A 72089-nucleotide genomic window follows, 5' to 3' on the forward strand; every position below is an offset into this window, starting at 1 on the left:
CACCCCCGCTGCCGCCATCCACCCCAGTTCCCTGTTCCCATCTGTGGTCAGAGCCTGCCAGCTTTGGAAAGGAACAAAGAGTTGGTCAGTGCATCTCATAGTGACTGGTCGAGCGGTTGTTCTGGTTGTTCTGCCATTATGGTTGCTGGGCTTTTATTGTGTAGGATTTTATCTGTTGGGTCTTGTTTCTCTCTTCAGCTAATTAGATATAATCTACACAAGAAAGGGACTTTTATCTATCGTGTTCACTGAGTTATCCCTAGCACCCAAAATAGTACCTCACTCATAGTAAATAGATCTTTTATAAATATTTGTAGAGTATTGAATAAATTATCAAAATGACATATTTTCGGTTATTTGTAGGTGGAATATGGCAGACCCTAGCTGATGTCCAAGGAAAACCTAGGACTAGCTGATAGGTCCATAGGTCACTTTGCTAAGACCAGGAAATGGGTCTGAGGCCTCACAGTTGTCAAGTATCTGCTATACCCAGCATACTTCTAGGACCAGTCGGACATAGGGGAACCATGCTAGGTAGATTTTTGTGAAATGAGAGTCAACCTTGCATAACTTATAAAATGCTACCAAAATGAGCATCTTTTGAATTCTTGAAAGGGTACAGAAGAGCCTCACTCAACTTCCTTAATTATTACTTTATGTTTTAAGAAAGACATAAAGCAATGCTCGAGTCAAATATTTATTACTTCTCTAGTGCATTCCGGTTGGTTGTCAGTCTCCTTTCTGATAAAACCTCCAATCCATGAGTGACATGTTTTCCCTTGTCTTTTTTCCTTTAAAAATCATTTTGACCTTGGTATTCATATACTAGTAACACAAGGACAAAAATTATAAAAATTAGAGCAGATTTTTCTTTCTTATTGTTACAAATACAAGTTTTCTCCCTGAGGTTTATTCTTTAACATTTTCTAATTGCTGACTGGCTATTCTTGCTTGTATCTGGAAGAAAAAAGTTTGCAAACAGCTATCAAGCACCTACAAAGCCACATATGGCTTCCCACACGAAAACCAAAGCCACAAATTTATATTTATAAACCTTCAAAAGCTAAGGAGGTTCTCTGGGATACATGGCCTAAAAGCACTGACACTGTCAGTGACAAGAAGCTAGTGTGCTTACTGGTAAAGAAATTCTAGTTCGTGCTGGCATTGAACAACATGCTTGAGCTTGTCCACCATTTAGTAGGTCACAGTTTGCCAACTTTACAAAGGAAAGGTTTATTAAGGAAAAATTCAGCCTCTCCTTTAGGCCTCTGTATCTTGTCCAAAGTAGTTTTGCCAAAGCTGAAGGTTTAAGGGCTGGGCTCAATTTCTCCATTTTAAATAAGGACCACAAATAAAACTGTCAACCAGTAAGAATTAATGTAGTGAGCTTCTTGCCCAAATTGGTTGACTTAGTTTGGCGAGCAATGCCAGAGCAAATACATCCATAGGGCTCATTCAAAGACTGACAAATTTTGACTTGGTCCCAACAACAGCAAGTGGAAAATATCAGTCCTTAAATCACCTCATTGTGGGTTTGCATGTCTCAATTTATGCCTGCTGCTGCAACTTAAATAACAGCTATTTCATCTTAAACATCCCTAAAATGGGTCTAATCACACAGCTTCATACTTAAAAACACAACAAGCAAACATGACCACTTTTCCTTTAAGGAAGAAGGCATAACAGATAAACAAAGATAATTTGATTCTTAACATGTTCGGGCAAAAGGGATGAAAGAAACAATAAATTATTTTGAAGAACTGTGAAAAATCATTTTCTTAATAGAACTTCAAGTCTGTCTGGCAAATTTTAATTCAAGGGAAATCTCACCAAGTCTGAAAAATCTACATTAGATGCCCCAAAGGATACCCCCAGAATAATTGCTATGCCTACAAAGTATCTGATATTTGGATTTCCTAAAATAATGGTTGTCTATCTTGACTATGTATTAGACTTACCTAAAGATAGTTATATATATATATATTTATAATATATATATATATATTTAAATCTGAAATCCAGGCCCTACCCCCACACCAATTGATCTAGAATTTCTGGGAGTGAGATCAGGCAATTCCAGAGTCCAGCCAGGTCTGGAAACTGAGGACCACAATCAAATGGAAGATAATAAAAATTGTGAGTAAAAGGTTCTCCACAGTTGCCTGATCATTTGTATCTCCTGGAAAGCTTAACACTCATCCAGACCTACTGTGTGCCATCTCTTGGGAAAAGTCTGGGAGATTGATTTTTTTAATTTTAATATTTCTTTATTTCAGAGAGGAAGGAAGAGGGAAAGAGAGACTGAAACATCAATGGTGAGAGAAAAAATCATCAATCTCCTGCCTCCTGCATGCCCTCCATGGGGATCAAGCGCCCTGCAACTCAGGTGTATGCTCTGAGCAGGAATCAAACCGTGACCTCCTGGTTCATAGTTCTCACTCAACCACTGAGCCACACTGACCAAGCTGGGATGTGGATTTTTAAATAGCAACACAACAAACTTCATCATTAGGAACCTGGTCTCCTGGAAGGAAAAATGTGAGAAACTATGTGAGCTTTAGCAGAGATCAGTGGAAGTACCTGAGAACAAAACACTATATAATCTGACCTTCAAGTACTACCTGAGCCTTTTTCTGCTAAGGTACAAGGTCTACATTAATGGAGGCACACTCTAGAGCAGTGATGGCGAACCTATGACACGCATGTCAGCACTGACATGTGTAGCCATTTCTGATGACACACGGCCGCATGCCGAGGATGAAACATTTGCTGCTCTTGAGGATGAAACATTTGCGACTAGAGTCTTGGAGTTAGTTTTTTCCTCAAAGTGACACACTACCCGAGTTATGCTCAGTTTTTTGGCGAAGTTTGACACACCAAGCTCAAAAGGTTGCCCATCACTGCTCTAGAGGAAACTTACGTTTCCCCTAAGAGTCTCATTGTACCCCCAAAGAAAAGGAGCTATGGGAGAAACCAAGATGGCAGCATAAGGTATACACGTGTATGTGATGCCTCTCACAACCACACCAAAACTACAACTAAAAGACAAAACAACTATCACCCAGAACCATGGGAAAGCTGGCGGAGTAGAGGTTCTACAACTAGAAGGAAAGAAAGGAGCTCATTGAGACTGTGTAGGAGGTGCAGAGGCTTGGAAAAGCACAGGTATGGAGGCACACATGAATCAGGCTGGCGACTGGGTGCACTTGTTTCCAATTGGAAGGGAGATACAAGCTCCCGACTCCTCTGAACTCCAGTTTCTAGTGAGACTCTGGGGACCCAGAGTCATATGGAGAGAAACAGACTGTCTGGCATCAGGTCGGAGAGTGAGGGTGGCTTTCTTGCAGAAGTGCACGCAGGAATCATTGTATACTGCATTTGGGCGCAGGCAGTGGAAACGCAGAGACACAGAGAAGGCTGACTGGCAGCCATCGCTGTTTGTTACACTCTGGTGATTCCCTGAGGCCCTACCCCACCCAATTTACAAACCCTGCCAGAGCTGTCAGCAGCGGCTTTTGCATATGAATGGCCTTCCCTTTCACAGCTTAACCTAACAAATTGCATTTGGGTCCCACAGCTCTAAAACTTCCAAACCCCAAGCAAAGAGGAGAAATCTGCAGATCTTGCTGTAGCTCCTGTGGGGTGGCCTCAGACAGTAGCTGACTTGCACCTCCTTGGAGATCCAGGAACCAATGTACCTAGAGGTCAGTGTGAGATGACACCACATTTCAACTCCTCACATACATAAGTGACACACTCAAGAGGCAGACTCAGTGAGCACCAAAGCCCCAATGAAGCAAGTCCTGCCCCATAAGGGTATCTCCACCACAGCAGTTCTTCCATTATAGACACAACTGATCCTCACAGTCAATTGGCCTGGAGGTCAATTCCTCCCAGTGTACCAATAGCAATAAAGGCTTAACTACAACAAGACTGTGCACCCAGCCTGCAAAGAGGTGCACCAAGAGTGTCCACCAAAGGTGATTGGGGAGGCTGGGTCCTATAGGTCACCTACCACACAAAGCCATGAACAACAAAATTATGAACAACAAAGTAACAATAAATACATATCTATCAACAAGTGAATCTAAAATTCAAGTCAATAAAAAATCTGATGAACAGAATAAACTGGTGAATATAATAGAATCAGGGGCATAGAAAGGGAATGAACTGACAATTCTCAGGGGGAAGGGGCGTGAGGGGTGCGGGAAGAGATTGGACAAAAATCTTACACCTATGGATGAGGACAGTGGTGGGGGTAAGGACAATAGGTTTTGGGGGGGGGAATCAGGTGGAGGGGAGCTATCCTATCTAATAATAGACAAATATGCAAATTGACCATACCTCCAACACACCCACAAGCCACGTCCACCAGCAACACCCACCATCCAATCAGAGCGAGTATGCAAATTAACCCAAACCAAGATGGCTACAGCCACAGAGAGCATGGTTTCCTAGGTAACAGAGGAAGCCAAGCTTTCTGCCTGCCCTGGCCAGGCCTAAGCCTCCACTCAAGCTACAAAGTTTCAATTATAGAAGGTAAACAAATTCAAACCCTTTTGAGCTTGGTTAATTAAATATAATTAAGGTATTCTAGTGAGTAATTATTTACAGAGATTTGAAACATTCAATTACTTATTACATGCAAGGATTATATGAAAATTTCATATTTAGAGGATTTTTATTATAATTCATATTTCTTCTATATTGAGCAAATGTGAGAGTTTTTGTAGTCACAACTAAATATGTTTTTAAATAACTTTATTGAGATATAATTTAATTCAGACATCGTAACATTCACCCATTTAACTTGTACAATTTTAGGAAATTGACAGAGTTATGAAATTACCACTACCACCTAGTTTTTGACCACTTCCATCACTTAGAAAAGGTTCTTTGTGCCAATCTGCAGTCAATCCCCATTCTAATGTTTGTCTGGTGTATATGGTTTAAGAGAGAAGTAATGATACAGTATTAGGATGACAAAAACAATCTCTCACAACCCTCATATCCCAGAAAGGTGGGGGTGGCAGAGTGGGGAGATAAAGTTATCATTTACCAGCATAACATCATAAACAAATAATGGCTAAATTTACTCCTCTCCCTCTTTCTGATGAGGTACACTCTGAAATGGAACAACCTCATATTAGAGCCAATAGGATGGAGTTGCCTATTGATTTAAGAAAAGAAACTGATGAAAAATTAATTTAACTAACAATATATAAAGAGATTTATAAAGCACATCTAAAATGTTACCATATAAATTTATATCATATGCATTTCACTTTTCAGGCAATTAATTTCTATTTTATAGATAAGTTTCCAGAATATTGTTCTGGCTTCTGTAATTCTAAAAGAAAGTTCCAAGAATAGTATTCAAGAAAAATATGCCCACAATATTCCCACAGCAAAAGTCATCATCATCATAAACACTATCATCATCATCAAAAATACTTTATGATGATTCTAGTTACAGAAAATAAACAATAGCCAGGAGCCATGATTTTGAATCTTACTTTTGGCTTAAGTCATAGATATGGCACCCTCCAGTCATATAAGATTAGCCTTTTAAAAAATAACATCCAAAATTAAAGACATAAAATGACAGTGAAAAGCAGCTAAGATCTTTAAATATTATCTAATTTATGTGCCCTGGCCTGGTGGCTCAGCTGATTGGAGCATTGTCCCATACACCAAGAGGTTGTGTGTTTGATGCCTGGTCAGGGCACATATGTGAAATCAATGTTTCTCTCACATTAATGTCTCTCTCTCTGTTTCTCTCTCTCTCTCTCTCACTCTCTCTCTCTCTCTCTCTCGCTCTCTCTCTCTAAAAATCAATAAAAACATATCCTCGGGTGAGGGTTAAAAAAATGTTGGCAGTGTAATAACTATCACTTATAGTATTGAGGATAAAATTGGTTAAGTAAAACTAGAGAGGAAAATCATGAAGTGTAGAGATTCACTGAAGCGTGGTCATAAACAATTCATAATAGGTGGAAAATCACTGTTGCCAACAGAATGGAATGTTCTGTAGCCATAAGAAATTTTGATAAGCTGTATTTTTAAGCCAAGTCTACAGTCAAAATATGTGCCAGAGTATCTTGTAATTGTGGTGAACACAAGGGAAGTAATTATAGTGATAGGTATTTGGAGAAAGACTATAGTTACATCCTCTCTAATAAAAGAGTAATATGCAAATTAACCATCACTCCACTACATAAGCCATGCCCACCAGCCAAGCCATGCCCAACAGCCAATCAGGGTGAGTATGCAAATTAACCCCAACCAAGATGGCTACCAGAAGGGAGGCTTGGGTTTCCCCGGAAACAGAGGAAGCCAAACTTGCCACACACTCTGGTGGGCCCAGGCCTCCGCTTAAAGCTACAAAGTTTCAATTATAGAAGAACACAAACCCCAAAAGAAATGGCTGCCAGCCACAGAGCGAGCAGGAGGCTTGGCTCTGCTATAGGCTACAAAGTTTCAATTGTAGAAGGTAAATAAATTCCAGATACCAGGGCCTCCTCTTGGGTCACCAGGGGGTGTGGCTGGTCTGCAAACCACCACAGGCCCCTCGCCCAGGCCTCTCCACACCCAAAGGGTACCCCACCCTGATCCAGGACACCCTTCAGGGAAAAGCAGCTGGCCCCCACCCGTGCACCAGGCCTTTATCCTATCTAATCAAAGAGTAATATGCAGATTGACCATCACTCCAACACACAAGATCAAGATAGCTGCCCCTATGTGGTCAAAGATCCTGCCCCATGTGGACACAAGATGGCCACCACAAGATGGCTAGCAGGGGAGGGCAGTTGGGAGGGACCAGGCCTGCAAGGGAGGGCAGTTGGAGGTGATCAACCCTGCAGAGGAGGGCAGTTAGGGGTGACCAGGCCGGCAGAGGAGGGAAGTTGGGGGCAAACAGGCTGGCAGGGGAGCAGTTAGACATCAATCAGGCTGGCATGGGAGTGGTTAGGGGGTGATCAGGCTGGCAGGCAGAAGTGGTTAGGGGAAATCAGGAAGGCAGGCAGGTGAGCAGTTGGGAGCCAGCAGTCTTGGATTGTCAGAGGGATGTCTGGTGGGATTGGGCCTAAACGGGCAGTCGGACATCCCTCAAAGGGTCCTAGATTGGAGAGGGTGCAAATTGGGCTGAGAGACACCCCCCTCACCCCCGTGTACGAATTTCGTGCACCAGGCCTCTAGTGTACAATAAAAGTCACCTAAGAAAACTGGCCTTTGTAATCCAGATTGAACATGCAGATCACACTTTCTGCTCAAACCATGTCCATCATTACAAAAATGGGAAGATAACAGGATAGATTTATTATAAGGGGCTAGAATATAGCTGTATTGAACATTGCTTCAATATTAATATTAAACTAGTTTGTGTTAAGGGGACTAATGGGAAGAAAGTCAACTAAGAATATATAGGTGGAGGGTCAATTGAAATATGTCAGTTGACACATTTGAGGGCGTGGCAGTCAATTAGCATATTTCCTCTTTATTAGATAGGATTCTAGAGGTGCTATAGTTTTACCTAATGCATTCAGGTCTATGGTCCAGTGCCATTTATTGAGAAGAGCAGATGCTCCAAGTAGATTACTTTGGCACATTTGTCAAAAATCAATAGGTGGCACAAACTTAATATTATTAAGATAGCAATATTCTGAAAATAGAGGTACACAAAATAATTAGAGAGTTAAAAAACATGAAATACAAAGGAACCAGTCCTTTTTTTGATTCAGATATTCTAAGAGAAAAAGAAGCATCCATTAGAGAAAACAGATAAGGAGTCAGTACTTCTAATATGTAATACTTGCCAGATGTTGGTCTTTTCAATTTATTAAGGGTATCATTTATAGCTCATTTAATTTTGTTCAAGTCCAACTTATCAATTATCTTTATTATGAATTATGCTTCTGATATTATACCTGGAAAATCTTTGCTTAAGCTAAGGCCCTTTTGTCTTTTATGTTTTATTAGAGGCACGGTGCATGAAAATTCATGCACTGGAGGGGGGGTCCTTCAGCCCAGCCTGCCCCCACTCACAGTCTGCGATCCTTCAGGGTCGGAAATTGACCCGGCAATCAGGGGAAGGTGACACCCGCATCACACCTCTGCTGCTGCCACTACCGGCAGCACAAGCCTTGGCTGGCCCTGGGTGGCTGGGCAGCTGCCATCTGAGACTTGCCTGCACCATGGGCTGGCCCTGGGCAGCTCGGGAGGTTGAAGGGACTGGAGGACTCTGGAGGCAGGTGTGTAGAGCGGCTGGACCCGCCTGGGGGCAGGCCCGGCTGTGCCATGTGCCTGCTGCCCCAGTGGAGCTGAGGGGACTAGGTGCCACCACCTTGTGGCTGTGGGCACTGCCATCTTTGAGGGCATGGTGGGAAAATAGCATATTCCCTCCTTATTGGCTGTGGGTGCCAGCATCTTTGTGAGGGTGTGACAGTCAATTAGCATATTCCCTCTTTATTAGATAGGATTTTAGAGATGCTATAGTTTTACCTATTGCATTCAGGTCTATGGTCAAGTGCCATTTATTCAGAAGAGCAGATGCTCCAAGTAGATTACTTTGGCACATTTGTCAAAAATCAATAGGTGGCACAAACTTAATATTATTAAGATAGGAAAATAGAGGTACAGATTCGACACAGTCTCTATCAACATTCCAGTTGTTTTATTCTTTTATTGGAATTAGACATGTTTGTCATAAAATAATCATGAATAAGAACAAAGTTGGAAGAATCACTTCTTGATTTTAATACTTACTACAAAACTATAGTAATCAACACAGTATGGTACTGGCTTAAGGATGGATATAAATCAATGGAATAGAGAGTCCAGAAATAAATGTTTGCATTTTTGTCCATTAATTTTCAAGAAGGATTCCAATACCATTTAATGGAGAATAAAACATATTTTCAACAAATTCTTCTGGAAAAGCTTGATATCTACATGTAAGCAAATGAAGTTGGAACCTTTCTTTCTACCAAACATAAAAATTAACTTAGAATGATCATGGAACTAAATGTAAGAGCTAAAATTATAAAACCATTATTAAAACACACACACACACACACACACACACACACACACACACACACACACACGGAGTAAACCTTTATGACCTCAGATTAAGAAAGGCCTTCAGAGATATGACACCAAAGCACAGGAGAAAAAAGAAATATTAGATAAAATGGACTTTATTAAAAGTGAAACCTTTTATGCTACAAATTATATCATCAAAAAACAAAAAGATGATGCACAGAATGGGAGGAAAATATATGTAAATCACGTATCTTCTAAGAAAATTGTATCCAAACTATATAAAAAACTGTTACAACTCAATAATAAAAAGACAAATAACCCAAGCAAAAAATGAGCAAATGTTCCTAATAGACATTTCCTCAAGGAAAACACACAAATGATCCAAAAGCACATGAAAAAATGCTCAAAATAATAAGCCATGAAAATATGCAAATAAAAACTGTAAGGAGATACTGCTTCATATTCACTAAGATGGCTATAATGAAGAAGACAAATAACAATTATTGGTGAAGATGTAGAGAAATTGGAATCCTCAGATATTGCTAAGTTATAGTACTTCAATTGCATAGGATACTGCATGTGGATATTATTGAGATTTTCTAGTATGTTTATAAAACATAATTTTATTAATTGCTACAATGATGTGTATTCTAAGCTTATCAGCAGGGCTTCTATTAAGCAAACTATTTTTAATGGTGTATTTCTGGAGAAGAAGTTTCCTGGGACAAAAGTGCTGCTTTCTAAATTGCCACCCAATGTGAGAGACCCATGGTTCTAAATGCAGCTAAGTTATGTGAAAAGTGACTCATATTTGGTTAAGATAATATTATTTACTTTGAAGATTCCCAGTTCATATGTTGGCTAAACTTTAGTTTCAGAATAACACATTTCCTTTGCATGTTTTTGTAGTATTGGGTCTAAATAAGTCAGTTCTGTGAACATGTTCTGATTTTTATTCCTTTTATCAATACACTTTTCTAATAATACAGTTTTGAGGTTAAAAGTGATTGTGAAAGAATTTTCATACACTCTTTCCATTGTATTTATGAAGAAATCATTCCTATCAATAGTTCATTCAATGGAAAATGGGGTAAACGCTAATTACCTACCTTTCCATTATTTATCTCTCATCTGCATAGATTCATCATTTATAATCATTTCATTATCTGTCACCACATCCTGAGTACTCACAAGAGACACCTTAATGAACATTGTTCTTCTTATTACCCTTTGCAAACTGCTCTCAGAAAGCTAAAGATCCTTTTCTGTTCCCTAAACTCCACAAGCTTAACCCATCGTTGATCACTTGGAATGGAAGGAGTTACTTTCCAGAAGTGTGTTTTCAAAGGCAGCAGGATGGGAAGAGCTGCGCAGCAGCCTGGGGAGCAAAGTACTAAGAGGTTCCTTGTCATCTTGACCCTGGTGACCCCTTCAATTCACTTCCTTCAGCTGCAAAAACACGGAGAGCCGTATTATCCCTGTTTACTTGGGACATGAAAAGGAAACCATGCAACAAAAATGATCAGAGGTCGGACTTGGCAGTGAAGTCTCGTGAGAAGGAGGGGAGTCAAGAAATAGATGATCTGGACACTTTTCTACTAATCAGGACTCTGTGACCACAACAAGTCAACGCTTTCATTTCTTTATCACAAAACGCCCACAATCACAACCAAAATAAAAAGGGACTATGAAGACTTTTTGAAAAAGGAATACTTCCAAAATTATATCTAGATTAATGTGATGTATTATTATAATTATCAAATAAATAACAGAATAAGGTCTGATCTCATAGTTTATTTTTCTAGGTTTGAATAGGAACCAAATATTTTTTACATCTTAAGACAAATGTCCTGTAGTCAAAGGAGTTTTAAGATTTTACTCAATAGGGAAATAGATTACCAAAAAAAAAAAAACAAATAAGAAAGCTTCTTGAGGGACATTAGTTCTTGGATATCAAATAACCTCTAAAACAAAGTCTGTGATAATACACTGAAGCGAATTAGAACCCAGAGGATTATGTTCTATGAAATGATTTTAGGAAGAGAGAAGATGTTTTTGCAGAAATGATTGGATTTCCAGGGTAAACAGAACATATTTTATGCTATGTGTCTGGTATTTAAAGTTTGTAGTAATGTTTTGAAAACTGTGTTAAATAAATAAGAAAATACTTTTTAAAAGATGGCCCTCCAACTGTAGCAATTACTTTTAATTTGATAATACCTTCTAGTTATTTTTAGACAATTTCCTTTGTCATTTTTCTAACTCAAGGATTCTTAATGTCTCTAGCAAATCAGCAGCTTACAACACATATCTTCGTATGGGCTGGCGATTCCCACATAGACTACTCAACGTCAGTAGCAGTTAAGAACAATTTTTGAGGAACCTTGCAACACAATGCTTTCAACTTATCCACCTCGTATCTTAATCAAAGACTACAAAATGACAATTATTAGCCATTCATTCGGAATATCAACAATAATTATGTCAGAATATTACCGTGTTTTATTGCCCTACCTACTCGAGGGGTTTTACTATCCTAATTGCATCAAGGCTTTAGCATTTTCAGTATGGATGGGTTCAGTCTATATAGGTATATGGCACAAAGTGGTTTTAGGAAGCGTTTAAGTGGCTTGAATTGAAAGCAGACTGAAAGGGAAATACCGTTAGTTTTGTCCACAACTTCTAAAGGCTGATGTTGTCGTTTGCTTTTCACTGCTGAGCTTTTTGCTCTTTCATAGAAAATAAAATTATGTGGAAATTGCATGAAAAAGTGGTATTGGTTGTTTAAAAGTGGAGGACAGAAAACCACTTATAAGAAGTAGAAACTATAACAGAGAATAAGAATACAAAACCCGGACCAAAAAACAAAACAAAATCACCATACTTAACTCAAACATTATAATATATACCTTTTATTACAGTAATTATATAAATTGAAATCATAATTTTGCCTAATTACACCTTCTACTGTAAGACACAATTATAACTGAAACTGCCATGGTTAAGTGAATGCGATTTTTGCTTATACTACATCATCTATACTACTCTGAAGCACTTGTTTTCAATCAATGTTAGCTCTGTGTGAAAGGAAGTAAAGGCTTTGGCAGTCTACTCATGCAATCTTCCTCAATTAAGTGAGTTTAATAATACCCGAGGAAGTGTTTAATATAGTATCAAAGTGCAAAATATAAAATGAAGGCTTATATCTGTGAGATTTTTCTGATATGCCATTGAGTTAATAAAGGCTTCAAAATAAATTTTAAAAATACACATGAAACTTTAAAATGTATCCACTTGTGGATCTATAGAGATAAAATCATGATTACTTCTAATCAAAATTAGTTAAGGCATCTTTTCTATTAATTAACCAAAACTAACCTCTAAACAAAATTAGCTAAATTATTTTTTCTCCCACTTACCCACAGGTGTTAAGAAAAGAGGGAAATTATTTCTGGCATGTTCTATGTTGCAGGAACTTTCAAATGCTTTCTCATTTAGCCCTTACAACAATTGTATGAGTTAGGTTTTCCTATTTTTATTTTATGAATGAAGAAACAGAGGTACACAAGCAATTTTCCTAAGTATATGACAGGACAGTAATTCAAATTCATTTAGCTCAAAGAAATTTTATGGCAAAAAATTCTGAAAAAGTGTGATAAAAAAATTATAAAGTATTATTTTTTCTGAATTTTTCTAATTTTTGAGGGATTTTCTTTTTTTAATACATTTTATTGATTTTTTACAGAGAGGAAGGGAGAGGGACAGAGAGTTAGAAACATCGATGAGAGAGAAACATCGATCAGCTGCCTCCTGCACACCCCCCGGTGGGAATGTGCCTGCAACCAAGGTACATGCCCTTGACCGGAATCAAACCTGGGACCTTTGAATCCGCAGGCCGACGCTCTATCCACTGAGCCAAACGGGTTTCGGCTTTTGAGGGATTTTCATCACCTAAATAAGGGTCAAGCACTTAGTATATTTCAGAATCAGATCAGTGCAAAGAAGAATTAACTATACCATATGAATAACTATAACATATCATTCTGCTACTGAAACTAATCTAAATCAATTTTACAACAACAGAGGCCTTGTGAGTTCTCTAGAGTATTTTAAAAACTGTTTTACATGTTAGTTGCTTTGTCATATTGAAAACAATCTAAAACTCATGAATTGCACAAACACCAATATTGACTTCTGGTCTTGGTGCCTGTATTTCTTTACCTGTAAGTTATAATGATGCAACCTTCCTTGTACAGGCCAATGAGAAAACAGAATCCAACATAATACTTAACTGATATGTTCACACAAATTAAAAAGCTAAAACTATTAAGCTTTACAGTATGAATAAGTTTCCTGGAAAGAGAAAAGTCTGGGAGAAATTATTAATCATGCAGTACATAAAAACAGACATGCTAAATATTTTTTATATACTATAGGAGTTACAATTATATTCTCACTAGAGGCCCAGTGCATGAAATTAGTGCATAGGGGTGTGTGTCCCTCAGCCCAGCCTGCACCCTCTCCAATCTGGGACCCCTCAAGGAATGTCTGGCCTGGGATCGGGCCTAAAATGGCAGTCGGACATCTTGCAAGGGGTCCCCAATTGGAGAGGGTGCAGGCTGAGTTGAGGGAATCTCCCCTTTGTGCACAAATTTTGTGCACCGGGCCTCTAGTTCCTAAATAAAGTCTATTTAAAGAAAACAGCAACTTGAGTAAGATAGATATAGAAAGTCATCGGGACTTGTTTTCCTGGTCAGAGTTGGAAAAACATGTTTGTTTCTCTAAAGGGAATTCCAGTACCTCTTATAGAATTTTTGTTATAATTGTTTTACTATGAGTTTTCCAGAGTCTAAAATGTTTTTATGCCCCACCTTTCAGACAAATAAACAATAGTGGTGAGGACCCGTTGGCTTCTGTTGGTGCCTAGATTTTTTCTTCTGGATCTTTGGCTTAGGAAGTACAGAAATGGAGGTTCAAGGCCCCAGACTCCAAAAGAAATACTGATTATTCTATAACCACGGGAACATATAACCACGGAATGGAGTTCAAACCTGCCTAATCCATTAATGACAGATATCACAATGGTAACACCAGAATTGGTTTTAAATCTGTCCACTTGATGGGTGACAATTCACCTCAGTGAGCACATCCTTGCAACCAAGGCAAAACAGGCCCTGAGAATGCCATCACTTTACTTTGGCTTCTATTAGCATCACAAAATATGTTTCTAAGATTGACTTCAATGTACTCTTGTCTCTATGACCGGCACAACACACAAAAAAAGACTTCCTAAAGTCAGTCAAGCTGCTTTGCTGAAAAAGATTATGCCCAATTATCAGGGCTCTCCCTTGCGTACACTGGAATTTTGGCACTTATGTTACAGATATTGAGTGGTGGTCCGATCCTTTGACAATTCCCAGATCTTATTTTACAGATTTTGTGCTGCTTTTATTCTTTTCTTAGTTATTGAATAAGATGTAATATTAGGTTATCTATGTAGGCTTTTTCTTATTTCTTGAGATAGAGTGTAATGATGTAAACTTTCCTCTTATACTACTTTTGCTGCACCCCAACAGTTTGATATGTTGTATCATTGTTTTCATTTGTCTCTATTCCTCTTCTGATCTCTCCTTTTTTTTCCGTTTTGATCCAGTTGTGTTTTAGTAGCATGTTGTTTATCTCCACATATTTGTGAATTTTTTCCACTTTTTTTTTTTTTTTTTTTTTTTGCAGTTGATTTCTAATTTCAAAGCATTGTGGTCGGAGAATATGCTTGGTATGATTTCAATTTTCTTAAATTTGTTAAGGCTAGTTTTGTTTTCCAAGATACAATCTATCCTTGAAAATGCCCCCTGTGCCCTGGAGAAGAATGTATAATCTGGTGTTCTGAGATGAAAGGCTTTGTAAATGTCAGTTATGTCCATTTGCTCTAATGTGTCCTTTAAGGCTGCTATTTCTTTATTGATTTTCTGTTAGGATAATCTATGGCTGTCAGTGGCATATTTAGGTCCCCTACCATGACTGTGTTTTTCTCACTTTCTCTCTTTAGCTCTGCAAGTAGTTGCTTTATATATTTTGGTGCTCCCTTATGGGGTGCCTATATATTAGAAAGTGCCATGTCTTCTTAGTGTCCCCTTTAGCAGTATAAAATGTCTATCTTTGTCTCTTGTTAGCTTTTTTATCTTGAAATCTATTTGTCAGATATTAGTATAGCTAGACCTCCTTTTGTGTGGATGCCATTTGCTAAGAGAACCAATTTCCACCCTTCCACTCTGAGTTCATATTTATCTTTGCAGCTGAGATGTGTCTCCTGAAGGCCACATATTGTTGGGTTTTGTGTAAATCTGCTGTTGTCTGATTTTTTTATTGGTGAGTTCAGTTCATTTACATTTAGGGTGGTTTCCCATATCCGTATTATCTTTTGTTTTCTGTTAATTCTGTGTCTCCATTGTGGGATTTTTCTTCCTTGTGTTTCTGGTTGTTCCTTTAGTTTGATATTTTTATATTTTTCTTCCTCTGCTTCCTCTTTTATTAAGTTACATGTCTCAGTTTTTGGTGTGTGTGTGTTTCTTTTTATGTGTGGTTATCATTAGTTTATGAAAAACAAAGTTTCATATATAGTAGACCTTTTGTCTTCTGAATACATTTTATCTCCATTCCCTTTTGCAAATTTAGTCCTTTACCCTCTCCCCTTTTATGTTTTATTTTTTACAAAGTATTCTATTTATGCTGTGAGGTAATTTCTGAATTGCATTAGTTATTGTCTTCTTCTTTCTTTCTTAGTGCTTTTTACCTCTTTTAACCTTTATGTAATATTTAAGAGTATAGTACCTTATTCTGAAAAGTGGTTTTAATATCTTGCTTCTGACTTTGTTAGTAATATTACTCATAGTTTTTATTATTTGTTATGTTGGGTGTTTTGCATCTGCTGTTCTTTGTTTCAGGAAGAATAACCTCCTTGAGTATTTCCTGTAATGGAGGTCCTCTGATAGTAAATTCCCTCAGCTTCTGTGTCTGAAAAGTATCTACATATTATTCTTGGCTGGTAATTTCTTTCTTTCAGTGAGATATTTGATTCCACACTCTCCTAGTTTGTAGGCTTTCTGCTAAAAAATACAATAATAATCTATTATGATTTTCTTTATAGTTTGTTGTCTTCTTTTCCCTGACTACGTTAGGAATTCTTTCTTTGTCATTAATTTTTCTTAATCATTTTAACATAATATGCCTTGGATAAGCCTTTTTTTAAATTGAGATAATTAGGTATTCTGTTTGTTTCTTGGATTCAAGGATCTAGCTGTTTCCATAGTTTAGAGAAGTTCTCATCAACTATTTGTTTGAATAAACTTTCTGTTCTCTCTTTCTTCTCCTCTGGTATACCTATAATTCTTACATTACTCTTCCTTATGGAGTCAGATAATACTTGTAGCTTTCTTTAGTTTTTTATACTCTCAAGTCTCTCTCTTCTTCCATTTGCATAATTTCTAGATTTTTATCTTTTCTATCACTAATTTTTTTTTCCTCCATTACTTAAACTAGCTTATTCTTTATCTCTTTTATTGTGTTCTTTACCTCCAGAATTACTATTTAGTTCTCTTTTAATGTTTCCATCTCTTTGGTAAAGTAGTTGTTTTGTTAGTTGAATTTGTTTCTAAGTTCATTAAACTGCTTACCTTTGTTTTCTTGTATCTCATTGAGTTTTTTTCAGAACTGCAATCTTGAATTCTCTGCCATTTAAATCACATATTTTCATGTCTTTCATTTTATTTTCTGAAAAGTTTTAAATTTTCTTTCTGAGGTGTCTCGTTACCTTGGTTATTCATGGTATTTGATGTATTCTTTCCCTGTCTAGGAGTCTATGTATGAGCAGCAATTCTCTAGTAGATTAATAAATCTTTCTTTTATCCCCCAGTAGATGGCACTGAAGCGCACATTTTTTAGTTTCTCTTGCACCATTCTGCCTTTTCATATCTCTGTGGGGTGATAGAAGATGCCCTGTGTTCTCTGGGGAAGTGGGCACCTCTTAGGTGACCAAGTTGCCTCAGTCTCTGGGCATCAGCCCTGCAGGGGAATGTGGTGGGCAATGGGATTCCAGGTCTGTGAAATCCAATCCAAGTGCTATCTCCTGCAACCAGATGCTGCCGGCAATGCAGCCATAATGGGTGGGGGCAGGGAGAGCTGGGAGAGGCCTTTGTGGTTTTGTTCTGGCCAGGCTGTGTGGCTTTATTTTTTTTTTTTATCTGGAGATGACAGCTGCCCAACAATTGCAGCCACATCTCTGTGCTTTGTCACTGCCCAGATACCTGGGTTCACAACAGTGAGTACTGACCACTCTTAAAGAAATGTTCACTGTATCACTCTGCTCCTCCCAGATGAAGGGAGTGCCAGAGACAACCTGATTGATCCCTTCTCCCAAAGCCTGCAGCAAGCTCTGGGGCTTCATTTGTGCCACCATCTCAGCTCTTCTCCATTCATTCCTCCCCCAGTTTGTTCCCACTCACCCACGTTTGGATGTTGCAATGTGCACATTTCTCAGACGTATTTGTGTATTAAGCAGAGAACCCTTTGCTAAATTAAAGCTGTTCAGATTATTGTAACTTCACGGTATTGAAATCTCCAGAATTAAAATACTTGTAGTGAATGACCAAGTATCTCTAATTCCTCCCAAGATGCAAGTATCCAATGGAGCTACCCTACCCGCCTCCTTCAAGCATGACCAATATTGAGATAGTTGGTGAAACTAGATAGAAAACATCTCAAGGTTCTGTAATCTTCCACAAATGTATTCATGAAGTTGCTCCTGTGACCCTGAACACATCTAGCTAATCTGATATGTGAACAAATATCATGTGTATTGCTTCTAAAAGCAATTTATTGTTATGGGCCCCTCAAGTTAGTTCTTGACTTAAGAAACATTTCCTTATCTCCCAACCTTCTGCAGAAATTATTCACAAGTATTTGTGATCTAAAATTCAAATATATAAGAAAATTTATTAAATGCCTCAAATCCTTCTAAGGCCAGTCTCACTCTTTAGACTGGAACAAAGGAGCACATATTCAAATTGTGTGCTTGACACATGCTTGGATAAACTATAATTTCCTGATTAAACATACAGAGTAAATTTCAAACTAGTCCCAGGTGATATGTTGGGTGTTAAATTCCCTAAAATATGTTTTGTTTTTTGTTTTTTTTACCAGTTTCACAGTTGTGATTCTATCTTGGTTTTAAACATCAATCCATATTGTATAACTTCTCACCTCAGCTGGCAAAGAAGCTGAGAGAGTAAGAAATGAAAATCACATATGATTCTCCTGTAATAAATATGAGAGTTGTGACTTTAATGATGGGACATCAGAGAACAGAAGGATAGGGGATTTTTAGATTTCTGGAGAACTTCCTTCTTCCAAAAACAACTTGATTTGCATGGGATGGGATATTTTGAGGGTGTGAGCTGTGGGTTAAAATACTAGTAAAATCTGAGTGCTCACAAGTCTGGTAAAACCACAAAATTCTGTCTTAAATGAAATTTCTGGCAATACCAAGCTTTACATTGTTTTTCCCTGGAAGCATAATAAAAGAAGTCAAGTTTGCATATGGGAAGAGAACAATAAACAAATGATACTGTTTACCATATAACCAAGAAAGCAGGCAGTCACAGTGGTGCTGGATCTGCCCAACACTTAAGAATCCTAGAGAATGGTTCAATGACCCACTACTATTGCTTTAGTCAGTTTCTCCCCAAAGGTTTGAGCATTCACATCTAATCACTGAGAGGAAGAGCTTAAGGGTACATCTGCATAGTTGTGGACATTGTGGCCATGGTTGGGAAATAACATCGTGGGAACATGCTGGTTATAATAGCCAATGTGCAGTTTTCCCAAATTCAGTCAAATTAATTTCTATCTGTCTCCCCACCTGCCCCCCTAACCCTCCTCCCCCCACCCCCACACACACATGTTTTTGTTTTCTTCAGTATCTTTACTTTGGATCACTCAAATAAATCATTGTCATTTTGATAAGATGGAAGAAATACACTTTTCCCACTCAGGACAGCTAAATATTCTGGACACTACATATACATGAAGGGTGGAAAGAAGACGACAGACTAGGAGAAGACTCTGGAGCCAAGGAATAAGAGCATGGTGAGATCCCTGGGTTTTCTTCTGCCTCCTATATCCCTGATGTGCAGCTGGAGAAGCCAGCAAGCAGGAAATGCTAATGGGCACAGACAGTTAAGGCTCAACAAGAGTCCTTTTTTTCCTACACAAAGGACCAGGGTGGTAGCCTAAACAATAATAACTCAACTCCAAACAAATGCCACAGGAAAAACTGCTGCATCTTGTCCACCACAACCCCCCTAGGTCAGCAAAGGCCTAGTAAGAATCCTGGACTTTAACCCTGATCCAACTGTATTAGTGGCCCTCCACAGCCCACCCCTGCTGGTGTGGTGTTAGACAGGGCTGGGTGCAGAGTTGGGAAGTCCATCTCCATCAAGCATTATTGAATCCCACCTTACTCTTCAGGTATCAGTGGATACCACCTGGGAATCAGACTTCTACCCCTGCCTGGGGTAACAAAGCACGCCTCCCCCTCCGTGCTTCAGTAGTGTCAGATGAATTCTAGTGAAGATTCAGAACTTTCAGCACTGTCCAGAGGTAAACTAACACCACTCCTACCTTGCCTCACATACCAGTAAAGGCCACATAGAAAGAAATAAGCAGGCAATCTAGTCACAGGAGTATCTGTGAAGGTCTGGTAGAAAGCCTGATTTTTTTTTTTTACCCCCAACCAGAAGTAATGAGGTACTCATCAACATACCCCCAGACCGTGGTGTCAACAAGGCCTGATGGGAAACCTGGATTCTCACCCTGTCCTGGCCATATTGAAGAGGAGCTTCCATATCAGTTTTAGAGAAGGCCTAATGTAACAAAAGATCTATATAACATCCAATAACGTGACACCAAAATGTCCAGGCTACAATCACAAATCACTCATAATACCAAGAACCATGGAAATTTCAACTTAAATGAGAAAAGACAATCAATAGATGCCAATACCAAGATGGCACAGATGTTAGGATTATATATTAGCATTTTTACTTAGCATATTTACTGTAACTGTTAGGTCTCAGTGAAGTGGGCAGCTCAATTAAAATAGATTTAATAAATTATAATTCACATTTCATGAAATTTATTTTTGAAAAAGGTCACTCAACACCAAATACCATTAAGAAGTTAATGATAGCAATTAATGATGGCATTTTATACAATGACATCCAATACAGGTTAAAAATTAAGAATCAGGGTAATGATACAGTTCTTAATAAATGGTTTGGATATTTTTGTACTTGATATATAACTTTTTTTATATACTGTTTAAGTCATGTATGTTATGACATTGTTTAAAATTCAGCTTTTGATTCTTGGGATAATCTGAAAACTTATTATACCTTTCAGTTATTCTAAGCCCCTTGCCATCAGTAAGCATATCAGTTGGCAGTGACTTTTTATAGAGAATTTAAGTAGAAAAGTTGCAAATGTATTGAATGTACCATAAACACAATATGTATGCTTTTATACTTAGCTAATAGCATAAATAAAACCAAATCTTCATATACAAAGTTGAATTCTAAAAATAAAAGCAGAATCAGGGTAACAAATTACCTATTTTTCACTCTTCCTTTACAAATTATTATCAAACCATTGTCAACTGAGGTATGGATTGGGGTTCATTTTTCCACATCATTTATTTCCATATTCTCACCATCCCTCTGAACCCTTGCATATATACCCCATTAGTCAGTTAAAAGTGCCTGCATACCTGATTGGTTATACATTATATAATTATTCAAATAGTTAAACATAATTATGAACATTATTTGTGAGAATGGAATCAAGTGAAGATGTATTAGCCAGGATACTCCAAAAGAACAGAATCAATAGGAGGTACATCTCTATCTATCTATCTATCTATCTATCTATCTATCTATCTATCTATCATCTATCCATGTCTTTGTTTATAGCTATATATTGATCCCTGTCTATATATCTATATCTTTATTTGTAGCTATATCTACATCTATATCTATTTATCCAGTGTGATAGAGAGAAAGAGATTGACTTAATTTGACTGAATAGGTCACATGACTATGAAGGCAGAGAAGTCCCAGAATCTGACCTCTACAAGTTAGAGACCTGATGATGTAGTTCAGTCAGAGTCTGAAGTGCTGAGACCCAGGGAAACCTGCGGTGTAAGTCCCAGTCTGAGGGCAGGAGCAAACCAATGTCTAGTTAGAAATCAGAAGGGAAAATTCTGCCTTCCTCTGCCTATTTTATTCTATTAATGGGGTGTGGGCCCAAGGAATACTTATACACACTGGAAAAAGCAACCTCCTTTAATGAGTCCACCATTCATACGCTAATATCATCTCACAGACACATCCAGAAATAATATTTAGCCAAATACTTAGCCACCCCCTGCTCCCATTATCTTGATACACATCACAAATGGCAAGTGGCCCATCAAACTTTAAATTAAATAATTTCCTGTTTACTCTGACCTACTTTTCTTCCTTAAAGAATTCTCATTACCTACTTCCTTGAAAAATAGACACAAAATTATTTTTCTGAACTTGATTGTCTTTAAAATACTATTTCACAGCAAATACTGCTTCTTCTCTCTTTCTTTTTATAGTCAAATTTTGAGTCTTTATTTATGAGATAATGTCATGGTTCAGATCTAATACAAGGCTTTTACAGAATTCTTTTCCTTCTGAGATAGGATCATAAAACTCCTCATAAACTTCTCCACTCTTAAAAGCAAGAGTTGACAGACCCTGCTAGGGCTTCAAAACCATTGGATATCTTCAATTGCATGGTCATTGATCTTAATATAATATCATTCACCGCATTTTTAAATATCAAGACAAAAAATTGTGGATGGCTAACTTATCCATTTAAACAAACATAAAAAGATAATTGTACCACTTTTCACTTTTATTGGTTTTATTTGGAGGTTTGTGAATCTCAGAGATGGGTTCTGTTAGAAAAATAAAGGGGGAGATCTGTATCAATTTGAATATATTTGAATATAAAAAAGAATGGAGAAAGGAAGGGATGGAAGGAAGAGAGGGAGGGAAAAAGGAAGGAAGGAAGGAAGGAAGGAAGGAAGGAAGGAAGGAAGGAAGGAAGGAAGGAAGGAAGGAAGAGGAAGGAAGGGAGGGAAGTCTTCTCTTATATAGCCACTTGAGCATGTTATCATATTTGTAAGGAAATGTTCCTCATCTTATAAAACAAAACCAACTGACTGTGCTGTGAATAAGTTATTGAAAATTACCCAAAACACAGAAAATGGATCTTTTCTATTGTGGACTCTGGAGTATTGTAGAGTTATCTGAAGTACAGTACACTGATTATAATTATCTCCAAACATGTAGGAAGTAGAAAATACTTGCAAGCAAAATGAAACCAGTATTTGTACTAATTAAGAGATGAGGAGTTTGAGGAAAATTAATTTAAGGAGGGGAGGGGAATCTCTCTACTTAATTAGATGACACTATCACAGAAACCTTCCAAAAATAATTACGTGCTAAGAGTGTAGATTCCAGGGTTTAGAACCTGATATCTGTAGATGGCCATCATTCAGCTTGCTAAACTTTGAGCATCACCCAAAGATCTTTGACTTCATCTGGATGTAACAGCTGAATAATTTTAGGCTGTTTCCCTTGGGATGATAATGATGGATTTTGAAGTGTCAAGATGTCTCCTGATAACTAGTGTTTGTCCAATAAAAAGTGGGTGGAAGTGACTGATGTATGTCATTCTGGGCTAAAGGTAGTAAGAAGCTACTGTGCCTCCACAACAGTCTCTTTTTCCTTCTGCTGGCTGGATTAAGACTATAAAAAAAATTATCGAGACAACCAAAGAAAGAAGCTCTGAGTCCCTCAGTTATTATATGGAAGAAAGGTCTCTGCCAATGTACCTAAGAAATATTGAACAAATATAATGATTGATGTGTCTACATATAAAACAACTTGTCTATATAAGCTATTAATAATAATATCTAATTTTAAAAGTTAAAAAATATATAGAACTAAACTCTTGGGTAGCTAGCGCATGTGAGTTGCAAGGCTGTTGTATTTGAGCAGGCTGCCAATTGTTAAATTTGAGTGTACACTGTAAATTTAGATTCTATGTTGGGTTACAGAGAAAACCTGGCTGAGGATGTCAAACAAAATAAGCAAAATATATACATATTTATTGTTATAAAATAATTTATTTCATTCAGAAAGCTAATTAATCAATCAATTAAGCAAACAAGCCATGAAAGCTGATAGATCAAGAATATTTGCCCAGACATTCTATTGCCTATGGCTATTGTGTATCCCTGAGCTGATCCTTTGTTTGCAAGTATTCTCTACTTATGCAGCACTAGATGGTCATAATAACCTCCTGTAACTGTCTGTAATAAAATCAGTATACTATAGAGAGAGGCAAGGAGTACAGTGTTGTTCTTGTCTGTTGGATGGAAAGTTAGGCACCTTATGCTACCCAGGGACCTGGAAATATTTGACAAATTTTACTTTCTATTGGTTCAAATTAATATCAAACTTATCAGTACCTTTAGACTCAGTAAATACATATTGTATCTTTTTCCAATAACCTTACTGTCTACTTGGAAAGGCAGGCACACCAATTAAATTAAATTTGGTAAAAGAGCTGTGATTAGGGTGAGACCGTGAGTCCTAATTTGTCCAGGTTATGTGCATTATTGTTAATATTGTCTCTCTCACTCTTAATAGTGTTCTTGTTTGAATGATAAATTATAATGCTAAGTTTTGTTTATGGGATTCAGGGACGATTACAACATAGATTAATAAAAGTAACCATTTCAATAATTAAGCTTATGATAGGCTTTGAAATTAGTACTTATGCTTTCAATAAGTCTAATATATACTTCTATTGGAGCCCTGATTGAACTGAAGTCTATCACTAAAAATTACTTCTCCTAAGTATTGATTCCTGGTCAATGAGCTTGAGAATTGTGGATTTACTGAGTTATGACTATTCATTTATTTTCTAGGTCCTGACATATTACACAAAAAATCTTCAGTCCTTGCATCTCTAAAGACCTCCAGGTGACCAGCTTTTTGGACAGGTTTCTGTCAGGCTTTTAGGTTGCAGTAGGTATGAGTCCAATATTTGTACTTGATATTTCCTGCCACACTGGGCTAAATTCCTAATGTAAATTAATTTTAAAGATTTTCCACTTAACTATATGAACAAAATCTATGTGATGCTTTAAAAAATAATCCAGAATGTTTTCTGAGATACTTGTAGTGAGCCTTGTGCTACTTTGGTCTATTGAAAAGTTTCAGCTTCATGGATTATGGGAGTTGGACAAGACCCCATATCCTCTATTTATTGACCCAAGGCTTGACCACCACAACAAGCAGTGTTTATTAACAGTGTTTATTAACATCGATTTTGACTAAGTATCAGCTAATTATTTTAAACCTCTTTGTACAAAGCATTGTGACCAACCAATCACAAAATGTTACTTCATGACTTATTCAGAGTTCTAACTGAAGCTCTGATTCAGGTCTCAATAATACACTTGCTTTGAGCTGATGTTGGTTTTCCAGGATGAGGAAACACTGTGGGAGGTTTTAATTGCATGCTAATGATATCAGCATCAACTGACAAATTACATCTGTCTCAGAGTCAGCGCAATATAAGTTTCTACTGATGTTGTAATGTTAGACTTGAAGATTAACTTCATGTTGTTAAGATTATCACATTCCCTGAGAGGGTTTCCAAGCTACATTGTTCTGCTACTTATTATTTAATATTAATAGAACTGTTTTAATCTTGGCAGTGTGAAGAGGCTGGAAAGAGGAATATGAATGGGTCCAAAGCTCTGTGTTTGGCACTGTTTTGTGTTCTCTTTGCTTCTCATATTTATATACCCATTCCAGGCAACATTGAAGAACGCTGGAAAGTAATGGCCTTGGATGTAGTTGTTAAAACTTTTACATTTATGGTAAGATGATAATTTTTCCTCTGGATATTGGGGTGCCTTGTTAACTTGTGAATTTTCTATTAATTATTGTTTGTAAATAACCATTGTTTGTTCACTAGAATAAATGAACTACATGAAATTAAGTAAGTAAAACTTGGTGTAGCAGTGCAAAACAGAATGAGACAGAATTGTTGTTTCCAAAGAGTTTATGTCTAAATGTAAACTCTATCTGTTGTGATATGCATAAAAGAAATGGTACTTTTAAAGGGAAAACTTGGATGTTTATTTGATAACTTGACTTATATTTGAGTTTCCAGGGACAATCTAGTTCCATAGGACAGACCTAAGCGTTGATGTTTGTACCTGTTTGATGTTAATATAGGGCTCTTACTATTTCAATGGCTTCTATTGTCCATCTCAATTCTACATTGCTGGGTTTCAGAGATTGTCTGACTTGGAATATGCAGGGTAGATTATGAGTTCAAGCAAAAATAGCTCCTTGGCAAGGGGAAGACATGGTTATAAACTAAAATTTTTGAGGTTATATATACAATGCATAGGCTTTCCATAATATATACCTCTGCTCATTTCCACTATCCTTCCATTATTTTTACCCGTTTAAAGAGGAAGAAAAAGAGGTTCAGAAGAGTTTATGCAGCTAGAAATTGACAACTCCAGAATCTGAACTCAGGACTGCCTCATTTCAAAACTCAAATTCTCTCCACAAAACCAGGTGGCTCCCGGAAAGGTTCTCTGATGAGAGTAACAATATGAGGCTGCAAGGAGAAGGCAGTGACAGCAGCAGATGATTAGAGAAGTGAGCAATCCGTGGTCTAAGAGGGAGAGGCTGTCCCATGGAACTTTGTACAGTGGATGACCGTTCTCTGAAACCACAGCCACTTCTTGTCTGTGTCTGCTGAGTCCTGATACTTTCCTCTCAAACCACTCCTAGGGGCTCACTTTCACCATACTGTCTTTTCCTAATGCTCTCACTTCACTTACACAAAGTCAAAGAATATGTGGGTTAACAAGTGCCAGCTCCATAGAGAAACTGCTGTTATCTTACTTGACTCTTTCATATGTATTTAAAACTCAGAGTGACTGATGCTGATATTATCAAAAGTACATTAGCAGAACAGCCAACTTTAAAGTTCTACTTTTACTTTCTTAACTACAAATTATTCTTACCTACCTATAGTAAAAATAATGCACTTCATGCATTTGATGTCATAGATGGGTTGCCCTTTATTAAAAAAAATATTGCGAAAAGCACATATGTAATTACTTTAAAGATTATTCTAGTAAAATCAACAGTCTTTCGCTGTTATAGGGAAAACAATTTTATTATTGTCAGGACTGAATTTTGCAACTCAAAGTTGTGATACCAGTAAGAAAAATTAATTTTTAATGTATGAAAGGGAAGTGAAAATTAAAGTTCTTGGCAAAGTGGCCTTGAAAAATAAACACATTTACTATGTTATCACATGTCAAATTGAAAGACAGTTTGAGAAAGAAACATGCCCAATCCTGAGACATTTCCTTAGCTCTTCATGCAATTTTTTTTTTTACCTTTATAAAGAAGATAATAATGATAAATACTTTGCAGCATTGCTCTGAGAATTAGAGATCTTGTATTCTAGGCAAACACAAAATAATCTCTAAAGTGGTAGCTTTTGATTGTTCCAAAAATGCTTAAGTATCTATTCAAAACCAGGAGATATCTAAGAAATGAAAAAAGGTAATTTGCCAAAACATTCTAATTTTTAAAAGCCAATTCAGCAAATGAAAAATTAAATTAACACAATTTAACCATTCATCAAAAACATGCTTTAAGGAACATTCTATGTGAGTGCATGCAATTAGGATTACAACACTAAAAAGCTCATGTTAGTGAGGAATGCTTACCTAACAATAAGACAAGATTGTCTGAGTACTTACATGGGCTAGGCACTCTTCTATGGTGCATTGAAAGTCCTAACTCATGTAAACCCTACTAAAACCCAGTGAGGAATTCTATATGATTATTAATTATTACGATTTTAATTATATAGATAAGAAAATTGAAGTACAGAGAGTAATTTGCTTAAGGTCAGACAGAGTGTACAGGGGTATAAGAAACTAGTCTAGAAAAACAGTTGCAGACTTGGCTTTGAGATTTAATGGCTATAATTTTTAGTTTTTGCATGTTTCCTTAACATTAAAGTGTGGGGATTAGATGTTCTCTAAACCCTTGCAATACCTTAAACTCTTTGGAATAATTATAGTAATAAAGGCTGTTTAATGTACTATTGACCATGGTTTTTTTTTTTAAGTTTTTCTTTTGAATAAACTGTCCAGTGACATGTCACCCAGGTCCTGGAGAAGCTGTTCAGAAATACCAAGGAGATATTTTTTTCAATGATATCAAATATGGGGGTGAGGGCTTGGTTGAGGGGGAGGGAATGGTGAAAGGGCTATGAACAGGAATCTATTTGAAATTAAAAACCAGGACATTTGAATCATTTAGATGATAGTTAATATTTTAGATTAAATACAATTAAAAATAACAAAGAGAGAAATATGACAGCGTGCCAAAAAGAAAGGAAGGAAGGATGTTATAAGACCTAGCGATTTTTCCGGTAATAATTTACAATTAAGAAATAATTATGATGGGCATAAAAGAAACTGTCAGTAAATTGAAGCTTTTGAGTAAGATAGTTATTAGTCTAAAGACATAATACTTGAGATTTTCAACAGCAATAAATTTATGCAATAAGAGCTACACAATATTATTTGGAAACAATTTTTGTAAACATTCTTATTGTTTATTTATTTTGCTTATGTTTTTCACTTTCCCTCTGTATGCATTTGATGTTATTTAAAGATGAAAACATTTACTTTTGTTCTGCTCTTACAGGGTATATGTTTTGAAAATCTAGGTATTATATCATTTGAAGACTTTATTTCCATAATATTCAGGCTGGATTTTACCCAACCACTTTCAGATGAATATGTCACAGTGACTGATACAGCATTTACTGACATTCCAGTGCGTTTGTACTTGCCAAAGAGAAAGTCAGAAACTCCAAGACGAGCTGTAATCTATATTCATGGTGGAGCTTATTGTTTGGGAAGTTTCAGTAAGTTCATTATATAAGTCAAGAGTATAATAGGTTATATGTTTTTGATATAAGGACAATTTGATATAAATATACTTACATACATATATACATACATACATATCTACATAGATACTGTGCATAAGTATAGCTATAAATATTAGGTATCTAATAGAGAAATATACATAGACATATCTAGCAAAATATAACATGGAGATTGTCATTTCCATTTTTTTTGTTTTGTTTTGTTTTTTGGTAAGCATTTTCTTCTCGGCTTTTTTTCGTTGAGTAAGCTTATTATTGAATGTAGGACATGAAAGTCAATTAGTACACTTTTTTCTTTGGGATCAGAATATATTCAAGAATAGAAACATTGAGGTGGTGCAGATGTATTAAACAGTAAATCAGAAGCATATGCTGTTGGTGGCTACAAAAATACATTTGTAATTACTGATAGCCATAATGCTAACAGTGGAAGAGCCTAGAATAGTTGTTAGCCTTGATTATAAAAGGAAAACACAAAATTGAACTATGTAATGATTTTGTGAAAACACAAAATTGAACTATGAAGTCTAGTGTTCCTACTTATGTCTGGTGATGATTCTAAGAGGCAAATATTGCAGATTCAAAAAAAATACATGAACAAATTCACCTTTTGGAAAACTCCATCTTAAAATGGTGCTAGTATTTGGGGGTGGGGGGTGAGCAGTGTTCTACTTAATTAAAATATGAAGTTCAACAAATTAATAGAATTGAAGAAAAGTAAATAGGTCATAAGTGTAAGTTTTCACCTTCTGTCTTTCTCTAAGCCTCATTTGATTCTAAGTAGTTTGAGAATCTTACAAAGATATATGCAATATAGCAAGTGACACTTTACCAAATTTGAGTAATGAATATTAGTCAAAGAGAAAATAAGCATGGAAAATTAATGAAGCACAAAGGCTTTGATTAGTATGCAAAACACTAAGATGGTTAGACTGTAATTTTGCATTTCTGATAGCTAACATTTTTTGGGGGGAACCATAATTAGTTATAAATTTTGCAGTGACTTGTCATAAAGATGGTTTAGGTGACTCAAACAGAGGTCAAAGATTTATTCAGTTGATAAGCATCAGGGAGCATTTGAAGACCGCGTGGCTCCTCCGTTGAAGAAGGATTATGGTTTATTCAGTAGGCTGATAAAAGGTGAGTGCATGCCCCTTGGCAGCTCAGGCAACAGTATTCAACTTCAACAAAAACTCATGTGTGGGGATCAGTCCTGTGTTCCTGTTCCGTGATTGCTTTGGTTGGTAGAATCATGAAAGTCATCATAGCAGTATTGCTTTCGCAAGCCTTGTTTTAGTAACTCCTGAGTGTTCACAGGGTAGGGAAGATGGTAGCAGTGCAGTAAAAATAAGGGAGCAAATGTAGAAGGTCAGGGCAAACAGTGGCCCTCTATTATGTCTGTTTTATTCTTTTTATCATCTACAAAGTGAAAAACAAGCACAATATAAAATTGGATCATTTAAAAAATCAGACAAAAATGAGCCCTTTCACCTTAGAAAAAGAGTTTCTATTATATAAAGGACATCTTAAAACTCTTCTTTCGGGCAGCTATTGATTTTTATGATCATCTTTATAAATATACTACAGGCCCGGTGCACAAAATTCGTGCATGGGGGGGGGGGTGTCCCTCAGCCCAACCTGCACCCTCTCTAATCTGGGACACCTTGAGGTCGGACATCCCTCTCACAATCCAGGACTGCTTAATCCCAACCACCTGCCTGCCTCTGCCTGATTGCCCCTAACCGCTTCTGCCTGCCAGCCTGATAACCCCCTAACCACTCCACTGCCAGCCTGATCGACACCTAACTGCTCTCCAGTCTGCCCGATTGCTCCTAACTGCCCTCCTCTGCAGACCTGGTCTCCCCCTAACTGCCCTCCCTTGCAGGCCTGGTCTCCCCCAAAAGCCCTCCCCTGCAGGCCTGGTCCCCCCTCAACTGACCTCCCCTTGCAGCCCTGGTCCCCCCAAGCTGCTATCCCCTGAAGGCCTGCCCCCCCCCCAACTGCCCTCCCCTGCAGACCTGGTCTCCCCCAACTGCCTTCCTCTGCCGAACCTGGTCACACCTAACTGCCCTCCCTGCTTGCCTGATCACCTACAACTGCCCTCCCCTTCAGTCCTTGTCTCCCAAAACTGCCCTCCCCTGCAGGCCTGGGTCCCCGCCAACTGCCCTCCCTTGCTAGCCTGGTTTCCCCCAACTGCCCTCCTCTGCCAGCCTGGTCACCCCCAACTTCCCACAACTGCCCTCCCCTGCCAGTCATCTTGTGGCAGTCATCTTGTGTCCACATGGGGGCAGCCATCTTGTGTCTTGGAGTGACAGTCAATTTGCATATTACTCTTTTATTAGATAGGATGCTGAGAGCATGACTACAAACATATAATATGTAAAAGAAATTCTAGGAGCAGGTAATAGGATGCAGTCGGGATGTGACTCAGAGGTGACATTTATAATATCCAGTAAAGTAGGTGTTCTATATATTCTTTAGGAAATCCTAAAAGATTGTTTTCTTAAAGATTTAGAAAGAACCTGAACAAGTGATTTCTAAAGCACTGTGATGAGGAAGGGAAGAACGGTTCTTTTCTACTGCTATCTATAATAATAAGAGTGTAATATGCTAATTAGACCAGACATCCTTCTGGACGACCTTCTAGACGACCTTCTAGATGAAGCTAGGGCTGCAAGGGCTCAGGCAGCAACCATAGCTGCCAGGGCTGAGCCCCTTGCACGAATTTCGTGCACTGGGCCTCTAGTTAAGGTATAAAACCTTAAGACAGTGGTATTCCAATATTAGTGCCTCAGAATCAGCTAGAAGACTTGTTAAGATTTGGGGACCCCACATGCAGAATTTTTGATTCAGTAAGTCAATGGTGGGACCTAAGAATTTGCATTTCAAGTTGGTTTCCAGTTACTGCTGATGGTACTGATCTGGGGACTGTTTCTGGTAACCAGTGCCACATGTTCTACTGTGGCTCAGACATCCTGTCCCATGAGGCTGGTCAGTTCTGCCTCTCTTTCTTATTCATGACTGTTCTGAGTCTGTGTCACTCCAGGTCTCTTAGCCCCTGCCAGTCAGCTAAAGACCATGGGTATTACTATTTCTGAGGAAATAGAGGACATGAGGGATTGTATGTCCTCAGATTTTTGAAGACTTCATAGTTAGCTGAATCCTGCCTTTCCATAAAGTATCAACCAGACCTGTATTTTAACTCACTTCTTTCTAACACTCTCACAAGAAGCATCTTTTGACAAAATTAGTCTTTCTATCTTTGCTTTATATCATGGGGCTCTTACCCTATCATTAGACAACATCAGTATATGTCCATCAATCCTCTATCTTAAAGTTGTTGTTTGTTTTCTTGTTTTTAATTTTTTAATGAGTCCTCCTTAACATTTTATGGTCATTGTTACCTTGAAAAAAATAAGTCCCCACTTAACTCTCTCGTCCCTTATCATTTTCCTTTCTTTCTCAGATTAATTTCCATACACAATAAACTCTTGCCTTCCCCCATTTCCTTGTTTGCCCCCTTTTTTAACTATATTTTTAAATATGATTTTATTAATTTCAGAGAGAGAAGGGAGAGGGAGAGAGAGATAGAAACATCAATGATGAGAATCATTGATTGGCTGCCTCCTGCATGATCCTTACTGGGGATCCAGCATGCAACCAGCCCCCTTTTAATTAGTTCCTTAAGCTCTATAACCTACTGCGTTTGGTGAAGATCACCCCTTTCTCCTTTTTGATATTCACTGATCCTTCCTTTGTTTTCTATGAAAAAAAATCCCCTAAAGTTTCTGTCGTTTATTTTTTTTCTCAATCTTTCTCTTTTCCATGTCTTATTTTAAAACAAAACAAACAAATTAACAGTCTCCATATTTACTTTGTATATACTCTCATTCCCCAGAATTTAATCCCTACCTCCCAGCTTCAACTCTACACATTCTCTTTTCTGATCCTTTATTTTCTCCAAATACCCAATATGCTACTGACAACCAGTTCTGAATCTCCTTCTCTGACAATATCCTGAATTCTGGATCCTCATTAAAACTACAATTAGACATTTACTACTGGACAAACCAGACATCTCAAGTTAAGTATGACGGAGCACAGTCCATTGTCTTATGTCCAAACAGTCTTATCTAAATCAACCTCTCATCTTCTTGAATGCTCTCAGTAAACAGCAATTATCACCAATTCTTTGCTGTTCCTGGAGATGACATTAAATTACATCGCATTCATTCCCCTTTTGAATATTTTGACCTCATTGATACAATTTAGTACTTCATGATCTTTTACAGATGTTCCTTTCTGATGTCCCTGCCTTTATCCTACTGAACTTTATTTCATCTTATATATTTAGCGCTCTCTAACATGAAAATCTGGTTATATGACTTCTTTGTCTAAATTCTTTAGGAACTCCCATCATTTAATGAAATAAATCAAAATCCCTTAGCACAGTGTTCAGATTTCCAGATTCTTACATTCTTTAACTTTCTTGTCCCTGCCAATGCAATGCTTTTCTCCATAATTTTATTTCAACCATACCAAGGGACCTTTAGTCTCCCAAACACAACATGAATGCTCATTTCTCTCTGTGACTATGCTTTCCTAACATGTCTTTCCAATCTTACTTCTAGAAAACTCTTTCTCATCCTTTTATATTTAGGTAAAGTATCAATTCAGCTGTGTGTGCACATGTGCATGTATATACACATGCTGGGGCGGGGGGATGCTCAAGTGTGTGCGTGTGTAGGCTTCCCTAGTTCTATAAGATTTTAGCAACATTCCTGTGTGTCCTTTGCAGCTTGTATAAGCTTGATGCCAACAATTCTTGCTTTGTTTCACAACTGTTACATGTTTGCTTTAGCATCTCCTTATAAGTGGCATGACCTCCTAGCATCTAGCAAAGCACTTTCCATACAGTAAATGTTCAACAAATGTCCTTTGGGGGGGAAAAAAAATTAAAGGGAATTCTGTTATAGATCTTTAGAGTGATTATCAAAAAAAATTTTTCCTAGTACTTTTCTCTTATGTCTTTTTCATTTCCCTAATGTTTTTAGTAAATTAGATTTCATCTATTATTCAATTTATATTGGGCATTAGGATGGTCAGAATATTCAGATTCCTTTTAAGATAAATTAAAGACCAAGTTGGCTTCATTTGTCTACAAAGACAATAATTAATACCACTGAAGTTTTTATAAGGTTTATGAAATATCCAAGTGTTCATATTAATATTACAAGAGAAATACCCACAGATAGAAATATATCATTTAAAAATTTGAAAATAAGAGGGGGGTGAGTAGAGGTAGAATAGGGCACAGAGGGATAAATGGTAATGGAAAGAATTAAATTTAATTACAATTTAAAAAGAAAGAAAATAACTATTTAAAAATATTTGGAAGTGTTCCTGATTATTAGATTGATTTCCTCTTCATTGACAAGGGCAATGACTGTGATCAGTAATTTCTAAAAATATGAAATTATTATTCAGAACATTACATTCCAACATTCAGCTTAGCTGAATTCCAGTTGTGCCTTTATTCTGTTTTTGTTTTACATGTGCATATTGTATGTTTTTAGATCTCAAAAAACTCATATAGGTAAACTATAAATTACTTAGGATACTTTTATTTGTTGACAAATCAAGACAGATGCAGCAACTATTCCCTGGTATTTGCTAATTTTGATTTCTTTTCTTTTTTCCCCCCTAGGCTTTCTATTTTTTTCTTATTAAAATTTGACAAAATTGCTTTAAGAACTAAGACATTTTTTTTTAAAATTCTCTAGTAGAACCTTTACATACTTCTGTGTTTATTGCTTTTAAACATTTATCCTAATGTCTTATTATTTCTTTCTGGATCCTATAAGTACTATAAATTCAATAAATGGACATATAAAAAAAGAAAAAAAATCAGATTGCAAATATTGCGTGCATTGAGACAGTTTGCATTACAGAATAGAAAACAAAAACTTAAATTGAGTTTTATTATAAAACTAGAGGCCTGGTGCACAATTTGTGCACTGGCGGGGTCCCTTGGCCTGGCTTGGGGGGATCGGGCTGAAACCAGCTCTCCAACATCTCCCAAGGGGTCCTGGATTGCGAGAGGGAGTTTCTTGGGTGATGCATCCTGGAATTGGGCTCCCTCCTCTCTGGTTCCAGGTGCATCACCAAGAACCGCAGCTGCCAAGTCACCACAGCTTGGCAGCTCCTGCATTAAGCATCTGCCCCCTAGTGGTCAGTGCATGTCATAGCTACTGGTCAGATGGTCAGACTGTCACTTAGGCTTTTATGTATATAGACTAGAGGCACAAAATTCGTGCACTGGGGGGAGGGTGTCCCTCAGCCCAGCCTGCACCCTCTTCAATCTGGGACCCCTCAGGATTTCTGACTAAACTGTCAGACATCCCTCTCACAATAAGGAACTGCTGGCTCCCAACTGCTCGCCTGCCTGCCTGCCTGATAGCCCCTAACTGCTTCTTCCTGCCAGCCTGATCACCCCCTAACCACTCCCCTGCCAGCCTGATCGATGCCTAACTGCTCCCCTGCAGGCCTGGTCCCCCAAACTGCCCTCCCCTGCTGACCTGGTTGCCCCTAACTGCCTTCTTCTGCTGGCCATCTTGTGGCAGCCATATTGTGACCACATGGGGGTGGCCATCTTGTGTGAGGGTGTGATGGTCAATTTGCATATTACCTCTTTATTATATAAGATAAGCAAAACAGCCCAGCCAGTGTGGCTTGGTGGTTGAGTGTCAACCTGTAGGTCAGGAGGTCGCAGATTGATTCCCAGTCAGGGGCACATGCCTGGGTTATGGGCTCAGTCCCCATGTGGGGCATGTAGGAGGTGGCAGATCAATGATTCTCTCTTGTCATTGATGTTTCTGTATCTCTCTCCCTCTTCCTTCCTCTCTGAAATCAAATTTTAAATTTTTTTTTAAAAATAAGCAAAAAAATAATTGGTAGATAAAAGTAAAAACATGTTTGAAATACATCATTAAGGGACTTTAAATGTGAGGATCAATGGATTCTTATACATTTTGATCTTCACCTATACATAGCCTTTTCTCATGTTATTAATTTCATCTTTAATGAAAACATTATTGTTTCTACATAAAAGACTAGTTGATTTGTTTTTCTGATTTTAAGGTTATTACATATCCAGTATTTAATTTGAAGTTTTGCTAATATGTAGCAGACACCTTAGAAAAACCTAGAATTTGATCACAATTCTAGAATTCTCTGAATTTCTAGAATCTTGTGGTAAACAAAGTAACAGTAGATGTCACAGATTTGCCAAAGTGCTGTGACCAGGGCATTGAACTGGTAAATTGGATTTGTGGGTACATAGAGATATATGTGGGGTGTGTGTATATGTGTGTTGGGGGAGAGGTGATGACTTGTATGCCAAGCATGCCACAAGGAATATGTACATCAAACCACACACTGACTTGTCAGAGACTCTCAAAATCTAGCTGCTTTTTTATAGACTTTGTCTTACATGCCAAGGTTATGGACCATTTCACAATGTGGTGTATTGGGAGAAAATGAAGGTTTTAAGGAGCCATGTTATTGAGTGTTGTAGTTTTAGACAGTCAACTCATCTATTGCTTTTTCATTTCACTTAGTTCTAAGCCAATTGAAAGATTATACACAAAGTTCAGGTAAATAAAATCAAAACAGAACCATTGTTTCTAGTGAAGCTTGGAGAATGTGTATCCAGGTGTTGTTGAGTCAGAGACTCATCTGTAGTGGCTGGTTGCCTAGAGAAGCAGAGCGCAAGACCACAAAGGGTTCTTGGGAGTATCATTGTGTGTAGACAACAGATGACCAGCGAAAATTAGAATGGGCTGAGCCTAGTTTCAATTCCCCAAAGCACCAATGAGCCATGTAATTTTTTTACCCCTGGGGATAGCAACTGAAGAAACACTCCTGTAGACTGTGTCATGCTGATTCAGGTCACTCTGCATATAAAAAGTGATAGGGAAAATGGTTCCTTGTAATACTCAAATCACATTTCTGTCCAAGTTCATAGCTATGATTTTCTGTTGCTGTTTTTTTTTTTATTACAAGGAGAACTTTGACATTTATTTCTTCATTTCAGAGCAGACGGCTTTTGACCTCCTCAACAGATGGACTGCAAACAAACTTGATGCTGTTGTTGTAGGAGTGGAGTAAGAGAATACTTTTCTTTGGCTACTATGATTTTTGCTTTCACAAAGTAGAGGTTTGATTTCCTAATCAAGTCAGCTATGCCTCAAAGATAACATTTAAGAATTTATATATTTTATTTGTAACCATTACAACATACAGTAGACTTCAAATATGTCCAGTATCTCATTATTCTCCTGTGATATGGGAATTTCTGTGTATTTTTTAAAACATTATTGCTCTAGATTCTTAAACTCAGATTGTATAAGGCCCTACTTATGCCCCAAGAAACATGGCTAGAGAGAAAGAAATAAACAATTATACATTGGGGATGTTAGGTTGTATCTAAGTTGATGTTTTACTTCAGAACAAGTCTTTGAAGTATTATAGAAAGTAAAGGTTGAGATCAGCTGATAATTTTAAACCACTTTCCAGAAAAGTGACCTTACATTCTGGATTTTGCTAGAACATAAAAGAATGTCTTAGGTCAGTTCAATATTTTCTTATGCTGGTATAGTCTGGAATTCTAAAGCCAACATTCTCAGGAGAAATTTTTTTCTGCTGACTCTTCTCTAGTAATGAAAATATAGAAAGTTCTAATCCAATAGTTCTTTCAGGATATTGTGACATAGTTTTTGTTTGTTTGCTTGCTTGTTGCTTGAAGCTATGGAAATTTAGAGAAAAAACTAAAGTAAAATTTCCTCAACTAAAACATGATTGCCATTGTTACTGTTGTGGTTACTTACAGTATCTAGAATAATTTTCTGTCTTCAGAATATTTATAATATGACATTCTTCTTACTTCCATAACTTTCAATGTAATCTAAATCTTTTCATTTCAAATCTGTTTTAATATAATGATATATTTTTGGTTGGTATATCTATTCTATTAAATTCTTATGTGTTGTACTTTTCCCTAAAAAGTCTCAATTTACTGCACTTAAAATAGTAGGTACCAACATCTTTTGTGTACATACTTATGTTTAATTATATTTTACTTAGGATTCTAAATACAGTTTATAATAAAATTTAAGGATCATCTCAACAACACTTAATATTAAGTACAGATATTTACAAGTTTTAACATTCTAAAGAAAAAGGAAAAGTTTGCTCTAAGAACAGGCTAATAGAGATATTTTGTTTTTACTGGTTTACATATACAGTATATATATACTGAGTGGCCAGATTATTATGACCACCCCATCAGTACTTCATTGGGCCACCTTTTGCCTTCAATACTGTGGCAATTCTTCTTGGCATTGACTCCACGAGATGTTGAAAGGTGATGTGAGGAATCTGACACCATGCCTGATGAATAGCACTGTCCAGTTCTGTGAGATTTGATGGTTGTGGAACCAGCTGCCTGATGGCTCTTTTAACTTCATCCCACAAATGCTCAATTGGATTGAGATCTGGTGATTGTGGGGCCACCTAAGCAAGGTAAAGTCTCCCTCATGTCTTTAAACCACTACTGCACAATATGAGCACCATGGCATGGCACATTGTCTTGTTGGAAGAAGCCATCTCCATTGGGATATGCCACTAACATGATAGGATGAACTTGATCAGCAATGATACTTAGGTATGTTGTGCTATTCAGATGTTGCTCCACATGAATTAAAGGGCCCAAATCATGCCAGGAAAACATGCCCCAAACAATAACACTGCCCCCACCAGCTTGAAGGGTTGTACTCATGCATGTGGGGGCATGCTTTCATGCTGTTTCCGCAAAATTCTCACTCTGCCATCTGCAGGATGCAACTGGAAACATGATTCATCAGACCACATGACTTTTTTCCAATGCTCGACTGTCCAATCCTTGTGTTTCTGTGTGAATTTGACACGTTTTATCTTGATAACTGCAGACAGCAAGGTGTTCGAACAGGCCTTTAGCTTCCATATCCCATACAATGCAGTGTATGGCTAATTTGCCTACAAACATCAGATGGTCACAATAATCTGGCCACTCAGTCTTATTACTATACTAGTGGCCCAGTATACTAGTGGCCCAGTGCATGAAATTCATGCATGGGGGGGAGGGGTGTCCCTCAGCCTGGCCTGCACCCTCTCCAATCTGGGACCCCTAAGGGGATAACCAGCGGACATCCCTCTCACAATCCAGAACTGCTGGCTTTTAACGGCTTGACTGCCTGCCTGCCTGATAGGCCTTAACTACTTCTGCCTGCCAGCCTGATTGTCCCTAACTGCTCCCATGCTGGCTTGATTGCCCCTAACCACCTCTGCCTCATCCCCACACCTGGGACCCAGGATTCCCTCCTCCAGCTGACTACAGGCATCTGGGATCTGAGCTTCCCTCCCTCTGGTCAGCCATAGGCACCCGGGCTGACTGCAGCCGCAGGGGATGGTGGGCAGGTGGCTTCGCCTGGGATGCAGCCACAAGTGCTGGTACCTGGGACCACAGGGTGGGTGGCTTCTCCGTCTTCCTTGGGATGCAGTGTGGGCGACTTCTCTGGCTGGCTGCAGCCTGGGATCACTGGGCAGGCAGCTTCTTCATCTCCCGGGCTGCACCTAGCCTCAGGCGCTGGGGCCTGGTTTCTCTGTCTCCCCCAGGACGTGGGGCAGGCAGACGTGAGGCTTCTGCAGCTGGCTGCGGCCTGGGATCACGGGGTAGGCGGCTTCTTGGTCTCCCTGGCCGCAGCCAGCCTTAGACACTGGCACCCGACTTCTCCGACTCCCACAGGCCTGGAGCGGCTGGGGGGCGGGTTCACCACCATCTTTGTCAGGTTAATTTGCATACTCATTCCTGATTGGCTGGTGAGTGTCGCTGAGGTATGGTCAATTTGCATCTTTCTCTTTTATTAGTGTGTGTGTGTGTATATATATATATGAAAATCTATTTATATCTATTCAAAGAATCATATGATAGTGTGAATTTACCAGAAACTAGCAAGATTTCTAGCATATTTAAATGTTATATATATTTCAAAAACTTTATCTAGAATAAACTCCTGGGCATTATCCATAATGAGGTATGTGCATTACCAGTGTGTAGAATTTTTATCTAAATAACCTTAAAAAATAGGACATTTGCCTAGAATATGCTCTCAGATCTTCTGCCTTCAAACATCAATGTTGCTTTTTCAATAATTTTTAAAAATGCTTTTGAGCACCAGTTACACTGAGAATATGATGTAAGCTATAGAGCATCTTTAATCCAAAATGTGCTTGGACTAAAAGTTATGGTTATAGTATCAGGAAGTTCATAACAATCCCCTTACTTCTCACATGCAATGCCATCCATGGACCTTAGATATGATGTGAAAAGCTTTATTTCTATTTTTATTTTTTCACATCATAATGACTTAGCAGAAAACTCGGGTTTGATTTTTGGAAGATAAAACAATAAAACCTGTTTAATTACACCTATTTGATACTTGGAAGCTACATAGACAGATACAACCATAATGGTACTTATTAGAACTGTTTAAATACATTTTTCTTTTTCAAAGCTATAGACTAGCTCCCCAACACCGTTTTCCTGCTCAGTTTGAAGACAGCATCGCTGCAGTCAAGTTTTTTCTTCAGGATAAAATTCTTACGAAATATGGAGTGGATCCCACCCGAATCTGTGTTTCAGGAGACAGTTCTGGGGGCAATTTAGCAGCAGCAGTGACTCAACAGGTACATTATATTAGTCTTTATGCTGGGAAATAGAGGTCAAAGGTTATTTCCCCCCTCTTACAGATAGCTAGTTCTTCCAGAACCATTTCTTGAAAAGACCATCCTTTATTGTTGGATTACAGTGATGCTTGCATTTAAAATCAATTGACCATAATAATATGACAATCTATTTCTGAATTTTCTCTTCTGTTCCACTGATCTATATGTCTATCCTTATGCCAATACTATGTTGACTTCAGCTTTGTTTTTTGTTTTTGTTTTTTTCTAAATTATTTATAGTACTCCATGTCTTTTCCCTCAAAATACTAGGATATCTTGTCAATTTCTAAATAAAGAAAGACTAATTGAATTTTGATTGGTACTGCACTGAATCTATAAATTTGGAGAGGATTGACATCTTAATAATGATACTTCTAATTAATGCACATGGTATATCTCATATTTTATTTAGGTCCTCTTCAATTTCTTCAGCAATATAAAATATGAGATACACCATGTGCATCAATTGAAAATAGTTTCCCATAGTTATTCCTGAGTTACTTTGGAAAGTTTCATTTAAAATATATTTCCAAATGTTTATTGATAGTACATAAAAATACATTTGATTTTTAAAGTAACCTTACAATTATATTCTTGAAAATTTTACTTATAAATTCTAGTAGTTATTTTTTTACATCTCCTATGATTTTCTATACAATCATATCTTCTGCAACTTAAGAGAGTTTCAATTCTTCCTTTTCAATTTTTATGCTTTTATTTTATTTTCTTAATCAGTGCACTGGCTGGGACTTCCAGTACAATATTAATTATTTTTTCCTCTGAAACTTAGGAGGAAATCATGTAATATTTCACCAATAAATATGATGTTAACTGAAGGTTTTCCATAGTTGGCTTTTGTCAGATTGAGGAATCCCTTCTATTCCTTTTTACAGATAGTTTTTGCATAAATGGGTATGGAATTTGCTAACTGCTTTTAATGCATCTATTTCACATTTCCATATGATTCCTCACCTTTAATTTTTTTAATGTGGTAAGTTATGTCAATTGACTTTCAGACATTACATTATGCTTGCATTCAGGCATGGGCCTCATTTGGTCATGATGAATAAAAATTTTATATATGGCTAGTTTCCATTTGCTAAAATTAAACATGTAGAGCTTTGGGAGGGATTGCTTTCTATTTAAAAAAAATATCTTTGTCAGATATTGACCTAAGTTTTATACTGGCCTCATTAAATCATCTGGGAAGCATTCCGATACCTTTTTGCTTAATTTCTTTTCTCTCAAATATTAAAATAAATTACTCGTGCTTGGAGCACTTAGAAGATTGCACATACAAACAGAGAGACATATATATATATATATATATATATATATATATATATATATATATACACACTATACACATGTGAATATATATACACACATATGCATATATACCTATGCCTATACGTATGTACTGATCTGTAACACCACGTACACATATAAAGCCCTATTGTGGAGCCATTACATCAGTGGTAGCAAAATTTAACCTTTGGCTCTGCACCCTGGGCCTCCTTATCACCCAAGATGCTCCACTTCAATGCCCTTTGTGGTTAGAGTACTACATAAATTTTCTTAGGGGAACAAAGGAAGTTTGCAAACCATTTAGACGTGTTGATTGCTGAGGTCTCTTCCACCCTGAACTAACCTGATGTGTATTTGAAATAATATGTCAGTTATTCAAAGGATCTTGCTGGCCTGGGGGGAGAAGTTAATTTAGGAAAGAAATTTGGAAACAGTGGTCACTTTCAGATTGTTATACTAGCTGCCATGCCAAGTCATATAGCAAGCTGATCTTGATTCTTATCTAAAACCGGTTTAGTGGATGTAGAGATTCTGAAAACTGTCCAACAATTACCCAACAATGACTGATCAAGCAACACCTTGCCACACCTATAATTTCTACATGCACAATGTAATGTTTGCTTGGCTTTAGAAGTAAAGAAAGCTTTTGAAATGATGAGCAGATGTAGCCATAGCGATTTATGAAGAAATGAAGACCCACCGAGCAATCTTCAATATTAATATAGCCACCAAAAATAAATGCAATTCACAAATAAAATTTGTAGGGCAGTACACATTGTTTTCTTGAAGTAAAATAAAATTTGATATGATTCTATTATTTGCATTATACAAAAAAAGAGTAGATATTTAAATATTGGTCTATCTGTTCGAAGAGATTGTTACAACTGAGAATGCTGCATTAAAAACTCAGTGTACTTTAAGAACATAAGAAAAGTAATTTCCTTTACCTTTTCTTATATATTTTTATAATCATATTTGAAGTTACTTGTATTCATGGTCTGGTAAACTTTCTATATTTTATATTTTCATAGAAGTTTTATTTTCTGCACTAGGTTTATTCTTTTTTTTTTTTCTTAATCCTCACACGAGGATATATTTTCATTGATTTTTAGAGAGAGTGGAAGGGAGAGGGAAACATCAATGTGAAAGAAACACCTAGATTGGTTGCCTCCTGCACATGCCCAACAAGGACCAAGGCCAGGGAAGAGCTTGCGATTGAGGTGTGTGCCCTTGACCGGAATTGAATCCAGGACCCTTAGGTCCCCAATACTATATTCACTGACCAAAACTGGCTGGAGCTCCACTAGGTTTATCGATCTGGGTTATAAAAAATAACTTTTGCTTTGTAACGATCAGAAACTTTTTTCTAAAGTCTCATGACCCTGTGACTAATAATATGTTATAGAATTATGGATTGAAAAACTCAGTTTCAATAAGAATGCAACTCGGAGAAATCAATATTGTTGTACTAGTACACTCTGAGAAGACTAAAAGCAAATATATTAGATTTATTTTTCCCATATTTTTACAAAAAATGACCCAACATTTCATATGGAATTCACAATATAAAAAGATGTTCTTATGGATTAGAAGTACAAATAGATTCTTCTGTAGTTTTCTTTTGTGGACTTTGTCCATTTTTCAATTATATTACCATTATTGAAAGGAAATGAACCTTTCAGCTATAATTCTGAGATTTTCTGATAACATCACATTCTGTACCCTAAATCATTAAGGTTAATTGCCAGTCACAATGATCTGGATGGTCACTACAGTTAAGGAAAATTTTCTGGACGTGGTTTCTCTTTCTGAGAGTTCATTACTAGTATACTAGAGACCTGGTGCACAAACTTCATGCAAGGGTAGGCCTTCACAGACCTGGCTGCCTCAGCCCTTGCAGCCCTGGTTTCATCTGGAAGGTCATCTGGAAGAACGTCCGGATGGTTGTTCCGCTGTTCAACCATTCAGTCGATTTACATATTATGCTTTTATTATTATAGATAAAATGACATTGATTTTTCACATTGGTATTTCTCTCTTTCCCTTCCTCTATCTCTCAAATCAACAAATACATGTTTAAAAGAAAAGGGATAAAAAAGATTAATAAGCCCAATTTTTAACCCTTCAAATCTCTGTCATATCACATCTTTTCTGTACCCAAATTCAAAAAAAAAATTACTCTATTTTTCTACATAATTAGAATATACACTCCTCAGTTCATCACCCTGTGTTCTGCACTAGCCATTTATTTTAACTTTCTATGGGTAAGCTTGTCAATCACCCTTTATTTTTTCTAAATCTATGCACATTTTTGTTGTTCTTTTTTTTTTCTTTCTTTATTGATTAAGGTATTACATATGTGTCCTTATCCCCCCATTGCCCCCCACCCCCGCCCAACACTCATGCCCTCACCCCCCTGGTGTCTGTGTCCATTGGTTAGGCTTATATGCATGCATACAAGTCCTTTGGTTGATCTTTCCCCCTTACCCCTAACCTTCCGCTCCCTTCTCTCTGAGGTTTGAACATCTGATCGATGCTTCTCTGTCTCTGGATCCATTTTTGTTCATCAGTTTATGTATTTAATTATATTCCACAAATGAGTGAGATCATGTGATATTTATCTTTCTCTGACTGACTTATTTCGCTTAGGACAATGCTCTCCAGGACCATCCATGCTGTTGAAAATGATAGGAGTCCCTTCCTTTTTACAGCAGTGTAGTATTCCATTGTGTAGATGTACCACAGGTTTTTAATCCACTCATCTCCTGATGGGCATTTAGGCTGTTTGCAAATCTTAGCTATAGTAAATTGTGCTGCTATGAACATAGGGGTGCATATATCCTTTCTGATTGGTGTTTCTAGTTTCTTGGGATATATTCCTAGAAGTGGGATCACTGGGTAAAATGGGAGTTCCATTTTTCGTTTTTTGAGGAAACTCCATACTGTTTTCCATAGTAGCTGTGCCAGTCTGCATTCCCACCAGCAGTGCACAAGGGTTCCTTTTTCTCCACATCCTCGCCAGCACTTGTTGTTTGTTTATTTGTTGATAATAGCCATTCTGACAGGTGTGAGATGGTACCTCATTGTTTTGATTTGCATCTCTTAGATGATTAGTGACTTTGAGCATGTTTTCATATGTCTCTTGGCCTTCCTTATGTCCTCTTTCAAAAAGTATCTATTTTTTGCCCATTTTTTATGGGGTTGATTATCTTTCTTTTGTTGTTTTTATATAACTAATTTTTATTATTTAAAATTCTTAAAAAAAAAAATTCTTGCCAACTTTTGTTTTAGAAAACTTTTCCTTACCATGCTATGGATAATGGCACTCTCTTTGTTCTCTTCTAAGTTCTCTTCCATTCAGTTTTTTAAAAAAATAATTTATTGATTTTTAGAAAGAGAGAAAGGGAGAAGAGAGAAACATCGATGTGAGAACATAACATTGGTTAGCTGCCTCCTGCATGCCCCCCATCAGGGATTAACCCCACAACCCAGGCATGTTCCTTGACCCCTCAGTGCATGGGACGATGTACAACCAACTGAGCCACACTGGCAGGGCCCTTCCATTTAGTTTTATGTGAGACAAAACTTTTTACACTCCCTGGTATTTCCCAGGGTTCAACTCTTTGGTCATTCTGTCTTGTCTCCCATTCTCTCCATGCTCTCATGGCTCAACTCTGATTTATCTGCTGAAGGCTCTCTAATCCACATCTTCTACTGTTACTACTGTCCTGAGCTCAAAACCCATACACCAGAGTAGATGTTTCCACCTGGATGTTCCATAAGCTCCAGAGACACCTCCAGGCAAAGCTCTTTTATGTTACCTCTATATTACCTGTAGCAGTTTATACACAGAATATAGTGCTTATCCTTTTATTTGTTGCATGTGAAATTCCCCAACTAGAGTCTTAAGTGTTTGGAAATCTAGGACTGTGTGTGTGTGTGTGTGTGTGTGTGTGTGTGTGTGTGCACGCGCGTGCGTGCACGCGTTCACGCGCACATGTGTGTGTATTTTACTCTTTTTATTTCCAAACCCTGATATCATACCTGTATACCTCTTATCTTTTTTCTCCACCTCTCAGGATTGATGGGGTTTGACCTCCACCTCTCTTCAACTTGTTTTACCTGATTAGTTACTTTCATTAACCTGTCCCATTTCCAACATAGCATGATTTCACAATTTATCTTCAGTGTGTCTTTGTGGGGAGAAAAATGTACACCATTGGAAAGAGCAACTGATTATTCATCTTTGGAATTAGGTTGGTTTGGCTATTTGCCTGAGAAGAGTGTGGGTGGATTTATTTTGTCCCCTCTCTGTTTCTTTCTTTGGTTCTTGGTGGGGAAAACAAAGAAGTCCATAAATATTACATCAGAGTAAAGTATAGTAAATGATGAATTTAGAGAGTTTAGCAAGGTCAGATCATTCAAGGGCTTTGTGATTTATTATTATTATTATTATTATTATTATTATTTACTTAACTCATACCATTGTGATTGAAGAAGATATTTTATATGATTCCAGTGTTCATAAATTTATTGAGACTTATTATGTGTCTTGACATATGCCCTATCTTGGAATATATTCCATATGCACTTGAAAAAATGTGTATTCCTCTTCTTTGAGGTAAAATGTTCTAAAAATATTTATTAAGTTCATCTGCTCTAATATGTTGTTTAAGGACATGGTTTGCTTGTTGATTTTGTGTCTGAATTATCTATTCATTGATGTCAATGAGGTATTTAAGACCTTATTATTACCATGTTACTCTGTATCTCTTGCTTTATGTCCATCTATATTTGCTTTGTACATTTAATTTTTATACTAGCTTTATAATTTGTTGATTCATTGTTTTTGCAAAGTGTTTGCCTTTGTCAGTCAGATTTTTTCTTTTCTATATTTTTGTATTTATATCTTTGATCTTTTCTTTTCCACTTAAAGAAGTTCCTTTATCACTTCTTACAGTACTGGGTTAGTGGTGATGAACTTCTTTAGCTTTCCTTTGTCTGGAAAATTCCTTCTTTCTCCTTCAGTTCTAAATGATAGCCTTGCTGGGAAGAGTAATCTTGATTGTAATTCTTTGCTCTTCCAATTTTAGCATATGTGCTGCCAAAGTGAACACTATGTCTTTGCTTTTCATCACTTTCAATATTTCATGCTAATCCCTTCTCGTCTACAACATTTCTGTTGAGAAATCACCGGACAGTCTGTGGGATCTCCATCTTACATAACCACTTTCCTCTTGCTGCATTTAAAATTCACTTTTGTCTTTAACCTTTGATATTTTAATTATAATATGTCCTGCTGTGGACTTCTTTGTGTTTATCTTGTCTGGGACTCTCTGCACTTCTTGGACTGGTATGTCTATTTCCTTTGCTAGGTTTGGGAAGTTTTCAGTCATTATTTCTTCAAGTAGTATTTTTTTTTAATCCTTTGTGCTCTCTCTTCTCCTGGGATCTTTTTGATGCAATTATTGGTATACTTCATATTGTCCCAGTGGTCCCTTAAACTATTCTCCTTTTTTATTCTTGGTTGTTGTTCCAGTTGGAAGTTTTTCACTACCTTGTCTTCCAGATTACTGATTCAATTTTCCATTTCATCTAATTGCTGTTGATTCCTTCTGATGTTTTATTGATTTCAGTTATTTTGTAACTAGAGGCATGATGCATGAAATCCATGCAAGAGTAGGCCTTCCTTCCCCCGGCTGCCAGCACCAGCTTCCCTCTAGCACCCGAGATCTGGGCTTCCCTCCGGCTGCCGACAGGCACCTGGGACCCTGGCTTCCCTCACAGCCACAGCTTCATCTGGAAGGTCGTCTGCAAGGACGCCCAGTCTAATTAGCATATTAGGCCAGCCACTGCTTGTTCATGGTTTGGGAATGCTTGATAGGAACCACAAAGTGATTGGTTGGTTTCCCCTTGTGCTGGACTTGGATGTGCTTGGGAGAGGCTACACTGCAAACTGAGACCAGCTGCCACTTGTTCTGGATTTGAGACCTTTGGTGGGTGCAATGATGCAAACTGAGGCTAGTTGTCATTTGTGCTGGGACTGTGGCTGCTTAGTTGGAACTATGCTGCAGGCTAAGACTGGCTGCCACTTAAGTCCAGTTTGAGGCCACCTGATGGCAGTGACAGTACCAATTGAGACTGGTTATACGTATGTTCACCTTGTGGCCATTTGGCAGGAGCTACAATTTAAGCCAAGCCCTGTTGTTGTTTGTGTGGGGTTTTTGGACCTTTGAGAGAGTCTGTAGCATGAGCCAAGAGCAACCACTTGCATAGAATTTGTGACCTTTTGAAAAAGTCTGCAGCACAAGCCTAGGGGTTCCATGACTCATGACTTCAAGTGTGTCTGCAGCATGAGCCAAGGCAGGCCACTCCTATGGAGGCACTTCTGGAAGAGGCTCAGACCAGGCAAGGGAATTGAGTTGGGTGAGGTTTCAGGGTGTCACCAGGGTGGGGTGAACTATGTTTGCTAGATTAATGGAGAGCATGAATGTGGCACCTTCCTGCACTGGGTCAGCTTCTGGGAGGAGAGCTCAGCAAAGGAACAATGGTGCCAGCCAGTGATTCTGTCCCTGGAGAGAATGCCAGCCCTCATCCAGAAGTTAGTCAACTTAGTTATTCCCCAGATGTTCCTGGCACTTTTTGAGCTGCTGCCTCTGTGCTGGAGTTTAGATCGAATGCGTTTTTGTACTGCCCCTTGAAGAGCAGCATGTCCTGGTCCCCCACAGACATTTGTCTGTCTGGGATGCAGTCGCCACTGGTTTTCACAGACAGATGTCATGGGACTCCTCTTCCAAGCACTGACCTTAGGAGCCCAGATTGGGGTTGGGCCTGATATATCCTTCCTGTTTCTTACTCATTATACTCAGGTATGGAACCTGCCCTATCTGCATCTCCACCCCTCCTACCTGTCTCAGTTATGACTTTTTCTTCTCTATCATTAGTTATAGGAATCCTGTTCAGCTAGTTTTCAGGTGGTTCTCAGTGGTGGTTGTTCTATAGTGTAGCTGTAATTTTGATGTGATCCTGGCAGGAGGCAATCTCAGAGCTTACCTACTCTGTCATCTTGACTGGAAGTTGGGGTTTTTTTTTTTTAGTCAATAATTTTGACAAAGCTATAAATGCCCTCAATTTCCTCAAGAATATAGTATTTAGTTTTTCCCCATTGGTGGCTCTTCTCTTTCCCCCATTGCCTACTCTATAGAACTCATTTTGTGCACTAAGTCAATTGTTGATAAGGCACCCAATTTGCTAGAGCAAATCTAGCTCTAGATTGTGCTATTATTATGGTCATGAAGCCAGGTTGCTGATATTTCTATCATTACCTCATATTGAGGAAATCACTGTGGTTGCTGCTCTCAGTCTTTCAAATTACTCTTTGATATAGCACCTTAGGGCCAAAATTTTGCAGTATGTCTTACTTTTTTTAATTGAGACATAATTGACATATAACATAATATAATGTTTCAGGTATAAAACATAATGATTCCATATATGTATATATTATAGAATGATCACCACAATAAGTCTATCACCTCACATAGTTATAAAATTTTTCATGTGATGAGAACTTCTAAGATCTACTATCTTAGCAACTTTAAATATACAATATAGCACTATTAACTACTAGAGGCCCAAAGCATGACATTCCTGCAAGAGTAGGTCTTCCTTCCCCTGACTGCCGGCATCGGCTTCCCTCTGGCACCCGGGACCCGAGCTTCCCTCTCAGCCCTGGCTTGGTCAGGAAGGTCGCCCGTAAGGATATCCAGAAGGATGTCTGGTCTAATTAGCATATAATGCTTTTATTATTATAGATAGTCACTATACTGTATATTATATTCCTAGAACTTATGTAATTTATAACTGGTAGTTTGTATCTCTTTTTCTCACACAAAATAAACAAAGTTTTAAAAACTTTACTGTTAAAATGAGCTTGACATTTCTTCATGTCACTCACATTAAAAATATTGTGAAAATAATTATAACATCACATCCATTTATGTAGATTTGTTTATAGCTCAAGATTGCTTAAACCAATAACATTAAATTTCCTCTTCCTGATGTTTTGGAAGTCTTTGCCTTACAAGGTATTATCTTTTTTTTTTTTTTTTCAGGTGCAGAATGATCTTAAAATAAAACATAAAATCAAGGTACAAGCTTTACTTTACCCTCATTTACAGGTAATTGATTCTAATTTGCCATCTCACAGAGAAAATAAGGATGGTGTGTTTCTGACAAGGGAAATGGCCATAAAATTCTTGAGCTTATACATCACCGAGGATAAAACATTTCCCCAGGCACTGAAAAGAAACCAACATATGCCGCTGGAATCAAGACATTTGTTCAAGTTTGTTAACTGGAGTACTCTCTTACCCAAGAAATATAGAAAGGACTATGTTTATACTGAACCAATTCTTGGAAGAACTAGTTATTCATTGCCAGCTCTTATGGACGTCAGAATGTCACCCTTGTTGGCCAATGATTCCCAGTTACAGAATTTGCCATCAACCTATATTGTTACCTGTCAATATGATGTCCTGAGAGATGATGGACTTATGTATGTTTCAAGACTTCAAAATGCTGGAGTTCAAGTTGCTCATGAACATATTGAGGATGGATTCCATGGAGCTCTATCATGTATGACATCACCCATCTATTTACATCTAGGTTTCAGGATAAGAGACATGTATATTAGTTGGCTAGATAAGAATTTATAAATATATATAAAATATATACATGGCATCACTTAGTTGATTGTATTTTGTGATTTTTGTAGTTGTATTACAAAGAACAATGCAATTTGTATTGTCTAAATCTAGACTTGAATCAGTTATAATGATTACTGCATAACCTTGAACTAGTAATATTTTTGACTCACAAAAACTGCATGTGATCCTCTTTTTTCTCATTACTTATGGTTATTACAATTATGTTGGTCTTGATAGAGACCAGTGCTTATTAAAGTTTAGAAATAAGAATAATACTGGCAAGTAAGAGAAGACAATATCCAGACAGGTACAGAAATTATATAAATGGGAAGAGAAAAAAATAAAGAAAGCATCATAAGGAAATTGTATTAGTTTCTTGTGGCTATTATAACAAATTACTACAAAGTATGTGGCTTAAAACAACAGAAATGTATTCTCTAGAGTTCCTGGGCCTGAAGTCCAATATTAGTTTCTTTGGGCCAAAATTAAGGTACTGCTGAGAGACACGTCCAGATGGCTGAGCCCCTGCCTCTTTCACCTGGTGGCTAACAGTACTCCTTGCTGTAGCCAAATCACCTTAATCTCAGAGGCCGGCATCTACAAATCTCACTGCTGCATCTTCACATGGCCTTCTCTTATGCCTCCTCTCACAAGGATACATGTGTTTGTATTCAGATTCTATCCAAATAATCCAGAACAATCTTCCCATTTTGAGATTCTTTTAAAAAAAATTATTTTTATTATTGAAAATATTACACATGTCCCCTTTGTTTATTTTTTTTCCATTGGCCCCCTGCACCCTGCACCTGCCCCTCCCAGACCTTCACCACATTATTTTCTGTGTCCATGGGCTATAAATATATGCATATAAATTCCCAGTTAATCTCTTCCCACCTATCTCCCCATTCCTGCTTCCCTCTGAAATCCATCAGTCTGTTCCATCCATCTATTGTCTCTCAGTCTATTTTGTTCCTTAGTTTATTTTGTTCATAGATTCCACAAATGAGTGAGATCATGTGATACTTATATTTCTCTGACTGGTTTATTTCACTTAGCAGAACACTCTCTAGGTCCATCCATGCTGTTGCAAATGGTAAGAGTTTCTTTTTTCTTTTCTTTTTTTGCAGTCATGTAGTATTTCATTGTGAAAATGTACCACAGCTTTTTTTATCCACTCATCTGCTGATAGACACTTGGGCCGTTTCCAATTTACATTTGCAGATACTCCCTTTCTATCCCAATATAAAGTAACATTCACAGGGATTAGGATTTAGATATTTTGGGAAGGCCTTTTTTTAAAATTTTCAGTGTTGTTGTTTTTTTAAAAAGCAACAGATCTGCATTATAATTCAATCAAATCTAAACATGCATTTGACAATGTAGTTCATCTGAGTATGTAGTGAAAAACTTTTCTACAAACACCCTAAATATATTATCTAGAAATACTCCAAAAATAAATCACTTCTGTAAGCCTTTTGTTGAGTACAATCATATGTTAAAACTGAAGACTTATTGATGTGAAAAAAAATGTGTAGTACAGTAGTATGAATCTTGGTTATTAAGCATAATCAGTTGAATCAAGTTAAGTTAAAAATAAAAATGTGGCAAGAAATGTGTGTGTGTGTGTGTTTGTGTGTGTGTGTGTGTGTGTACCTGTAATGGGTGGAGGGGGTGAAAATCTACAAGCCAGTTGACTATACACTGAGTGGCCAGATTATTATGATCTCTGAACACTTAATAATCTGGCCACTCAGTGTCTATCCTATATAATAAAAGGCTAATATGCAAATTGTCCCCTCGACCAGGAGTTCGACCAGCAGGCAGACCGGCTAACCGCCTATGTCCCCTCCCCCTGGCCAGACTGGCCAGACCCCACCCATGCACAAATTCATGCACTGGGCCTCTAATATATATATATATATTGAGTGACCTGATTATTATGCATTCAGAGATCATAATAATCTGGCCACTCAGTGTATAATTTGTTCAGTTAACACTAGACATTATATCATGCCTTCCTTTTTCAGAAGGCAATTATAAATGACAATTTCAACAGTCCATACTAGTAAAACATATACTTCTGTAACCAGACAACTAAGGTGTCCAAGCTGCCTGTTACTACTTGAGCCAATTAAGCCAAGACAGGGTTAAATCATATATGAGCGTTTATTCCAATAATGCAAGCAGTATGGAGAGAAGCAGGTCATCCACAAAAATCTGCTCTGCCTCTCTCCACAAGCCAGCTGCTTATATTGGGTAGAAGGCAAAAATTACATGGGTGAGTAAGAATTACAGGCATGGGAAAGTAGACGAGGTATAATGGTTGGTTACAGATTACAGGCAATGCGGGCAGGAGTGTCACAGAGGGCAGGTGCCTCCAGGCACCACCTCTGGAACCAGATTTCAGGCAATAGTGGCTGGGGTTTGCAAAGGGTAGGCGAAGCCCTTGGGACTAGATTGTTTTAGCCACAGGATTGCAAATCTTTAATCTTTCCATAATGGTAGGCAGTTCTTAAAAAAGGAGGATGGACTGCATTCCGATATTAACTCCCACGTCCCAGGGTAGAGGACTCTCAGCCAGGTTAGAATGTGCTTTCTCTAATCAGAACAGAACAATCATGGTTAACAGAGCATGATTAGTATTCTTATAATTATAGCTAGTGCCCAATATTCTATTTCAGCCCCTAGCACTATTTTTTACTGTAGAAAGAAATGAACTATGTGCAAAAAGCTATTTTTATTCAGCTTAATTTCAAAATAAAAAAAAATAAAACATGCATCCATGATTCCCACAAATTAAAAAAAAAAAGAAGAAGAAGAATGGCATTGGAATGAGTTGTTTTTCCCCACTGAGGTTTATAAAATCTATACAAAAAATTTGATAGTTATATTGTCATGGTTCTGATTTCATTTCCAGTATACTTTCTTAAAATATATTTTTAAGGTATAAAAGTAATTATCTTCATGGTACTGAATCTGATTCCAGTTCTTTTTCATCATTTAGGATACTGGCTACCAGTTCCAATCGGGGAAAAATAAAAACCTCTTGTGCAGGTAAAGCCAGAACATTGAGACTGGTGCTTGGAGATACAGAAAGGTTTATTTATTTAGTCAGAGCGAGAGGATGAGGAGAAAGATCCTCAATCCCCCTCTCTCAAAAAGCAAAATAGGGAGTTTTTATGTAGTTAGGGAGTAGGGGAGGAGGAGTTCCAGAGAGCAGTCTGTGTTTCTTTAGTCACAGATAACACTTTTTCCTATCAGTCTCCTGGGTGTCAGCAGCTGGCCGCAGCTACCTTGAAGACATTCCTTCCTTCTCCCAAACAAACTCATAAATTTTCCTGCGACCCTGACGTTATCTTCTCCTGCTTGACAAAGAGACACACATCAGCAACCTATGACTACATTTATGAGACCAAAAGTTGAGCAGGAAGAGCGATTTAACACATGAACCAAGGCCTAATTAAGAATTAAGGAAGAACTCTTACCATTTTCAACAGCATGGGTGGACCTGGAGAGCATTATGCTAAGCTAAATAAGCCAGAGAAAGATAAGTACCACATGATCTCACTCATATTGGAATCTGATGAACAACATAAACTGATGAACAAAAATAGATCCAAAGACAGAGAAGCACGGAACGGATTGTTGTCAAACCTCAGCGGGAAGGGAGGGATGGGATGGGTGGGAAGAGATCAAACAAGGAACTTGTATGCATATATATGCATAACCCATGGACACAGACAATAGGGTGGTGAAGGCCAGAGGTCGGGGACCTGGGCGAGCTAAGAGAGAACAATGGGGGAGAGACCAATAAAGATTAAAAACATTAACTTATTTAATTCTAGCTGCCTAAAGTATGAGGGGCATCAAAATCACAGGCTCGGCTCTGTGCCTCAGTGAGTGACCAAGGGCCCTCCCCATGGACAGGACAGTTCACAGAAGTGTGCTCCAAGCCTCTTTGCAGAAACCACCACCAACCTTGTAGGAAGATTGTCTGGAGGTACCTTTGTTTGACACCATTTCCAACAGCAAGTCCTCCCTCTTTTACATCACATTTGTTGTACTCTCTGTCCTTAAAGCATATCCAAGAATACCAAAATCAAGGACGTGGCTGGGTATCATTAGGGACACATACTGTATATTTGTTTTGTATCTGGGGTTATAAACTAGACGATGTTATTCATTCTGGCACTCACCTTGTTCCAGCTTGGGTCAGTGGCAGCTCATTCAGTTTGGCTCCCCCTTACACATACCTCTATCTCCTCTAGATTGGTTAGTGCCGAGGGGTAGTAGGGCCCAGACTCTTCTATCCCCTTCAGATCTAATGGCAGGCAGCTGGTACTCACTCACGAGGGTGCTCAAATCCTGCCAGTTGCAACTGCTTTCCAATTTGTTACTAAGACTGCAGATGAATACGTGTTGGTAAGATCTTCTCTGTTGCTCCCCGCGGCGTCCTCCTGCACAGAGGCTGCTGCTGCACAGGCCTTGGAGCTGTCGGGGGCTTGTGTCCCCTGCTTGTCCTTGGAGGTTTGTGCAGAACTATACAGGTTTAGCTCATATTTTGCTTCCTAGTATGTTGTCCATAGTTTGTTGGTTTTATTAACCAAGTTTCTCTGTGGGTTTTCATGGGGACATTGAAAGATTTCTAAAAGCTAAGGACTCATAGTGGGATATTTGCCACATTTTTTTTTTTTCTAGTAACTGATAGAATAAACAGCTAGAAATTAATAAGTAGAAGAAATTTTGGAAAAATAATAAGATGCATTTAATTTAAACAAATTGAAACCAGTATCAAGTAATTGAAACCAGTATCAAGTAATGTCATTTAATTTATACAAATTGAAACCAGTATCAAGTAATGTCATAATACACCTTTTTTTTCAAGTACACATGGAACATTTTTTTAAAAAACTCTTGGCTATAAACAATTGTTATTACATGTAAAATGATGGAAGCTATGTAAAGGATAATCTTTGGCTACAGTGAAATTAGGCTAGAAGTGAATAACATGATAATTCAAAAATCCCCTTTTTTATAAAAAAAGCATATTACTAAATAATTCATGGTCAAAAATATAATTCACTATAAAAATTAGAAAATATTTCTACTTAAATAATAATGAAAATGCCACATACCAGTACAAGGAAAAACTTGTGGAATGCAGCTAAAAACTGGTCTTACGAAAGAGCTTATAACTAAAATACAGGCATTAGAAAAGAAGCAAGGACAGTTATCAGAGAAGGATCTAGAACAAAAACAGGCCTGTACAGATAATTTTCGCAACTTCCCACTCAGGTACTTGCAAATTAAGTCAAGCACTGCCACCCAGTGGCAACTTTTGGAACTTGGGATTCAAAATCTACTTGATAACAGTAGCAAAATAACTGCTTTTTTGACTAGTTGATTATTGTGCCTTAGTGCAAAAAGCTTCCATTATAGAAGCCCACCATGTAATGTTATGGGTTGGGAAACATTTTAATTTGTGTAACTTCAGAGAGACATCCTGATAAATATGGCACAACACAGCAGAGCTCTTTGATAACATGGAAATTGTATGTATAGGACATGCCTGGAGAAATATATAGATGGGTTTAAGTCAGTCTGCTATGTTTTCTATTTGTTTATTGTTTCAACATTTCCCTGCCTTTTTAAAAGATTAATTTGGTATTTTAATGATTTAATTGTTTTTTCCATTATTGAGTTGTTTCTTTTATAATTTTTAGTGGTTGCTTTAAGAGTTTACAATATGCATCCTTATTTTATCACATGTAACTTCAAATGATAATGGTACACATAAGTAGTAAGAATTTTTCAATTTTTTCCTTCTCTCCTTTTAGATTATTTTGGCCCTATATTTTGATTCTACATGTATTATGAACTCAACATAATTTTAAAAATATTTTTGATTTAGTTATTTATCTTTTGAGATATTGACTCAAATGATTATCTTTCTGAAATTCTTCATTCTTTTTTATAGATCAAAGTTTTTTTTATTTTTTTATTCTGCCAAAAACCTGCTTCTATCATTTTTTGCAATGTAAGTTTCCTTGCAATGAATTCTCTCAACATTTTTCCTGAGTAAAGTTTTAAGTTGCCCTCATTTAATAAAATATTTTACTTCAAATGGGGTTATGGTTTGATTATTTTTTTCTCCAACACTTTTAAGGATGATCTGTCTTCATACAGGTCTTCTAATGAGAAGACTGTGGTCATTCTTATCTATATACTAGGGGCCCAGTGCACGAATTCATGCACCTTGAAAGGAACTGTGAGCCACGAAGCTGAAGTAGGCACTGGGGTGGGTCTCAGCACATCCTCTGTGCCCCTGCCCAGCCCCTCCTGCTGCAGCCCTGGTCCCCTACCTGCCAGCAGCCCTGGTCCTGCTGCCCCCGCTCCCATGCACTGATGGCCCTGGCCCTGCTCACACCCGCTGACGGCATGGAGCGATTGGGGCCAGAGACATCAGTGGGTGCGAGCGACAGCTGCTGCCCTGATCACCCCTCAAGAGCAAGGGACGGTGGAGAAGCCCTCAGGGGTGATCAGGGCTGGCAGCTGCTGCTCCCACCCGCTGATGATGCTGAGCGATTGGGACCGGCACTGGGCACTGGCAGCGGGTGCGAGCAATGGCTCCAGTGCCAGCTGCAGGTGCGAGCAGGGCCGGTGCTGGCTGTGGGTATGAGCGGGGTCAGCACCAGCATCAGGTACGAGTGCCAGGCAGGACTGCAGCGTGTGGGAGTAAAGAAATTTCAGTAACCACCAGAGGCTTGTCCCAATGACAGCGACCGGCACCCTGCCTTGGTCTGGTGCCCCCATTCCCCTGCTCTACCATCTCGCCACGGCCAACGCCCGCCATGTTCCACGCACGCCTTCTAGTGGTCAGCGCATGTCATAGTGACCAGTTGTTTGGTTGTTCTGGTTGTTCTGCCGTTTGGTCTATTTGCATATTAGCCTTTTATTATTTATTATGTCATGTACCAGGCTGCTAGTACAAAGATGGCTGCCCCCATGTGGATGGCTGCCCCCATATGGCCACCACAAGATGGCCACCACTGATGTCACTCGCACCCACTGATGTCTCTGGCCCCAATCATTAAATATTTTATTAAATGAGGGCAACTTAAAACTTTACTGCAGGCCAGGTCATCTTGTGGTGGCCGTCTTGTGGTGGCCATCTTGTGGTGGCCATATGGGGGCAGCCATCCACATGGGGGCAGCCATCTTTGTACTAGCAGCCTGGTACATGACAATCTGTGCACTCGGGGCAATCCCTCAGGCTGCCCTGGACCCTCTCATAATCTGGGACCCCTTGAGGGATATCCGACCACCTGTTTAGACCTGATCCCACTGAATGGGTGGCCGGACATCCTTCTCACAATCCAGGACTGCTGGCTCCAAACTGCCCTTAACTGCAGGCCTGGTCACCCCCAACTGGTCTCCCCTGCAGGCCTGTCCCCCCCAACTGCCCTCCCCTGCAGGCCTGGTCCCCCCAAATGCCCTCCCCTGCAGGCCTGGTCCCCCCAACTGCCCTCCCCTGCAGGCCTGGTCCTCCACAACTGCCCCCCCCTGCAGGTCTGCCCCCCCCCCCAACTGCCCTCCTCTGCCGGCCTGGTCACCCCTAACTTCCCACAACTGCCGTCCCCTGCAGGCCAGGTCATCTTGTGGTGGCCATCTTGTGGTGGCCATCTTGTGTCCACATGGGGGCAGCCATCTTTGACCACATGGGGGCGGCCATCTTGTGTCTTGGTGTGATAGTCAATTTGCATATTACTCTTCTATTAGATAGGATAGGATCCTACTGTAAGTAATGTTCCTTTTTCTCTCTGGTTGGTTTGAAGACTTGCTTTTTGCCACTTTTTTTTCCAGCAATTTGATTATGCGGTGTCTTGCTGTGGTTTATATTTTTATTATTTTGGTGGGATTTATTGAGCTTCCTTAACCCTTTGCACTTGCTAGCTTTTTTCTTGATTCCTTTATTCTAATGCTAACCATGTCGAGTCACACTCGACATCCGAGTGAAAAAGGTTAATCGTTCAGTTTATAGTTTTATTCGGATTTAGAAAAATTGTGACCCTTTCTAACTTCAGATAATTTATCTATCTCCCCTACTTCCATAACATATCTGCTACCACTTTCTGGAACTTCAGTTACATATATTAAACTGCTTCATATTTTCCCAGGGGTCACTGAGACTCTCTTTATTCTTTCCTCTCTGAATGCTTCATTTTGAACACTTTCTATTGTTATTCAGCTTCACTGATCTTTGTCCTAAGTTCAAAATCTGGTTTAGTAAATATTCAACTTCCTTCTGCTTAAAAATTGTCTTGGTTATTCTATGTTCTTTGCAAAAAAACAAAACAAAACAAACAAACAAACAAAACACACACACAGAAAAAATAATGTAAAAGAACAACCCCCGTGCCCCCCCACCCCCCCCCCCCGAAAAACAATATAGAACAAACAAACAAAAGCCTTTGGAATCTGCTTGTCAGTTTTCCCAAAATTTTTTTCTGAGATTTTAAGTCAGATTTCATTGCATTTATGGATTATTTTTAGGACAATGTTCATGTTAAAAATGATGCATTTTCTAATTCATGTATATGGAGTATATCTCAATTGATTTCTTTTCTAACTTCTCTCAGCAGTGTTTTGTAGTTTACAACATCAAGGTTTTACAAGTCCTTTGCTAGGTTTAATTATAAGAATTTGATTTTTTGGTTGTTATTGTGAATGGGTCATAAAGTTTTAATTATATCATCCTGTATTTCTTATGGTATAAAGAAATATATTTGATATTTTAATATTGAGCTTATATATTAAGACCACTAAATTTACTTATTAACTCTTAACTTTTCCATAGAAATTTCTTCTTACACGATTATATCATCTTCTAAGAAAGGTAGTTGTCTTTCTTTTTTTTTCCCCCCAATATGTATGAATTTGATTTCCTTGTCTTGTCTTAATGCATTCGTCAAGATCTCCAGGACAATGTTGAGTTGAGGTGGTGAGAGGGATCTTATTTTTTTTTCTTGATTTTAGTAATAAATAATTTTATATTTTACTATTAAATGTGATATGATATTAGATCTAACTTTCTCATAAATACGCTTGAAGAAGTTAGAGAAATTATTTTCTATTGATTGTTCAACGAGGGATTTATAATTATTACTAGAGGCCCAATGCACAAAATTAGTGCACTGGTAGGGTCCCTAGCAGCTGCTGACCACCAGCCAGGGCCTCCCTCCCTTCCCCCAGCTGGCCCTACCCCCTGGTCAAACTCCCGGATGACCTCACAGTCAAGGGTACAATTTGCACACTATGCTTTTATTATATAGGATTATTCAATATTGAATTCATTTAAATGCTTTCTCTGCATCTTTTAAGCTTATCATATTTTTATTATTCAAGAACTTCCATTAACACACTTGTCAAATGTTAAAACAATATGCATAATTAATGTTAATTCCATTAGTGATACATATAATATAGTTGGGTTCTCTGTGCTAACATTGTGCTTAGAATTAGTATTTGCTTTTATCAGAGATTTTTATCTGTTACTTTGTTCTCTTTACTGGCCTTGTCAAATTTGGGGTTCAAGTCTGCTGGTCACATAAAATGATTTGTAAAATATTCCATCTATATTTTTTTCTTTCTTTGAAAAGTGTGGATAAGACTGGCATTATTTCTTCTTTCAGTGGTTTGAAGAATTCAACAGTGAACACATCTTGACAGGCTTTTATTGTAGGAAGTTATTAAAATTGCAGATTAAATATCATTTATAGTTATGTTGACATCCAACTTGTTTAAAACTTATTCTTACATGACTTTTATGTTTTTTCAGGAGATTTATCTATTTTTTCAAGTATTTAAATTTATTGACATGATATTGTTTATAATATTTTATTTTTTAAAATGATACAATAGGACACCCTAAAGACACCACCAAAAAACTACTAGATTTAACAAATGAATTTGGCAATATAGCAGGATACAAAATTAACACACAGAAATCAATGGCATTTTTATACACCAGAACTCTCAGAAAGAGAAACTATAAAAGCAATCCCATTTACCATTATAATTTAAAAAAATTTAAGATACTTAGGGATAAATTAAACCAAGGAGGTAAAAGACTTGTATTCAGAAAACAACAGGATATTGATAAAAGAGATAGAGGAAGATATAAACAAGTGGAAGAATATACCATGTTTATGAATTGGTAGAATTAATATCATTAAAATGTCCATACTACCCAAAGCAATCTACAGATTCAATGTAATCCCTATCAAAATATCAACAGCATATTTTACAGATCTGGAACAAATACTCCAAAAATTTATATGGAACCAAAAAAGACCTCAAATAGACCCAACAATCTTGAGAAAGAATAATAAAGTTGGTGGGATCATAATATCAGAGATTAAGCTGTACTACAAAGCCACTGTAATCAGAACAGACTGGTACTGGCACAAGAACAGGCATATACAGTATATCAATGGAACAGAATAGAGAACTCAGAAATCAATCCAAGCCATTATGCTCAATTAATATTTGACAAAGGAGGTAAGAGCATACCATGGAGTCAAGACAGTTTCTTCAATAAATGGTATTAGGATAATTGGACAGATACATGCAAAAAATAAATAAATAAAACTAGACCACCAACTTTAACCATACACAAGAATATACCCAAATGGACAAAAGACGTAATGTAAGGCATGGAACCAGAAAAATTGTAGAAAAAAATCATAGGAAACAAAATATCAGCCATCTCATGGAACAGAACTTTCACTGATACATGGCCTAAGGTAAGAGAAACAAAGGAAAAATAAACAAATGGGACTACATCAAAATAAAAAGCTTCCACACAGAAAAAAAAAAAAAAAAAGAAAGAAAAGAAAAGGAAAAAACAAACAAACAAAAAACAACATCAAAATGAAAAGGGAACCCATTGTATGGGAGAACATATTTGCCAATGATATATCTGATAAGGGGTTAATTTCCAAAATATATCAAGTACTCAAACATCTCAACAAAAAGAAGACATACAACCCAATTTAAAAATGGGCAGAAGACCTGAATAGATACTTCTCCAAAGAGGACATAGAAATGGCCAAGGGATATATGAAAACTTGTTCAAGGTCTCTAATAATCAAAGATGCAAATTAAAATGACAATAAGGTACCACCTTACACCTGCCAGAATGGCTATCATCAATAAATCATCAAACAACAAGTGCTGGAGAGGATGCGGAGAAAAAGGAACCTTAGTACACTGCTGGTGGGAGTGCAGACTGGTGCAACCACTATGGAAAACAGTGTGGAGATTCCTCAAAATATTAAAAATGGAACTGCCATTTGACCCAGTGACCCCACTTCTAGGAATATAGCATAAGAAGCCAGAAACACCAATCAGAAAGAATATATACACCACTATGTTCATAGCAGCATTATTATTTTTTCTTTTTTAAAATCTTTATTGTTGAGAATATTCATAGCAGCATGATTTAAATAGCTAAGATATGGAAACACCAATCAGAAAGAATGTATGTACCCCTATGTTCATAGCAGTGCAATTTGCAATAGCTAAGATCTGGAAACAACTCAAGTGCCCCTCAGTAGATGAATGGATTAAAAACTGTGTTGCATTTACACAATGGAATAATATGCAGCTGTCAAAAAGAAGAATCTCTTACCCTTTGCGATAGCATGGAGGGACCTGGTGATTATTATGCTAAGTGATATAAACCAGTCAAAGAAATACAAGTACCACAGGATCCCACTTATATGTGGAATCTAATGAACAAAATAAACTGATGTATAAAAAAGATCCAGAGACATGGAAGCATGCAACAGACTGATGTATTTCAGCAGGAAGAGAAGGGGAGACAGAAAAGTGATTAGTCAATGAATTTATATGCATATATGCATCACTCATGGACAGACAAAGAAGACCTAGGGAGGGGATGTACGCATCTTTGGAGGTGGTAAATGGGGGTAAAAGGGGGTCATCTTTAATAATTTCAACAATAAAGGTAAAGTTAAAAAATAAAATAAAATGGCATTAGAATCTGTAGTGGTATTTTTTCTTATTTCTGTTATTTATTTTTTTTAAGAGGCACTTAAGGATTTATCAATTTACCAACCTTTATAAAGGTGGTATAGTCTTTTGTTGATCCTTTTTATATCACATTAATTTTAATGTCATTAATTAATCCTCATATTTTTATTAATTATTCCTTCTACATTCTTAGAGTTTTATTTACCATTTGTAATTGCTTGATATGGGTGATTGCATTACTGATTTTCATCTTGAGTAATAATATCAAATGCACATTTTAAAAATATATATCATATATGGAGAGATGCAGAAACAACTGAAAAACATTTCAACTTTTCTAAAGTTTGACAGCAATGGATTAATGAGGAATGCTTTCATGATAATATATTTATTTTCTTATCAAGTGGTTTTTAGATCTTATGATGAGTATATGAGTGATTCCACAATTACAAGAACATAATGTCACATCTTTCTGGTTTTTATACAAAAAATAATTTTAGCACTACTGGCCTTCAGCAGAAAGAGAGAAGGATTTTCAGTCTTTAGTCAAGGATAAACTTGATGTACAAATAATGGAAATGTCCTAGGTAAGAGCTTATACAATGATTCCAATAAGACATAGAAGTGGAAATTGCATGTTTAATCAGCAATTTGATAAAAAATTATTCGGGTTATATTTTGCAGATAAGAATATCTATCACATTCTGTTCATACTATCAACCAATAGTTATGCAAAGTCAAATAACTTGTTTGCTGGGACTTGCTGAACAAAGCCATTCCATATGCCTTTACTGTATAATATTTGTACATAATACTTGCTGTACAAACAGTCATGTCATTTACTCTGAGGAAGATATTGAACTGATGTGAATACAATAAAAGCCAGACCATTTTTAGTTTAGATCATTTGTTTTCTAAAAAAGCCAATTAGACACACCCAACACTTCAACATATCTCAAAGGGGTTATGCTAAGTATAAGAATCCAGTCTCAAAATAATATACATTGTAAGCTTTCAGTTATATTACATGAAAAATCTATCATGATGGAGAATAGGCCAATGGTTGCCAGGGGTGAAGTTTGGAGAAAGGATACAACTGCAAAAGTTCAGAAAGTAGGAGTTTTGGAGATGGTAAATGTGTTCTGTATCCTGATTGCATAGAAGTTTCACAAATGTACACATGTGTTAACATCCATAAAACTATACAATAAAATGTCAATTTTTAGTGCATGTTCATTTAAAAAATAAAGTAATTTGGTTTAGCTTACAACTCCCATTTATTTGCTGGCCTTGGTGAAGACAGACAACTTCTCTTTTTAAACAATGATTGGAACACCTGTTTTCATATCTGGATTAATGGCAAATACCCTTAGGGGAGAGAAGAGTAAAGATCAAGGTCAGTCCAACAATTGTGTCAGCCTTCTGCCTGGAGGAAACTTACAGATCATTGTTTGGGTAATTGATCAGAATTGAGGAGGTAGAAATGGAAGTTCGGGGAGACTGAGGAAGGTGGAAGCCATAATGTAGAGCTCTGGACAGGATAAAATGTTATATAAATAAAGAGCTTGAGAAAAATATCTCAGGCCATCCTAGACCAGCTGAACATGTGCCATGTAAGGGGGGACATAACTCCATGAGGCCAGCAAATAAGTGGGAGCTGTAAGCTAAACCAATTCCACAACCCAAAAAGGGTAGGTAGTTGTCTGAGCTCAATACAACCTTTTTTCCCCAAAAAATTTTTGAGAACTGTGCAGTCACTGATCCCAAAGCTCAACAAACTGAAGAAAGATAAACAGGAAGAAATTATAAAAAGGTACATACATCACAACCAAATTGCTGAAAACCAATTATTGAAAGAAGCCACAGGGAAAAACAATACAGTATATACAGAGATACAAAACTTCACTGAAGAGCAAAATTCTCAGAAATTAGACAAGCTAGAAGGTGACAGAATGACATAGTTAAAGGATTTGAGAAAAGGACAACTAAAATCATATATTCAGCAAAATTTTCTTTTAACGTCGCCTAGACTGCCCTGGCCAGTGTGGCTCAGTTGGATGAGCATCATCCCATGCACCGAAAGTTTGCCTGTTCAATTCCTAGATTTTGTGATGCCACCAACTCAAAAGAGAGTTTCCAGGTCCTGTGGATGCTAACCACTTCTGTCTGAAAATGACACACATTAATTTATATCTGATCCCTTTGGCTAGCTGGGGTCCCATAACCTTACTTAACTGCTAGAGAAGGGATCTAAAAGTTATAGGGGCACATGGATATTTCAGTGAACAATCAGTGTCTCCAACACTGTCACTTGGTTTTGTATGATCTTAGCAAATTACTTCATCTTAATCTCAGTTGCTTATCTATGATCAGAGACTAATTGATGAACTGGGTCAAGTGAGGTTTCAGTGTAAGAGACTCACGGAGGGCGGAACTGGCTTCTCTCCATGCTGCTGAATGAGCTTGTGCAACTTTCTCAACTTCCCTCCATCTGTTTGCTGCTCTCTCACATGACAGTAATACTACTGAGGACTAAATAAAATTTAAAAGTTTTGGTAAGCTGACTCGGATACAGAGTTAAGTGCTCAAAATCTGTTAGCTATCTTCATGATTGTGGCATAATTTTAACATAATTAGTATTATTTATTGACATTTAAAATTGTAGCAAGACAATCAAATGTTATAATCCTATAAAATTTAAGTGAGCATATTCATCTTGCTTTGTAAAAGCTCTCAATACTTTCTAAAGATTTGTGTGTTTTTTTCTCTCTGAGATGAGTTATTTGAATCATATACTGGGTTTGTTGAATTTTCCTCAGGCCTTTAAAAAAAATAATGCAAGTATTCTGTACCTCATGATATGCAATAAACTGTTTGCTTGACTGCCTAGCCACCCAGTAAGGAGGTTGGACAAGATAAAACTTGCAAACAGTGAGTGCTGTACGTTTACAGTGATCTTTGTCCTCCTACTGTTTATTTCTGAACAGCCAATGAAATGACACAGGGAGCAGTGGAGTTGGTATTCAGGAAGTTAAGTAACACTTTATGATAGGTCCAAACCTGGTTATGAAAGTTCTGTCTCTGAATATTTCAAAGTGCAAGGAGAGAAGACGGGAAACAGCATGGGAAGAAAGACTATTTTGCTACTGTTGGTGGGCATTTTCACGGCATATTATGTTTATACACCTCTCCCAGATAACATTGAGGAGCCATGGAAACTAACTGGGTTTAACCTCATATTTAAAACTGTATCAAATGTGGTAAGTATAGAATTTTATTGACTCAATATCTAACAGATTAATCAGGAGAAAATATCCGTTGTATTACTTTTAACAACTTCTACTGTCTTGGACGTTTTGCTCTTTAAGTTTGCTGATTTTAAAATCTTTCTTATATTTTAACTATTCTTTAAGGCCGACCACTAGCAGAATGAAAATGAAGGAAGTGGTCAAATAGTTTTGATTTTAAATATTAAAGAACAAAATGGGTCGGCTGAGAAAAACAAAAAGTCTTCTTGTGAGTTTCGTGGCATGAACACAGCCAGAAGGAAGCATGTTAAAGCATGAACTACAGAAATGGTAGGACTGAGCAATACTCTGGTTAGTCACAGAATGTTATGCAATGATCTTGTATTCAGACATGAAAATGAATTCTTACTGAGATATTTGGAAACAGGTCACTGGTAAAGGCCAGGGAGATGTGTGATGTCCAGTAGATGGTGACCTGCTCAGGTGACCAGGCAACTGGCAGGCTAGCTGCCCACCATGGCTGGTCCTCAAAGACCTATGGTTCTTTCTGAGTGAAGCTAATTACCTAGAAATGAAACCATTCATTATCTACTTTAATCTTTAATCTTCTCGGTAGCAATTTTCCTGTAGAAGAAAAAACAAAAAGATAATTCAAGGACAATTAGCCTGAGTAATAAAACTCTTGGCTTTTTATCTCTTTCCTTGGCACCCCCCTTTTTTAAGGTATTTTAACAATCTCTTTTGGCATATAATGTAGCTTTGAATCAGTGCAATATATAACATAGGCACTATTTCTCAGCTTTGATCATCAGAAATTCAACTGTTATTTATTTCCTTAGCTGATAGATCTTTGTATGACTAAGGTATAAGAAATGATTTTGTCCATACACTGAGGCATATAAATTCCAGAGTTGGTCAAAATTTTCCCTCTTTATCATTCGATATTTCAAATTTATGTGAACAATTGCTTTTGAGGTTTAGACTCAGTATAAAGAGAGTATGCTGGTCTGAGATATTAATCTGCTGCTCTCATTCACCATACTTCACTAAAGGAAAATTCAAAGAAACTTTAAAAACTTTAATTATTCATTTCAGACTGCAGAGACACTGGGCGATAGTTTTAGCCCATACTGGTGGCGTTTTAGTCTTCAGTTTTATGTTTATCATACTTCCTAGTAGAATCTAAAAACTTGCGCAATTATAAAGTCACATTAAAAATTTCATACTTTGTACTTTCTTATACAACATTGCAATTTGTTTTCATAACTAAATTCCTGTCCTTAAATTGCATAATTTAGTAAGTCTCTGTCATTTAAAAAATATTTGAAACAGTCTTATTCTTTCAGGATAAATGGCTTGAATCCAGTGATAAATGTTTTGAAAGATGGTCTTGTATTATCTGTACTTAACTTTGGTTTAAAGCCAGAAGGCCAACTAAATTGGCATAAACTACTTTTGTGGGATACATATGGATACCTCCTCTACGTCATAGGTTGTAGAAATTTTAAATTTATTTCCTAAAATTAAGTAAATGCTATGACCTGCATGTCCACTTTCTGTGTGAGCAATTAAAATCAGCCTAATATTTATGTGATTTCTTCAAAATCTCACCATTAATTGGTTGGAGTGCTTGTGCAAAACTCCACTGGGCAACATGGGGAAACATAATGTAACACTGCAGAGATAAAGAGCACAGATGATGGTCCACTAGGGGTAGGAGTCTCCACCCCTTCTGTCTCTGCAGAGAGGAGCAGGTAGAAGAACCCCCGTGCTGGGGCCTGGTCAGCATGTGGAGCTGTCTGTGTGTGGGGGGGGGGGGGGGGGAGGGAAGGTACCCGCAATGTGGAAAAGGCCTAGAACAGTCTTATAGCTGGAGTAGCCAATCTCCTAAGGCTTGTCAGGCAGTCTAAGCATTTGCATTTCACTCTCATCTGCATGAATTCTACTCCTCTGGTGGCAATTACAGCATGAGGACAGCCCTTTCTTGAAGGTGTGTGCTTTTCTGTGAGTCTAACTTCTACAGTCCCTTTGGGACAGCTGCCAGGCAACCGTAAGAAGATGTATTTGTTTGCACTTGAACATCAATTTGGGTGGAGCATGAGTGGGCTGGGAAATGCAGCTGGATTGGGGAAATAATACCCTTCCACTGGACCCTGGCCAATAGTCTGCATGTTTCGACATTAGGAGTGAAAGCATCGTCTTTTTGATATTTGGAATCCCAGCGTGATAGGTCTTTCATGATTGGCTCACACTCACTCTTTGGGACCCCGTTTATTTCATGCATCCCGGTGTGGACCTGACCTTGTAGCTTTACTAAACTACCCGAATTTCTCTAATTGTAATAGGAGTGTCCCTGTTCCTCTGGCCTAGAAAGAGATTTTCTCCTTTGTTCAGCCGAACTTCCCTCTCTATACTCATAGCAGAGTTCACATACTGTTTGAAACCTTCTCCCTCAGGTCTCATGACCAGGCAAGTAGTTTACCTCTCTAGTGACTTTTGCCAAAGTTCTTTGTACATGTCTCAGATGGGCATCTATGTTGTTTCATAATTGCTTATGCATCCATTCCTCCCACTTGACTCTGAGCTTATTTAGAGTAAAGAATGTACATTGTTTATCTGTGTACTCAAAGTAAGAAGCATCGATGTCATTTCAGCCTGGCTGGTGTTGCTCAGTGGTTGAGTGTCAACCTATGAACCATGAGGTCACAGTTCGATTCCTGGTCAGAGCACATGCCCAGGTTACCAGCCTGATCGCCAGTTTGGGCATGCAGGAGGCAGGCGATCAATGACTCTCATCATTGATATTTCTATCTCTTTCTCCCTTTTCCTTCCTCTCTGAAATTAAATATATTTTTAAAATTCATTTCAAAGCTCATAATAAACTGAAGCCTAGATCCTTCCAAGTTGTAATATCTCAAGAATTCTTTAAATATCTTCTTCTTCTTCTTTTTTTTAATCTGAGGCAACTATTATGGTAAAGATTCTGAATCTCAAATATTTCTGTGTCATTCAGATTCAGGTGTGAGCATCTGTGCATACTTCTGTGTTCATAAACAAAACTGGCACTTGCTGTTTGTAATCTGCGATGGTATTTGTTTTCTTTCTTTCCTTTTAGGCCCTGGTTGGTGAACTCCTGGGAATCAACCATTTCATGAACACTGCAATGTTTCTCATGAGCCTTCAAGATGTCCCACCCACATCTGATGAAACTGTCACTGTGATGGACACAACTTTCAGCAATGTTCCTGTCCGTGTATATATACCAAAGCGCAAGTCAGAGGCCCTAAGAAGGGGCTTATTTTACATTCATGGTGGTGGTTGGTGTTTGGGAAGTGCTGGTAGGTACCCCTTGTTGCACAATTTTCTTATCATATCGCATATATTTTATTAATATGTTTTCTCTGACATATCTGGTAAACATTATCACAGATAACAAAATACCTCAGCTGTCTGAAATTTCTTTAGTTGCAATTATGTTAGTTTAAAAAATTATTTTGAATTTATTTCTCAAATGAAATAAATATCAAAGTTGTAGCAAATCTCAGGTGAGAAGAAAAACTTTCATGAATGTAGAAATTTATTATTAAGATTGTTAATTACAAATATGATGCAAAATTGTAATGAAGACCAAAATTAAATGAGTTGAAGGGTGGAGGAGAAGTGAGAAAATGAAGATGGTGACGCAGTCTTTTAATAAATTTAGGAAAGATGGGGTCTCAGACAGAAAAGAAGCACAGGGTTGAGTAAGTGTACTTTATTTTTATTTTATGTAAAATATATGTACAGCCCTGGCAAGTGTGGCTCAGTTGTTTGGAAGGTCTTCTCGTGCACTGAAAGTTTACCTGTTCAATTCCCTGTCAGGGCTCATACCCAGGTTATGGCTTTGACCCCTGCTAGGAACCCATATGGAAGGCAAGGAATCAATGTTTCTCTCATACATCAATGTTTCTCCCTCTCTTCCTCTCTCTCTCTCACTATTTCTCTCTCTCTCTTTCTTCCTCTTCCCCTATCTCTAAAATCAGTAAAACAAAATATGCTTGGGTGAGGCTTAACAAAAATTAAAATGCACATTTTAATTTATTTTATATACTTCCTATATTTCTACAAATATATCTAAAATACACTAATAAAAGAGAAACATGGAAATTGACCATCACTCTGCTATACCTACCAGCCAATCAAGAGAGAGTAAGCAAATTATCCCAACAAAGATGGCAGCGGCCACGGAGCTGGAGCAAGCAGGAGGCTTGAGTTGCCCCCAGCGATAAAGAAAGCCAAGCTTCCCGACCGCCCTGGCCGGCACTGGCCTCCACTCAAGGCTAGAAAGATTTAATTATAGAAGATAAATAAATCCCAGATACCTGCTTCCAACTGGCCTTGGTCTCTGCTCAAGGAGGTACTGAAAAAAAAAAAGAAAAGAATAAAAGGAGGAGCTGGGAGCCTGGATCACCAGGTGGCACGGCCAGGCTTAAAACAGCCCTCAGCTCCTCACCCAGGCTGGCCACACTCCCATGTGGTGAAGGTCCCTGCTGGGGGGCTTGGCTAGCCTGCAAACAGCCATCATCCCCTCACGCAGGCTGGCAAGGCACCCCAGCAGGATGCCCCCACCCTGAAGGGGCTGTGGCCAGCCTGCAAACAGCCATCATCCCTTCACCCAGGCTGGCCAGCACCCCATTGGGGACCCCGACCCTGAAGGGGGTGTGGCCAGCCTGAAAACGGCCCTCACCCAGGCTGGCCACACCACCATGGGGTGAGGGTCCCCACAGCGGGGGGCTTGGCTAGCTTGAAAACAGCCATCAACCCCTCACCCAGGCTGGCCAGGCATCCCCAGCTTGTATCCCCACCCTGAAGGGGGTGTGGCCAGCCTGAAAACCACCACAGGTCCCTTGCCCAAGCCGACCCATGCCCCAAGGGAACCCCCACCCTGATCCGGGACACCCTTCAGGGCAAACCAGCCAGCCCACACTGGTGTACCAGGCCTCTATCTATACTAATAAAAGGGTAATATGCTAATTAGACTGGGAGACCTTCCAGGAGACCTTCCGGATGTTCTTCTGGACAAAGCCATGGTGGCAGGGCCATGGTAGAGGTGGTTAGAGGCCAAAAGGGGAGGGCAGTTGTGGGTGATCAGGCCAGGTGGTGATGGCAGTAGTGAGTGATCAGGCTGGTGGGGGGCAGGGCCTTTGGGGGTAAGCAGACCAGCAGGAGGGCCAGTTGGGGGCAAGCACATCGTAAGTGGGGGTCAGTTTGAGGTGATGAGAACAGTGGGGGGGGGGCAGTTTGGAGTGAGCAGGCCAGCAGGGGGACAGTTGGGGGTGAGCAGTTCAGTGGGGAGGGAGGGTGGGGGTGAGCAGGCCAGCAGGGGTGCAGTTGGGGGTGAGCAGGGCAGCAGGGGAAGCAGTTGGGAGTGATCCGGCTGGCAGGGGGGCATTTGGGGCAAGCAGGCCGGTGGCAGGGGGCAGTTGGGGGTGAGCAGGCCAGCAGGCAGAGTGGTTAAGGGCAATCAGGCAGGCAGGTAAGGGGTTAGGACCCTGCAGTCCCAGATTGCAAGAAGGATGTCTGACTGCCCGTTTAGACCCAATCCCTGTAAACTGGCAGTAGGACACCCTTCAAGGGGTCCCAGATTGGAGAGAGTGCAGGCCAGGCTGAGGGACACCTCCGCCCCATGCACAAATTTCTTGCACTGGGCCTCTAGTCTTATATATTTATGCTTAAATACATATTATATTTATATATGGAAGGTCTATGAACATGTTTATAAGCTAAAGGTAAAGATAGCAATAAATAGCCCTAACAGGTTTGGCTCAGTAGACAGAGCAAGGGCTCTAGACCGATGAGTCCCTGGCTTGATTCTTGTCAAGGGAATGTACTTTGGTTACAGGCTCGATCCCCAGTAGGGGGCAGGCAGGAGGCAACTGATCAGTGTTTCTCTCTCAATGTTTCTAACTCTCTATTCCTCCCCCTTCCTCTCTGTAAAAATCAATAAAAATATATTTTCAAAAAAGTAAAGAGAAAGATAGCAGTAAATAGAAGTGTGTTGAAATGTGGGAGGAGGCACAGGAGGACAAGATGAAGTTTGCCTGACCTACAGGATGTTGGAGGGAACTGGACTCCTTACAAAGGGGAGTATTGATATCACACACGGGGAGGAACATAACTCGCTCTGTTATGTTTTCTCTCTCTGATTTCAGGGGGGAAAAAAAAAAAGAGGTATTGATGAGTACTGATGTAGATTGGAAATGTAAATTGGAGCAGTAAAGGGTGTGATGCTAAGATTTTGTATAAATTGAGGCAGTGAAGTCATCATATAATATCTCCTATGTCATAGAGTTATTTTGAAAATCAAATAATAGTAAAGTGATGTTTTTTAAGACGAAATTTGAAAAAACAAACAAACTGACTCTGCCACTATGCCATGCTTCAGTTAGTTTCCATGAGTTCCTGCTACCGAAAGCAGTCCTTAAAAATCTTTCCATCAGTGTTTCCCTAAAGAGTTGGGAGGATGCTGCCCTAGCTGGTTGTGCTCAGTGGATAGAGCATAGGCCTGCGGACCAAAGAAGCCCGGGTTTGATTCCTGTCAAGGGCCTGTACCTCGGATACAGGCTCTTCCCAGCCGGGGGCCTGGTGGAGGTGCATGCAGGAGGCAACCAATTGTTGTGTTCTTTCACATCAATGTTTCTTTCTGTTTTTCCCCCACGTTTCTACTCTCCCTAAAAATCATTGGAAAAATATCCTTGAG

At 38.1% G+C, this 72089-nt stretch overlaps 2 protein-coding genes across 2 annotated transcripts in view; both read left to right on the forward strand.

Moving 5' to 3' along the window:
- Positions 1–24943: 24943 nt before the first annotated feature.
- On the forward strand, positions 24944–50166 carry AADACL2 (arylacetamide deacetylase like 2). The gene is made up of 5 exons (XM_028151688.2): positions 24944–25084; positions 27960–28182; positions 36302–36371; positions 39819–39990; positions 49452–50166. The coding sequence occupies exons 1-5, from the start codon at positions 24944–24946 to the stop codon at positions 50052–50054; spliced, it is 1209 nt and encodes a 402-aa protein (XP_028007489.2). The 3' UTR covers positions 50055–50166.
- A 15030-nt stretch (positions 50167–65196) lies between these two features.
- The window catches only part of LOC129148549 (arylacetamide deacetylase-like), a 16365-nt gene continuing 9472 nt past the window's right edge, over positions 65197–72089 (forward strand). The window contains exons 1-2 of the mRNA XM_054713650.1: positions 65197–65362; positions 68466–68688. Of these exons, the coding sequence (XP_054569625.1) occupies positions 65225–65362; positions 68466–68688 (361 nt within the window). The 5' untranslated portion in view covers positions 65197–65224. The remainder of the gene's footprint in view (positions 65363–68465; positions 68689–72089) is intronic.

This window comes from Eptesicus fuscus, chromosome 3 (genome assembly GCF_027574615.1).
Source record: "Eptesicus fuscus isolate TK198812 chromosome 3, DD_ASM_mEF_20220401, whole genome shotgun sequence".
Lineage (NCBI taxonomy): Eukaryota > Metazoa > Chordata > Mammalia > Chiroptera > Vespertilionidae > Eptesicus > Eptesicus fuscus.

What these genes read in the sequence shown, in the direction of transcription:
- AADACL2 (XM_028151688.2), top strand. Translation starts at nt 24,944, where the DNA reads ATGAATGGGTCCAAAGCTCTGTGTTTGGCACTGTTTTGTGTTCTCTTT. An exon ending in TTATTGTTTGGGAAGTTTCA is followed by an intron (nt 28,183 to 36,301) that starts GTAAGTTCATTA and finishes TCTTCATTTCAG; the next exon opens with AGCAGACGGCTTTTGACCTC. An exon ending in GCTGTTGTTGTAGGAGTGGA is followed by an intron (nt 36,372 to 39,818) that starts GTAAGAGAATAC and finishes TCTTTTTCAAAG; the next exon opens with CTATAGACTAGCTCCCCAAC.